Source organism: Engystomops pustulosus, chromosome 10, assembly GCF_040894005.1.
Source record: "Engystomops pustulosus chromosome 10, aEngPut4.maternal, whole genome shotgun sequence".
NCBI lineage: Eukaryota > Metazoa > Chordata > Amphibia > Anura > Leptodactylidae > Engystomops > Engystomops pustulosus.
In genome coordinates, this window is record NC_092420.1 from 30,775,260 (window position 1) to 30,827,831 (window position 52,572).

The 52,572-nt window shown below is 42.3% G+C and overlaps 1 protein-coding gene across 1 annotated transcript; it reads left to right on the top strand.

Moving 5' to 3' along the window:
- The first annotated feature begins 15,172 nt into the window (after nucleotides 1–15,172).
- On the top strand, nucleotides 15,173–27,992 carry PVALB (parvalbumin). Its single transcript, XM_072128668.1, has 5 exons — nucleotides 15,173–15,291; nucleotides 22,732–22,805; nucleotides 24,619–24,751; nucleotides 26,810–26,919; nucleotides 27,794–27,992. Exons 2-5 carry the CDS (start codon nucleotides 22,745–22,747, stop codon nucleotides 27,820–27,822), a joined length of 333 nt encoding a protein of 110 aa, XP_071984769.1. The 5' UTR covers nucleotides 15,173–15,291; nucleotides 22,732–22,744; the 3' UTR covers nucleotides 27,823–27,992.
- The last annotated feature ends 24,580 nt before the right edge of the window (nucleotides 27,993–52,572 follow it).

The window sequence follows — 52,572 nt, forward strand, 5'->3', positions numbered from 1 at the left end:
CAGTAACAAAGTATTTGCTTACAAACAGGTATTGCACATTACCCAGAGGAATAACAGAGGACAGGGGACACGTACACAGGTATATACAGACCAAGGGTGCGTCCATTGCCCTCTGTTGTCTTTTTAAATGGATTTGTTTTAATTGATTAAATAAAGTGTTATTTTATGTTTTATTTTAGTTATTGTTTTATTTTATGTGTGTGTCAATTTTGGGAACAATCTATTTAATTTATTAGGGGTACAGAAGGGCTTATTTACTAAGGGTTGAGCTGCTCACTTTCGTCGGACTTTGCACCTATTTTGGGGATTAAACAACTTGGACAGGTATTTAACAACTGTCTGCACTGAGATTTTGCCGCAACTGCGCTGGCTTACATGCGACACAAATTGGGGGGGGGGGGGGCGTGCCGACGGACAATCTGACTGATTCGGACAGAGCGCGATATTTAACTTTCAAATTATGTCGCAAGACAATGCACTTACATACACCAGGAAGAAGAAAGTGAACTCTGGCGGACCTGAGCAGGGAAGCGACACATGCAGGATATTGGACGCGCGATCTTAGTGAATCGTAGCAGTGAATTCCCATCGGACAACGCACTTTAGTGTATTAGTGTATTAGTGTAGGCAGCATGTTAAAAAGCAAACAGCTATGTTGATTGTAAAAAGTGTCCTTTATATAGGCAGCATGTTATGAAGGAGGAGTAGCTGAAAAGATTGTCCACAGTGTCAGAACTGCAGGCAGCATGTTATAGAGCAGGAGGAGCTGAGTAGATTGTACATTGGGGCTCATTTACTTACTCGGTCCTGAAGCGATTCAGCGGCGAGTTCTCCGATGAGGATTCGGGTCTTCCGGCGATTAACTAAGGTCATGCGCCCGATGTCCACCAGGTGCCACGGCTGCGCCGAGGTCTGCCGAAGTTCACCAAACTATTCCTGGTGCATGTAAGTGTGGGTCAAGCGGCGCTGCCGATGTGACACAATCCAATCGCGTGTGCCAAAAACCCGGGGCAATTCGGCGCAAAACGGTAAAATTCGGAAAACCCAGCGGAAAAACGTGATTTGGACCCTTAGTAAATGTGCCCCATTGTGTTCTATTTAGAGTCAGCATTTTATAGAGCAGGGGAAGCCGAAAAGATTATAAATAGTGTCCTATCTGCTGACAGCATGTTATAGAGCAGGAGGAGCTGAGTAGTTTGTTCATAGTGTTATAAATATTATAAATTGACATTTGGGTGTTAACAGTTATATGTCTTTTGCATATTTTAACTAATTAACTAACACCCTGTTGTGAATTTATTCCTACATGTCTAGGTGGAACAGCATGTACCCCAAGTGCTATTTGGACTGGAATATAATACAGACTGTAACTCCGGATCAGTGTAAATTAATGAAGGAACAAAGTGACAAATTTATTGTCAGAATTTTTTACAGAACATGAATTGCATAGTAAATGCTAATGAATCTTTAAACATGAACATTCTATGTAAATCATATATTCGCTTGTCTAAAAAGGAATTTGTTCAAAAATCCAATTTTATTTTGTCCATAAAATCTTCATTTTATCCTATTTAATATCACTTTACAAGCAGGATTCTTTGGAATAACAATCCGCTCCTTCCCAGTAAATATTTGGACACTGCTGTCATAGACAATGATGTTACCCATTAAAGTGATCTCCGTGATGTCACCACAGGTTTCCCTCACTACATCGCCGTTCTTGGCAAAACAAGAATCTTTACATCTATACTTACAGACCTGACATGGTGTATTAAGAAATCTGTCCCTCTCAGCTGGATCATGTAAACGCATGTACATTGAGAATTATGCACTTTTCATTTTCTAGCCTTGAGGAATTGATGACATCATATGTGATGCTGTGGTTGAGTTACGCTGTTTAAAGGGATTTCCTGCTTATGAAAACATCTACCAAAATATCTGCCGAAATAAGGAGGCAGAGTATGTATGTTATTCTGTATTTCTGTAAGGAGCCTGGATGTGGCGCTGTATTTCTGTATGGAGCATACATCTGGTTCTGTATTTCTGTGCAAAGCTTGGTTCTGGTGTTGTATTTCTTTATGGAGCTCAGATCTGGGGCTGTGTTTCTGTAGCTTGACTCTGGGACTGTATTACTACAGGGACCCAATTTCTGGTGCTGTATTTCTGTACAGAGCTCCAAGATCTGACTGGCTCAAAGAAAAAATTATGTCACAAGGCTTCTTGAAAGTCGGGTGTTGATTTTCAAGAATCCTTGCTGGCGATAGAAAGATGTATTTCCCTTACACTCCATTGCCCTTCTAAAGGTGGATTGTAAAGACAGTGGGGCAGATTTACTTAACCGGCCCATTCCCGATCCAGCGACGCGTTCTCTGAACAGGATTCGGGTCTGGACGGGATTTATGAAGGTAGTTCCCCCGCCGTCCACCAGGTGGCGCTGCTGCGCTGAAAATCATCTGAACGCGCCGGAATACACCGAGCTGGACCAGGTGAAGGTAAGCGCTTTCCAAGCGACACATTTTCGGTTTTTAAATGCGCCGGTTTTTCCGAATCCGTCAGGTTTTCGTTCGGCCACGCCCCCCGATTTCCGTTGCGTGCATGCCAGCGCCGATGCGCCACAATCTGATCGCGTGCGCCAAAATCCCGGGGCAATTCAGGTACAATCGGCGCAAATCGGAAATATTCAGGTAACACGTCGGGAAAACGCGAATCGGGCCCTTAGTAAATGACCCCCAGTGTTCTTAAAGGAAATCTACCATCTGGAACATACATACCAAAGCAGCTGCTGCAGTAGATTCCTTATGACAAACTGATGCAGGATCTCTTTGTTAGTATCACAGATATATAGAAGGCTATGGAAGAGGGAAATCAGTGTCAGTGCATGTATGTGGTGCTCTGGTGGGAGTAACTGCCAGTGCTGCCCATGCCCAGTGGGGCTCTGGTAATGCCCCTTGGAGCACCTGGGCTTAAAAAAAGGAGAGATTGTGCATCAGTGGCACAAGTAACCTACCACTGGAGCTGTTCTATTTACATTAGTACTGGGTACAACTTATGTATTAGCATCATCAAGTAATTAGCTCAAAGACAACAGGGGGGTATCAGAGCTTGTATGCCAGTTTTCTGGCGTACAAGCCCTGAAATAGAGCAACTATATCCCCCTTTATGCACGGAGGAACGTGAAGGAGGCCACCCTCGGCTTGTACCTACAGCTTACGCCAGGAAGGTGCTGGCCTTGCATAGAATTTTTTGGTAGATATATCATAAGGTCGGAGCCTCCAGTGCATTTGGGGATGTGGGGTTAACAAGAGACTTTATTCCCTGGCACACGTAAGCCAAAATATTCCCGTTCTGTTAGGAGATATGGATTTTTGTTGTGAAGCTAACCAGGCTGCTTTATAACTCCATTTACAGCATAGCTGCGAACACTCAGATGAAGAAACGCAATCTCCGAACTTAACCTTCCAGGAGTGCAGAGAGTTGAGCAGTTTGGTGCCTTTTGGCAGGATGCTGACACTGGAGAGCTGCTTGACCTGTCCCTGTGCCTGCAGTACAGAAGCAGAAGGAGCAGGACGGTTACTAACAAATAAACTGCATCTCTATGGGATATACAATGGATGGGAAATCAATGTAAATTAAAATGCAACTCCGATTTTTTTTCACTAATGAATAGCTCTAAGGGCTTGGTACAAATTTGCCCATTACTTTCAAAACAGTGCCACACCTGACCATCATTTATGCCAGGATTGTAGCCCTGTAGAGATAACATAGAGTACCACATGCTCACATGGTCAGGAGACAAGCTGTTTTTGAAAGAAAGCAGCTATGTTTTTCAACTACCGGACAACCACTTTAAAGAAAATCTACCATCATGATAAACCAGGGACACTTACTCATAGATCCAGGCACTGAAGCCACACTGACTTCTTACATTTGTTAACCATGGTCTCCTTCCTTCTTAAATTAATATTTAAAATTATGCTGATGAGCCAGAAAGGCTCCAAGGGTCGTTATCAGAGCCCTTTTGTGCTGTAGCTTCCTATGCATTTACACTGTCTCCATATCCTGCTGCCTCAGCACTTCCCCAATATCGCTGCCTCATGTGGGAGGGGGAAGTGCTCCTGCACAGTCTAACAGTTTGTGAAGCTACAGCACGGAGGGGCTCTGGTAACACCCACTAGAACCCCTTTGGCTCAATAACAAAATTTTAAAAGTTGATTATAGAAGGAAAGAGGAAGAAGTCACGGTGCCTGGATCTATGAGTAAGTGTCCCTCGTATATCATGCTTTACAGAAGTTTAATCTGACACTGGTAAACACAAACGCTCTGTGAGACATAAAACATCCGAAACCCTTAAAGGAAACCTACCATTTGATTTGATGCAAAAATACCTTGAGAATGCTGTAGCTACATTGATGCAGGATCATATCTTGGTTAACCTCTTAGCTGAGTGGTTTTGCTGAAAAAACTGTTCTAACATTCAGGACCTTGGGAAAGCTGGGTCAGGCTGGCTGACATAAACACATTACACACCGAGCTTGTAATTACAAATGGAGGTTATCAACCTGAGCTGGATCACTCATACACAGCAGCTGGGGAATGGTGCAGCAATTGATTATTCTGCCTTCAGGCACAACCCAGTAATTACATCATCCTCTCCTGAAATGAATAACTCACATGCTAGGAGAAGCGCTGAAGGAGCCATAGAAGCAACAGAGCTTCATTATCATAATGTTATCATTATCATTATCAAAACCACTCAGCACAGGGATTAACCAAAGTCTTCAATTCTGTAACTACAGCATTCTTAAGGTATGTTTGCTTCATAATGCATCAAATCAATTGGTAGATTTCCTTTAATCTCCTTCAATAAACAAGACTGTGTGATGTACCTGTATATGGTTTACACATTTCCAGTGAGCAAAGATCTAGAAAATTTCTAGATTTTTGGAATTTAAATCTGAAACAAAGATTTGGATAACGTACAAGACGAGTAAATGTACAATTTTTTGAGTTCTTTCCTTCTGATAAAAAATGTAAAAAAATGTGGGAGACGTGGATTTATAGTAGATTTGAGATGGATTCCATGCAAATCCATAATGGAAGAACCAAAATTTGTACTGGGAATCTCCAACATTCTACTCATTCCATTAAAACAATTCTGAATGTTGCAAATGATTATTTTGTATCTTGCTAGTTTCCTATGGAGCTAGGAGCAGTACCAGTGACATCTTGTGGCTTCTGAGAGGGGTAAGTGATGGCACAGGAGCTGGTGCCAACTGAAGACACTGATTATTACAATGTGCGCTAAATCCCCTTTTATAGATGTTATTTTACCCAACATACAATAACACAATCTGCTGATCCACAGACAAGGAGGAGGCTGTTATTTCAACCCCTTGGACAGGCTCTGGCTATATTTAAGTCTCTGAGCAGGTGTTTTCATCTGTAGCCTGCCAAAAGACAACTACTATTGGCAGACGTCAAATCACAGAGGCTCATGTGAGCAGCAATGCGTCCTATTGAGCTGCAAACACATAAAAAAGCCCTATAAAACCAGGACATTTCACAAGTCCTGAGGGTTACACCCTTGTTACAGGCCAAAATTCGATTTCGTGGACATTTTTGTTTAGTATGAAAGGCAAAAGTTTCTCAAAATAAAAATCTGATCATAACCACAGCCTCAGAAGGAGGAACCAGTGGATAATGCGTTACCCATCAGATTCTGTGTTATCATTGCCAATACAGATTTAACCAAAACAGGAAAACATCACATAACAACCATCAGGCGCATACAAACTATAGAGTGTAGAGCAGGGGTGAACCTAAAATCTCCCCTGCCTCCTCTTCCCTAATTAGTAGTAACATATAAGGGAAATTTTATGGTAATTTAGTTTTCATGTAGATGTCTTCTCTTCCACAAATGAGACACTGGGGCACATTTACTTACAGGGTCATGCGCGTCCCCCGATCCAGAGAATGCAGTGTGTCGTGATTCACTAAGACCAAAAAAGTATTGTACATTTCACATGATAGTTGGGGGTTCTGCTTTTTTAAACTTTTATTTTAAAATTCAACTGTTTCAAACCTTAGGGCACATTATTAATTGTTAGATATAACCATAATGAGGAAGATATAACAATGTGGCGCAGGCTCCGCCAGTGTAAAGATAGGAAACACTAGTTCTTTGCTGCTCCACGTTTATCATTGTGATGTTAACTTCTGGCGCAGTTTAAAACTGTTGCGTTCTACTTTCCGCCTTCATAGAGTTATTCTGAATTGTGCACCATAGTGTGGTGCAAAATCTAAAAAAATTTGGCGCTCGGGCTATTTTCCACCCAACCAAACCCCCCTTTCAGGTGACCACGCCCACTTAGCTGGACGTGTCCGAAAATTCTATATGCAACAATTCTATCAACTTATATAGAAGTAAGAGGTAAGAGAGAAAATTACTTCGCCTCGTATACCTCTAGACCTCTAAGCCCCTCTGGTAGTGCCCCTCCCATTCTACAGGAAATACCAGTGGAGGTCACTCCACCAATAAGTGATTGTAGAGAACTTTTATTGCATTCAACTTTTAACTTTTTTGGAACGCAATATAAGGCAATATTCTGTGACACACAAGGAATAGGTTGAGTTTAATCAACCTCAGTCACCACAATTAACTTACCTACCTAGAAACTACTGTGTTACTTAGGGCTATGCTCAGACATCTCACGCGGGTCACATTCTCTTTAGTTTTCAGCTGCTCCTTGCATGCAAAAACTTCAATTTAGAAATATGTTAATGAGGCCTAAGTGTTATATGTGCTTGGGGAGACCTCTGGGCTTTAGCTCCAAAACAAAAATACCACCTCCCTGAGAAGTGCTGTGCTAATTTGCCCACCCTGAAAGCACATCAGCCTCATTTGCATATTTGTTAAAGTGAATTTGTGGCACAGAAGGACAGCCCGGACAATGAAAGCGTTGATATATAGGTGGCATTTGTGGGCATATCTCTACATAACGTAGCAGTGTGTTTGGGTAGGTAAATTGAGGTGCCTACCCATAGGGTAGGTAAATATAGCCACCCACAGTCTAGAATTCAGACTGTCAGGCTAAGCTACCTATTGCGCCTAACTGGGTTATCTTCAGGGTATTCAATTAGATTCCCTGACAGACAAGAGAGATAATGGGAGCAACAGCGGTAGCAGCCATAGCAGCTGCTATGGGGCCGGCATTGTCAGGGGGGCCCTGTCATCAGATCTGACACACTAAAGAATGGAGAATGTGCATATTTTCTGAGGGGTTAGGGGGCCCCATTTAAAAGTCTGGTATGGGGCCTTGCCTCTCCTAGTTACGCCCCTGATGGGATCCAGGGCCGGCGCTATGGGTAGGCAAAGGTGGCAATTGCCCAGGGCCCCCTGCCCTCGAAGAGGAGTATCTCTTCTTTCAAATGAATCTTGAATTTTGTTTCTAGGTGCTATGGATCCAGAGATATTCAGGTTTAAAGTGAGGATATCAGGTGCCATTTTTATATATAAAAATCACTCCCAACGGCAGTTTAACAGTTAATATCTCCGTTTTCCTAAAACATAGAAACACAAATTTAAATTCATACAAAAGCGGAGACTCTCTTCTTTCATAGGAAAAAAGAAGTAAGGTTCTATGTGTCACAGAGCCAGAGATACAGCCCCCTGAAATTAACCTCCCCCCTAATCCAGATTCTTAGCCATCAGGCTGCAGGGAGCATTTGCTGCACACAGGAGCTGCTGCACCTCACAGATAATGGAAATATTCACTTTATATGTTACTACATTTTGAGAAGGGATAATATCAACTAATATTCATGTTTTTAAACCTTCTCTATGCAGAACACACTTTGGGCCACATGTATCAATCGTTTTTTTTTCTGTTGTTTTTGGGCCTTTTCATTCAGGCGCACCATTTTTGCGCCATTTTTGCCAAACTAGCCGCGCAGCAAAAATAACCAGCTTTCCCTCATTTATCCTAGCAATCCAGATGTTTTGCTGCGCCTTATGATATTCATCACTTGCGAATTTTCATTTAGGCGCAAAAACACTCCAGCCCTAAGGTGGCGTTAACTGAGAAGAAAGCACTGAGCCCCTTTGCAGAACAGCTCATTTCTAGCAGCAAAGCTCAGCCAGACACTAGAACAGATCATACAGACATTACATACACTACAGACACTAGAACAGATCATACAGACATTAGATGCTCTGCAGACAGGAGCTGCAGACTCTATTTACAGTTCATCACCTTCTATTTACAAAACATTCTGCAGAATCCTGAGCTAAAAGCAAGAGAGCTGAGAACGTTGCAGAATGTTGCAGATACTACAGACAAGTGTCCCCCATGTAATTCTGCACAGTATCACCAGTGTGTCTGAGGGGGATACTGTACAGAATTACAGGGGTGCAGCAGGAGATCAGCACTGGGGGATCCCCTCCAGGAGAAGCCCCTGCTGAGGAGGTCACTGGGTGCAGGGTGTCGCACACCTGGGTGCTGCTGTGAGTGTTATCTTCATGCTGGGATGTGGGAGAAGCAGAGAGGAGCTTGTAGCAGGATCACATGTAAGTGCCCGAATCTAACATTACGCCAAAACTGCGCCAAAACTGTGTTAAAGTAAAGTGATTAATAAGAGGCAGGAAATTACCTTATCACAGATGGTTGTAGCTTGTGATAATTCTGGAAAACAGTGCGCCAGAATTTAGGCGCAACTACTTCACTTAGGCACACAAAAGTGATAAATGTGGCCCTTTCTCTCTTATTCCCTTTTATTTTGTGATAGTTTTTTCTTGTTGGGAAAATTGACTGATACGATGAACATTCGATCCTCTTCGCCTAATGTGACTACACCGCGACCAGAACATGTCCATAAAGTTAACACCAAAAACACACACACGTCCTGGAATAAAGTTTTTATTTCACACCATCCTCCATTATTTACACCTGACGTTCTCACTCTCATTCTTATGAAGCGCGGAGGGTTCTGTTATTGTGCAGCTAATACAATGGCGACATCTAAGAGTGACTTTTATTATCTCATTAGAGAGGTTTAGACTGTCTGAAAATGTCTAGCTGAAAAGCAGATATCTAGTTATTACAGTTTTAGTGATATTATGTGGATTTATTCATGTGAACATATCAATAGGGCACATTTGTGAACTCTACACATGTCCATGCATTACATTTAGGAGATGTGAAGGTAAACATTTTCTGTTTGGAACAAATTTTTTGCCATCAAAGTCAAATTTTAAGTATTTTTTTTAATAAAATGTTTCAATTTGAATCAAAATTGCATGAAGGCGCCTATGTCTATAAACTCTTTGATGCAATTTTGAAAATGGGGCAAGTGTCTGCTTTCAGAAAATATTGGTCCCTCTCCCCAATGGGCCTCACAGTCTAATCAACCTACCAGTAATTTTTTGGAGTGTGGGAGGAAACCGGAGGACCCGGAGGAAACCCACGCAGACACAGAGAGAACATACAAAATCTTTGCAGATGTTGACCAGCGCTGCAAGGCTGTAGTGCTAATCACGGAGCCACCATGCTGCCCATAAATCTCCCTATCATCTATCTCCTATAAAATTCTCCCATATTACAGTTTGTTTTACCATACTAAAGGGAGCCTCTTGCTGACTGTGACTGGTCATAAAATAGTTTTATTTTGGGGCCCCACTTTTAGTTTTGCCCAGGGCCCCACTTTGTCTAGAACCGGCCCTGATGGGATCATAGCCTTACAGGAACTATTATGACCATGCAAGTAATACAATGTGGACTGTAGGTTTGACTTTTAGCCCCTAGATATAAACACACTTTCTCACTGTTCCCCTACTGGATACATCATTACAAATTCTCGCTCATAATATTTAAAACTGTGTTCTCTTCTGTGAAGATGTTGACCTAAGTGAGATTTTTAGGTTGCTTAAAGGAAACCTACCACTTGAAGTGGCAGGTTTCAGATGGAAATACCGAGCACCAGCTCAGGGTGAGCTGGTGCCGGAGCTTATTTTTGTTAGTGTTTTAAACCGCTGTATTTATAGCCGGCGCAGGGAGGTACGCGCTCGGCGCTTACCATGCGCGCGGCTCTCCTTCACTTCCTATGTAGCCGCGCGCACGGTCGCGCGCATGGTAAGCGCCGAGCGCGTACCTCCCTGCGCCAGCTATAAATACAGCGGTTTAAAACACTAACAAAAATAAGCTCCGGCACCAGCTCACCCTGAGCTGGTGCTCGGTATTTCCATCTGAAACCTGCCACTTCAAGTGGTAGGTTTCCTTTAAGGAACATTTCCTAGATAAAATTTCTCAAAGCATGTAAAACAAGAAAAAATGCACGTCTTACACACACTACAATGTTTTATTTTTTCATCAAAGAGTTTTGCAAGTTGATCTATTTCATTTTTGTTATCTATTAATTCAGCAGCCAGCCTCTTAAGGCGACATAGCTGTTATAGGGCTTGGTTTTTGCAGCAAGTTGCATTTCCTAACAGCTTGATAAAATGTTTGTGAAAGGGTAAAAAAAAATTATAATAATTTGTGACAAAATGAGAAACAACACAATTCTGCATTTTATTTATAGTTTACAGTGTAGTTAAATATTATGCTAACGTTATAAAATGTAATTGTACTATCCTAAAGAATATAGTTCATCTCACTTAGTGCTTCCAGAATAAATAGAAACTTACAAATAATTGCATGGTGCCAGCATTGTAACACTGCAACTTTTTATATATTTAACTTAAGTGATGCAGTAGTTACATAATGGCTTTCATCATATATTATAAATTATTCCATATTTTTATAGTTTAGGCATTTGTTAAACTCATTGGGGGACATTTATCATTATTTCTGCTAGTCAAATTGTCTAATTTTTGCGACTTTTGTCGTTTTTGCAACTTTTTTTGCAACTTTTTACTCTGTCTTTATTTAAGTACACCTTGGTCTGCACCTTGTGCCTTATGTATCTTAGTTTTCCAGATGTTCCATGCGATTTTTCACTTATGTATAACTTTTCTTTGCTTATTATTGCAACTTTTCAGGCGCAAATCTGCACCTGGTCCAGGGCAGGTGCAAAGGAAGGATTTTTTTTATGGAGCCTATTTTAACATGTAAATTGCATGCTTTACGTGCTTTAAATGTTTAGCATTTTGCACAGTAGCTTGTTTTTTTTTTTTAAATTAAGAAATTTTATGGTGCTGGCACCATATTTTTGAAGCCGCCGGCGGCTATCAACGGGAAAACACCCGTGATCGGTGCTGGCACCGATCGTGGGTGTTACCGATAAGCCTCGAAAGACATACCGGCTATGGAGAGGGCTCAGCCTGTGAACCCTCTCCATACACCCGCACCCGGCATGTGACGTAGTATTACGTCACATGTCGTAAGGGGTTAAAAACTCATCTTTTCAGACATCCCACTCAATCACACAAATCTACACCTGTCTAGTTTACCATAAGAGACAAGTTTGGGGATGCTGGGATACCTAATGTTCATGATTTAGTTTATTTATTTAATTTTATATGCGTTTATATGTGTTCTAGGGAAAAGAGGAAATGTAATTATTTTTTTGGCTTGAAAAATGATGGAAAACCAGGACAAAATCACAACAGTCCCCATTATAGTCCGGGGGATTTTTTTCCATGGAATATTGTGTGGATTTTGTTATTATGCTTCTTTAACAGAGCAGAACAATGGAAGCTTTGCCGCAGATGTGAGCTAAGCCTAACAGGTGTTTTTCATTTCTGCATGTTAATCTCCTGTTCTGCAATCACTGATCACATCTCAGGGTATGATTATAACATATTAGCCTCCAAACATCATGCATGGCTGAGGTTAATGCTGTCAGTAAATTCAGCCATTTCGCTGTATGCACAATCACTATGTAAAGCTCAGTACTTCCACTAATCCCCTAAGTGCCTTATAATCAATGTAATTCTAATGGGGATAAAAAGATAGATGTGCAATAAACAGTTGGTTACAACCAATTAATTATTAAGCAAGCAAATCAGAAATATCCCGCCCTGTAAAATGATTTCTGAGTTAACATGCTGACTGTCATGCTGAGCAACACATTGGTACTTAAAGGGGTCCTGTCTCTAGGGCTTTAGAAATCAAACCAGTCCCAAATCATCTGATAGATCACCAGATATAGTCTTATTAATATTCTTCTGCAATGAGAAAAATAACTTGTATATTATGTAAATGAGTTGCTTAAAGTCACGGGGATGGAGAGATTGTGGGCGAAATCAAGAGCTCCACCCTCCTCCCCCTCATCCGGTGCTATGCATTTCCCCATCTCTGGCTAGCATGCACACTGGAGCCAGAGGGGCTCCGGGCTCCATAGATGTTTATTGGGCCTTCTGGAGCCCCTTAGGCTCATTTGCATAATCTTTAAAACGTTTTTTTTGCAAAAACAATGGCATAAGAAGCAAAAAGGAAAGCAGATCCTGTAAGAAGGGGCACACGCCTGCATGCCAGTGTGCTTGGTTTACAATCCTTCATCTTGGTGGTTGATTTCCTTTAATATTTCAATTTGTGCCCCAAAGAAATTTGGAATTGCCCTGGGGAGCTGTGTCATCTGCCCCTGACTCTGGACAACTCATTTAGATATTAGATATTTTTAGTCACTTTCTGCTATGACAATTGATGTAAGTCAATTTTCTGAATAATACGGCAACCACTGATATACATAGACCTAACCTGCAGGTTGCACATAGTAGTCAATAGATAGTATCTTATCTGCAGGCAGCATGTTATAGAGCAGGAAAATCTAAGGAGATTGTACATACTATCCAAAAAAGGGTTAACCATTTAATATAACATGTATTCTTTACATTTATGTCTCTTTTCTTTCTATGCTGAGTCGGTGGTCCTATCACTAACTGATAGCCTCCTGACTATGACTGTGTAGACAGGTATAAGCTTTTACCGCTGATAGAACGGCATCGGAAATGCAGAGATATAAATGGATAAATGACAATTTATACTCAATCCCACACATATAGCAGCTCTTGCTCTATAATAAGCCGTTTACAGATTGGACAGAATTTGTTTTCCCCTTTAAACTACAGTGAAAATAGTCTTTTCCTTTTTTTTATTATAGAATATAATACAACTTTAAGAATTGTTACACTCTAAAATTGGGAAAATGCCCACACTAGGTAGAGACATGATAGATTTTTCTTTTTGCCAAGATTATACTGTTTTTTAATCCTAGATTTATAAAAGAGCAGATACTACAATATATGTTGCAATGTACTGATCTTTTGGACTGTAGTTGTTGAGCAAAGATACCTTTGTATTTAGGACTGTAAATATATATATATATATATATATATATATATATATATATATATATGTATACATACACTTCAAAAGAATGAGACTGCACTTTAAATTCAATGTGAAGAGAACGGATGGGTGCTTTATTTACCCAATTGCTATATATATAAAATATATATGCTATATATCAAAATATATATATATATATATATATATATATATATATATATATATATATATATTTTCTACCAAAATATTTTAAGGACAGAACAAACAATGACCCCCAATCTGTTATAAACAACTGGTTCCATACAATTGTATCCTGCTCTTTTTCTATTGTTGTTACCATCCTTACATTTAGTGGACTGTTACTGATATAATGCAAACGAATACTCACTTTACATTTTTTTTTCTTAATCCCTGTATTAAAACACATATATAATATTAGTCTACTGCTTAAGAGGCACCTACAGAGAATATTACATGAACAGCAATGCATTGTGAAACTATAGACGTCCAGGGGAGACTGCATAGAGCTAGGTTATACAAAAACTGCAATGCAAGTGATTAATATCTACTATAAAAAAGCTAATTACAATATTAGCGATGCACAAAGCAGTAGATGGTATAAGATCACATATATGTGGTTGGAGAAACATTTACAAACACCTCTGGAGTTAGTGGATCAACAAATGCCCAAGTAGGTGTATTACTAATCCCTATATCTGTCAATGCAGCACTCATTCCATAAGATTTGCTCATTTTAGTTTTTACTAATACCTATGGAGGCTTCTGCAGTCCATGCAATGGTCCAGATGCCCTCAGGCAAGTCTGAACAATAAACTCTGAAAGCCAAGTGAATCTCGGTAACCTCCAGCCGGGTTCATTTGTACAAAAGACATGTACAGAATTCCTTTGACTCTTGGCTGTGTAGTTCATACCTGCAGCTACAACAAGCTGTGATCATGTGTCCAAGTTTATTCATTCAATAGTCCTGGCACACTGCAAATAACAGGAGGGGGTAGAGTGACTTGTGGCTAATCCATGGCATTCCCATTCCAGGAGTGCTTCTCCCCCGTTCAACCACAGGTTTAATCCAAACTGCAGTCAATTTGGAGACTACTCATTGGAATGCTGTCCACAAACACACAAAATCCAAATTGGAAGTGGCCATATCCATAAATAAAAGGAGTGAAGAATACAAGCGGCCAAATATCTGGAGAAAAGTTTTAATCCGGTAATGGATTGTTTGCGCTCTTCAGACTTCGCAGCCTGGCATCTTTTCTAGTCATCCAAAGTTGCCAATAGATCCCATTTATGGTCGTCTCTTCTCTTTCTTTGCCAGGATACACTCATCGTGCACATTAAATTCAGCACTTCAGCATCACATCATCCAAAAAAGTAATTAGATAAATATAGATTTAAGCAGATTTCTGCTTATACATTATACAGTTCATTTTTTTCAGACATCAACAAGGCCCAGACTTTCTTCCACCTTCTTTGGATCCGGTAGACATCTGACCTATTCCCTGGCACACTTACCAAGCATCTAGATTTTACTTGGATAAGAGCCCTCAATCTTCTGACTTGTTCAAGTCTGGCAGAAAAGGTTTGTAAATGCAGCTCAATGCAGAAGCAGGAAAGCAGCAAAAGTATTCTGTTTAGGGGTGCGCATTAACTGATGGGACATCCCTACCCCCACTCTCTAGATTTTAGGTGGATTGTCTCTTTACCAGTCCTCCTTCCTCCTTTGGCCTCGAAGCCCAAGTCCAGGATCTGAGCCCCTGCCAGGCGTATTAATAGAGTTTCTTGATGAGTTACTTGTCAATAAACATGATCCCTTTCCTGCTGTCTCAGGGTATCTGACACCAAGGGACCTACATGCTGAGGAGGAGGGGATGGACCTTCCCAAAATAGAACAGATGGAGAAAGTATTTAAGAGGGAATCCCTTCTTAGGGGCACCTCACCGTTGCCTTCTACCAGCCCTTCCCACGGATCCTGAACCATCCCTAAGTGAGTACAACAAGGGGAGGAGGCTATGGGTAGAAGAAACTGGATGTACAGTAAGAGAGGATGTACATAGCATCCGATGCACATGTGTCAGGGCTAGCTTCAAAGCCCTTGGCACTGATGGAAGACTATGCTACCTAATGGTTAAGCTGTTCTCGTGCATTGTTTTAACATGCATTGGGAAGGTGTTGCCATTACATTTTTACCATTAATTTATCATATTTAAGGGATTTTAAACCGGAAATTTGCTACCTGACCTTTGGTTCTTAAATTTTGGTTAATTTTAGCCATTGAGGGGCAAAGCAGGGGCATTTATTGATTACTTTTGATGATGATGGCATGAACTTCCTATTGTCTTGTAGGAAAGGGAATAATCGGGTTACTACTGTACTGATGGGATCTATGGAGCATGAGATATGTCACTGATCATAGGTATCAGTCACCTATCTTAGTGTTAATATGTCCTTCCTTTCGAGATGTATCCACATCTTGAACAGGTGAAGGACACATCTGTACAAAGGGCCAAAATTGACAGTAAATGCAATGTATACATGGAGGAGACGTTGTACTTTCATATAAAAATCAAGGAATAATGCATTTTTTATGATAAATTACTTATTTTTTATTGCTGTTGTGTTTGCAATTATATGTAATATTAAATAGACTGAACGAAGCATATAGGTAATCGTGGTACTGCAAATATCTGTACACTAGTTATACGAGAAGGAAAGCACATCTATGTATCTTTTTGCACATAAACTGTGAGTAAACAGGCTACTGCGGGTACGATAATATTACATAAGTAACTACAGACTGTTCTCATGTTCACTTCAATAAATGTCAACATGTTCCATTTGTAAGTCAGGTTAATAGATCCCTATGGGGCAGAAATATGTAGACTCAGCAAATGCATTTAATTAATGACTGGAGGCTTTAACTAGCTCCCACAGATCGTTGGTAATAAGATTATGTGTCTACTAGTTTTGTTTGATGCGGAATAAGAAGAAGGTAAAGACTGAAAGTATGAGGAGTAAATGAGAGTGACAGATTTATGAGGACCTGTCCATCAAGGAGATGGATGAGGGATCTGCTGAGAGCTGGAATCATAAGCCTGGCCTAAATATAGGCAAAATTACAGACTGTATAGCTGGCAGCCTTAGAGTTTTTGAAATGCAAGAAGTTTTTGGGGTTGCCAAAAACGGAGGGCAAGTGTTATAAGAGGGTCATTGGAAAGGTTAGGTTGACTATTAATGGAAAATGCCACCTTTAGGAGACTCTATCACTAATCGTTGCTCTTAAGCAACTTTTGGGTATGTGACCATCATTAACCTCTATAGATCATTAGTAATTCAGTAATCACTAACATAGTAGTCTCAGATAGTCATCAGCAACTGGTGGACACTTGAAGCATTAGCCAAGGATGTCCACGTTTACATGTGAAGAGCAGGCACTTCTTGACATCTCTTGGCACGATTATAGTGAGTAGTATGATCCATTTCACTTGATACATGGCATAATAAAGAGGATGTGATTATGACTGGCAATAGTCCAGTAGTCGTACTCAATGCTGTTATGTAATGATAAAGCCAAGCTATATAACATAGAAGAGCAGTCCAGTTCTACATGAGCTTGCAAGACTTCAAGTAGCATCTGGTAACATAGTCCACAACCATGCCGCACCATTTCTCCTAAGTTAATTCTTAATCGTATAATTTAGTTTGTTTTTGTAAAGAATAACATTGTCATTTACCAACTAGTCATTATCAGTGAGGCATTTTGCAGATATTTGGCTAATTTTACCAGAGATACTACAAATTGAGATTTCAATGTGGTCAAGCCGAAATTCCATGTTCCAAATCCACACAATGCAATAGCTGCTAGGCAGATAGTCAGCCTACAGTTACCCCCCACCTTTCCCTTACACACACACTCTCAGCTCTGCACATGCATGTATGCTGGTTTGGGAAAGTGAAGCAATTTGCTGCTAATCATCTCTGATGATGGAAGGATCATGTGTGGGGAGAGAATCAGGAGGTCCCCAAATACATGGAATAGTTGGGTGGACCAACTGAGGTCGGCAGGTTCAGACATTTACTTAGAAGTGCCAGGAAGCGATCATAAATGAAGTTGGGTGAGAGATGACCTAAAGATCTATGGTGGTGACATTAAGGTGGTCCTGGGTAATAGACCCTGTAATGGATCTGAACTTGAAAATTGGGGCTAACTACTGCAGTAAACCTAAATTAATATTAGCAAGATTGTAAAATTTTACATTACTGATTTAAGTAGAAATATAGGAAGGAAACTAAAGACTAATTAAACATAAGTGCCATAGGGAAGGGGTTAATAATACTCATTTGCTTTCTGTGGCATTTTATGTGATGTATTCTAGGACTTCTATGGATGTATTTGCCATGTAGCTAGTAATGGTCAAATGCCAACAAAAGCTTGAAAATGTCCAATGATGGCCCCAACTCTATAGTAATAGCTGAAGAATCGGCTCCATTTAAGCTAAGGCCAATTAAACAATGTAATAGAAGAGACTGTGGGGAGACAGATGCTGAAGTGTAATAAGTGTCAGTGGTATCTATTTATCAATAGGATTGATGATCACCGTACATTATATTCCATCGATATTAGTCCTACCAAATGCTGCACCAGATCCAGAGCCTGGAGCGCCACATACTCACCGACATCTCCCTGATTTATAGTGATGGTGATTGGGATGTGACTAAAAGCAAGTTATCTTTAATGCACATATTAATAGAAGATCTAAGGAGGTTGGATGCTAATAATTGTTAACCCTTTGTCCCAAAAACCGAGAGAACTTCTCAAACTCAGTGACGGCCAGAGGCAGACTATCCAGTGATGCGAGTCTATGGAGAGTTTCTTTGGCTTTGAAAATAGTGAGAAGTGACACCCACCAACATATTTATGTGTGCAGTATGTTCTCAGGATGGGTTGTAAATGCTACGATATTAACCCTTTTATAAATGTCAAAGCAGCACGGTGTGCTAATGAATTACTTATAGAAGCTCATCTCATGTAATTCTCCTTATCCAAGCGCTTACCGTGGCGGATTAAGTGGTTTGAGGTATCATGTAGCTGAAGCAGGTGGTAATATTTGGTTGAGTGTGGCCACTCATCAGCCCAGTAACTATTTATGAGGGTGTCGGATCATTTCCCGTAGTCTGTCTTATGAAATTTGTCATACTGTAGTCATAGTACTGTATACTACAGTAGTAACATATTTGCATCAACAGTACGTGCTGGAATTACTAAGATGTTCCCGCTTCTCAGTAATTCCTGCATACCGCACAAATCAATGCCTGGTCCAGCCTGGCTTACTTTTTAGCTATGGCGGGTTTTTGGAAAATCTGGCTGTATAGGGCTTGGCTTACCGCAATCCCAGTCATGATCGATTGTTTTCAAAATTTCATGTGTTGCACAAGTGTTGAAAAAAAGTCACAAATGCCATGGCCTATGCAGGAATTGTCACTATTTCATGCCCCGTTCAGCAATAAAATGGCGCACAAGTCATGATATACTGGAGCCTATATCCCTGACCATCTAATCACCCACTAGACTAAGACAGACAGTGTGGTGCACAAGACACCTTTGCTTTTTGTTACTCCCACTAATAAGCCATTGCACACTTTCTGGCCCATGCAGTACTATTAAGTCAATCTTCCATTTTCTTCTTGCTCATTTCCAAAATTTCCATAAGAAGGTGACATATTCATCTATACATCTGTAATGCAAACAGGCAAATCCTAAAATACTGTCAGTAAGCATTACCCATAAAGCATTTTAGGCATAATAGGATACATGAGATAGAGCAGAGGGTTAGATAGGGTCTGTATTGCGGCTAATATTCCATAAATACCCAGCTCACATCCCAGGTGCCAGTTGCCTCAGCCAGAGAAAGAGCAATGCCAACGGAGAATACGGGAGGGGGGCAGGATACAGTTACTAGTGAGCCTTGATGAATAACACCCTGTGCCCTGCACTGTCAGCAAGTTGTTATACAGGAAAATTCATTTTGGCAGATACAATAAGACCCTCTGCGTCCCACACTAGTTTGAATTATATTTTGCCACCGAGTGGTCTCATCCGGGCATTTATCATCACTTGTGTACATCACGGGCAGTCCTGACATTAATCCGAAGCGTCAATGCCTTTCCCACTATGTGCGTCACACTTACTTAGTAATCTGATCAGTGTCTCTAGTAGTCAGGAAAATGTCACTAAGGATGTAATGAGCTCTTTTTTTTTCTTTTAATAAATCACCGTTTTTTAATCGCAAATTTCCCACCCAGAAGAAGCGATCTGTCAAATGTACCGCATCACCTCACACATAATAAACTACAGATCATAATGACCAGGGGTTTTCTAAAGGACACAGGCGCACAACAGCCATGGAAACCCTTTTGCTTAGAGATGTTGATGCCAAAAGGATACCTTGGTATTCTCAATGTGGCACGATGCCCAGGGTCAGACTGCTGCATCCATTTAATGGTCTTACTCAAATCAGTGTTCTCCTCAAACACCAAGGCTTAGCGACAATATATTACTACTGATTTGTAGCTATAATAAAATATACACTTTGCATTTCAGTAAGAAAAGACGTCAGCCAATGTCTTAAAGGAATATTCCCATCTCATTCTATGGTCACATATCACTAGAATAGGCTTCTAACCCTTAGGACATTGACCTTGAGACTGAAGAGACAACAGTGCTGATTCAGAGTTGTTGCTTCTTCCTACTGTTTCTCCCCAGGAATTGCAGCAGGACTGATTCACTTGAATGGGTATGTGCCGTAGTTTATCTGTACATTGGACACTGTGTACAGATAGACGGCACTGAATTCGCACTGTAAACTTTGACCTCAGACAAGACATATGTGATATCTTAGCCCTACGCCAGCACTTTCAGATACTGAGAATATCCCTTTAAAACCATGAAGATGGATCTTATCATAAATCTTTTTATGTACAGTATGACATATGACAGAAAGAAAAGACATGTATTCACAAAGTTACCCAACATAGCTCCAGATCCCACAGATAATATTGCCTACATTTGTATCTATGGGCTGCTCAGCCATATACAGGGGGGTAAATATTGGGGGATATGTTGCGCAGCTACACCTGGAAACCTTAGGGGGTCCATTAGGTGCCTCTTTACCCTAACAAATAAACTAGTACTTTAAAGGACACATCATGTATGGAGGTCTAGTAAAAAATTTAGCATTAGCGCTCAGAAGATACAAGTCATACCTCTGGCCATAAACATTCTGTAATTTTTCTATTTCACCTATCTATCTATCTATCTATCTATCTTCATCATGATATGTTCCACTATTGTATCATAATGACTGCCAGCCATGAAGTTATTATTAATGCTCACAACTTAGGCTAAATGCAAACGACCGTGTGCCCAACCGGGTTGTATCCCGGGCAAGCACACCGCAAAGTGCAGAAGAGGGGACAGAGGGAGCACTCCTCACGCCTCCCTTCTCAATAGAAAGCTGGGCGGCCACAACTGCAGTCCAGTAAAAAATAGATGGCACTGGCCAGGTCACGGCACGGTGAGACAAAATGGGGTTTATTCACTAAGGATCAGCGGACCTCACTATCATTAGATATTCCGACAATTTCTGTTTTGCGCCGCATTTAGCCAGGGAATTTTGGCGTATCATGTGACACAAATCAGGGGGCATGGCTGTCAGACAATCTGAATGATTGGGACTAAGCGCGGGATTTAAAATTTAAATTGTGATGCAAGCCATGCACTTACATACACCTAGAAGAAGAAGGGGAACTCCGTCGGACCTGAGCGGGGAGCGACACATGCAGGATATCCGGCACAGGCTCGTAGTGAATCGCGGCCCAATCCATGATCATCGGACATTCTGGATCGGGGATCGCGACGTGGACAGGTAAGTAAATGTGCCCCAATGTGGTCACCACACCGTGACCAGGTGCCATAGACGTCAATGGGGGATGTGGCCACATCACAGCCACAATTACAGTCATGTGCTTGTAGCCTTAAACTTTCTTCATAACACTTCATTGCCTACTTTGTGCCCAATAAAGATGCTATATGGTTACTGTCACATGCCCCCTTCTTGGAACATTGACATTTGTATTTTAACATTTGACCTCCGATCGTCATTATATTTAGTGGATAATTTATATGCTATGCTACAAGAAAAGCATGATACATTATGTTCCAGATTTATAAAACTGTGTCTGCACTTAAAAGGGTTTTCCAGTGCCAATTTTGGACCCTGTGCCACATTTATGTAGAAAGTTCAACAGAAATGTGGTGTGCGCCCATTATTGAAGGTCATGCGCCGGGGTGCAGGGTGCGCCCGATTATTGAAGATCTGGCACACACTGCACATTAGTGAGGCACTACATGCAGTTTGCCTCACTAATGATAGATCTGGGCCCATATGTGAAATCTGGGGCACTGGCCCTATATACCCAGGTCTGATAATACCGATGTGAAGGCTATTACTACAGTGCAGTAATTCCAGGACCATGCCATCAGCCTCAGCTCATTAATTGCATATCATTTTGTTAACTGTATTATATAGATATATAATCAGTCAGCATGAGTTATTTACTGTGGCATGTCCCAGTGTCCTCAGGGATCCCCAATTGCCGCCTAGTTACTGCATGCAGCTATGGTTGCAGGGGTATTCACCTCACCTGGCACCAGGCTTTCAGCTGCAATGCAGGTACAGCTAGAATAAATGATATGCCATCCTCTATAATTATGACCTATAACGATAAGTCGTGTGCAGTGTAGGAGTGGATGAAGGAGCGGCCCCCTGATAGACAAGAAGATTGTTAACTATTAATGAACTATTAAACATAGTTTCCTAGGATAAAGCTTACATTGCCTACATGGATGCATTTCTAGAGGACACGGGCCTGTCTGCTGTGGGCATGCAGCGTCTAGGAGGAGAAGCAGCAATCCGGGCAGTGGCGGATTATATGCAGTATGATAAAGCAGAATCACTCGAGCCTTTACTGCAAAAGTGCAACTAATCAATGAAAGAGAATCTTTGCTCTGCTTTGATGTAACTGCAGGAAAAAAATGATTTATGCTAAGAGCATAGCAGCTTTAAGAGGCTGAAATTGCATTTAACCCTAATGGTACCATCCTTGGGATGCCTATATTTTGGGGAGAACCTAAGCGGTTCTGCCTTATTTGCATAGGGTAATGTGACATTGGTAAATTCTCAGGTGACTGGCATATTGCCCCGTGGCTTCCAGCCAGCAGCTTCACCCTCAGCTAGCCACCCCCCTTAATACTCTGTCACTGGAGTTTGCGTGCCTGCAAGCAGCCGCAGTCAGGTCGGCTGCCCCTTAGAAGTGATGAGTCCAGCAGAACATACCCTGCCTCTCAGTCTGTCCCATTCTCTTGCAGATCCAGAGTCGCAATGTCTATGACTGATGTTCTCGCTGCTGCTGACATCTCAAAGGCTGTGGGGGCCTTTGCAGGTAAGAGAAGTTATGCTGTGTCTATGCATGGGAGAAATTATTAAACTTATTTCTCATCTTAAAATTGTAAATTTACAGGAGTATTTAACGCTCTTTTTTTTCAATAATGACCACTACCTCCACTGCAGGAAAGTTAACAAAGACTGCAATGACTACCTGGCACTGCTGATACCAAATCTGAAAGTATTTCCCTATTGCAGTCGTATTAAAACAATGTAAATTGTATTGCTTTTATATATTTTCATCAAAAATCACTTTTATCTTTTTATTTCTAAATGAACATGTACTTTTAGAAGAGGAGTGACCTTGTTCAAACCCTGCAAAGCTGCATATCCATTGTCCTGGTCTCCTCCCATCCTCAGTCTTTCCTTCTTTTCCCCTCTTTCTTGCTGTAGTCCCCGTCCACCAATCCCTTCCTTTATTCTTCCATGACAATCTCTCCATCTGTCCTTTACAACTGGTTATGTTGCTATAAATCTGCAAAAAGTGAGTCGTTAGAGTCGCTTTCACTCTAAAGGAACATCTGATTAACATCTTTATATCGCAGAAGATTGCCGCCTGAGGGACAGCAAGCTGTATTGTTCCCTGAAAGCAATTAAAGATGAAATGATGCTAGCGTCATATCCAGCCCGGATTATGATATGCTGTAAATTGTGTCATATATAAAAAAAACGTTCTTCCTCTCGTAATCTAGAGCATGACATTTAAAGATATACTTTATTAAGTACATCTGGCAGTAGCTTCCATGGTAAGAATGCGAAATAACTGCAGCAAAATTTGATGTGTAAGGGACAGTTCACCCTGCTCTACTCAGGATCAAGCCCAGTGATGGGGCAAACCCTTTGTAATTGTCCTTGTAGAGCTCCTTTTTGTAGTTGTTGACCCCAGATGAGAATAATTGTAGAGAGCGTAAAACATTGTCTGATTTCCATCAATTGCAACTATAACTGGTGACAATCGACTCCATTACTCTGAAAGATCCTAGACATGTCAACCTTGTCATTCTGAATATGAAGGGCAAATACGATTGACTTTAGATAAAGCCCCAGTGAACTGATGCCTTCATATTGGGTGTATAGAGGTGTCTATTCCTCCAATACCCTCTGTCATGGGACACCATCCAGTGTCATATAAAAGACCATAGGACAGGTCGCAGTTTAGGTGATGCTAATTAATAAAAAGTTTATTGAAACACCAGTTATATATGACATTTTGTAAGATGGTGTCCCTTAGCTATACTGCAGTGACCTTTAGTCACCTTACACCAACCACATATTAGCTTGATATAGGACATCACTGTCCGAAAAAGTCTCTGCCTATAAAATCTGTGATTCAACAAAATTTCCCATAACTGGCATCCCCCAAGGAAATTGTATCTCCCTTCATATTAGAACACAGAGGATACTCTTTAAATAATTGTAGACCTTTAGTTAACTCTTGTATTACTTTATGGGATACTGCCTATTATGTATGAATTAGGGCTGTATTTAACACTGGTTAATTCTACTTGCTGCTTGCTCGACCATGAGGTGGTCCTTGGTACCAACAAATAAATGGCCAGAGGGTCATCCGATGTATAGTCTATGGGGACTACTGAGAGAACACAGAACATAATTTGGCTGTCTCCAGTAGAACATGTAAGGCTACATGGACTCCCAATTTGGTGATAAATTTGGTAAAAACCTCAGAGATCAATAAACCATCGTCTTTTCAGAGGATAGATGATAACTTGTATTAACCATGACTACCGTATATAAACATATGACCACTGCAGATACTTCACCATTGTCATTGTTCTTATACCCCGATCCAGCTCCTGATTCATTCAGCCACAAGAAATTTTTCGAGATGGTTGGCCTGAAAGCCAAGAGCAAGGATGACATGAAAAAAGTTTTCCAAATCCTGGATCAAGATGCCAGTGGATTCATAGAGGAGGAGGAGCTCTGGTGAGATAATGGACATTGTCACATATAGGCAACTCTAGTAGTATCTAGATTATTAAGTGTTTTGTACGTCCCGCATTGTGTACAGACCGGCCAATAGGCCTGAGCAACATACATTGATTTAATAAAATAAAATGAGGCAATTCATTTCTTTGCCAGTGACAGACATCACCATTGGTCTTCTCATGCTAGTAACTGCACGATTATTCCAAAACCTGTCAGCTCAGCAGTTTTATTCATTTCCATAGGGTACAAAGAAGAACGCTAAGGGCTCGAGTCCAGTTTCTCTTCCCCCTTCTGCCTGCTTAGTAGCGTTTGACAATGCAGTGAAGATTACATTATCCAGCATTCTCTGCTTCCCAACCATCAGTCAGCTTCATAGGACTGTGAATGACACTTTACATGTAGATATAATCTATGTATACAGTAATATATATATATATATATATATATATATATATATATATATATATACGTATATATATATATATATATATATATATATATATAGTTCACTCCTGGAATGAAAAAGGCAGGAAATACTGAGATTTTGTGGACATTTTCCATTTCATACTATTCAATCCACCTTTTCAAAATAGGTGGGTACGGTAAGTGGGGATGGTTATCCTTTTTAGCAGATGAACACCAGATTTATCAAATGTAACTTTTTTGAACATTCTTGCAAGTTCACCCCAGTTGTGGATGAACAGAATATGGAGAAACTTCCGATTCAAAGAAAGTATGAATGCGACATTTGATAAGTAAAGCGCAAATTATTGCAATGTAGACGCCAACTAAACTTACTATACAAAATACCTTTATCATAATTCCCCTCCACTGTATTTACCTCAAACCAAGGCTCATATAGTCCACGCCAAACAACTTGCCATAAGTAATATTAAATCCTACCCCCAGATAACACCTTCCTTCTACATCTTTATAGCTCGTACTCACATGTACTATATACTATATGTACTATATTCCCTCCCTACTAGATCATCTCTTACCACACTTATTATATAATTTCGGAAAAGGAAAGATTTCATTCTAGGCTGTTCATGACATGAAAAGGTCATAATGTTCTCCCACCAAATGAAGATGAACCAACAGAAAATCACATTTAAACCACTTTTCAAGAAAATAAGTCACAAAGTTATACAAATGACACTATAAAAGCTTTCCCTTCATTATTACCAATCTCATTGTCTCACATGTCTACATGGTATCTACAGTAGTCTCCAGTGGTCCAGTGGTCATGAACTTCTTTGCACATGCATATATCTACACCTAGCCTGAAAGAGTTTGCCACTTATATTAAGCTCACAGACATTATACTTACTCAGTACTTCCTGTATCGGTAAAGAAAAATGGAATTAAGAAAAAATAGAAAAAAAGGAAGAAAAATGGACTCCAGCACTTCAACAGAAGATAATATAAAATTTGTTCTTTTATTGTCTTCGCTTAAAAAAAATACTGAGCCAGTTTGAATTTCACTTGATCACAGTGACGAAAACCAATGAGTTCTGTCCAATTAGGACTTAATCATGGTTATATGAGTGGAAATATCACTTCCCATTTAAACTAAATGTATCTTGTTGTTAGTGGTGAGGCAAAAACACATACTTAATAATAACATATTTACTCAGTACTTCCTGTTACGTCCCATGTCCTACTGTCTTCTGGTGGATGGGGGGTCTGTGCAGTCATTACCATATACATGCCCCCTCCATTATAACCACTCCTATATTCCATTTCGTTAGAGGGGCATGTGGAATGAGTGTACAGCCCCCTCCATCTGCTAAAATACAGCAGGACATGGGCGTTACAGGAAGTCCTGCTGCCTGGGACTCCCAGCAAACTTTAACTAGGTAAGTAAAATAAGGGTGAATCTATTAGTGTCTTATACTTACCCTGGATTTGGTATAAGTAGACAACCCTTTTAAATGCATCAATATAAAACAGTTTTAATATTACAAAAGAACAGTAAACCATATTCAAATCTAGTTATTTGCACAAAATTAAATAAAATCATATGTTTTAATGATTATCTCCATTCCCCAGTCTTATACTGAAAGGCTTCGCCGCTAATGGCAGAACTCTCTCTGCCAAGGAAACTAAGGACCTTCTGAATGCCGGTGACAAAGATGGAGATGGTAAAATCGGTGTGGAAGGTAAGTGTGTTGTAAAACTATGTAGACATTTACTGAGTATCAAAAGTGTCCGTGGTCAAATATTGTATCACAAAATATAGTAAGACCTCATAACATAGGGGACTTTTGAGATCGGGGCAGTAGGGGATTTAGGTAAGTAAATTTTTCTAGTTAGTTACCTTTAAAAATGTACTATAGAATTGAGCAATAGACAACGAATGCCGACTGCTTGGAAGTGAATTAGTAAACCGGTAAGCAAGTATTTCCCGTCTCCAGCAACAGAACATTATTCAATATGAGATACTTCCTCTGGTGGGCCTTAAATCACTCTTCTAGATTCTAATTCCAATAGTTCTTTGAAATGTATTTGATCTGCATTATAATCGATCGACATTCATTACAAATGTAATTAATTTAACTAGAGATTCATTGGAGAAGACACCGAGATTATTCCTGATGCAGCATCATATACCATTTAGCAAAGTAAACATTGGGATTGTAAACCGATCCCTTTCCATATGTGTAGCAATAAAATATATTGGATTATTCTAAAGCCCCCCCCCCCCCATCAACCTACAATGGATGTGACAATATTGATGGCTACATGTCAAGGTTTATTAGTGTGATTGCCTTCATATTTATGTATATTAAGTTTACTTTACCTTGAATGAGCATAGTAAAGCTGACCTAAAGTGTCCTCAAGTGTCCCATGCATGACCACCACTCCAGTTACTGCTATGGACCTGCCAGATATGTAGATCCATTATTATTATATCATTGAATTTAAGGGAAGCACATTCCAAATAAATGTATAGCCCCCATCATTATAGCACCCCATTTGTATTTCCTATGGTTTCCTATCATCTAACTAACCAGCTTTTTTCTGTATTCACAGAGTTCGTGGCCATGGTGGCCGAATGCTAAGCAAAAGAAACTCTGTCGTTATTTTAGCAAAGCCTTTCCCCTCCTTGGACACCAATTTATTTATTGCTCCCGTTTTATACTCCACCTCTGGTCCCTGCCTCCTGGATCTCCGTGCTGGAACAAAGCGTAACACAATGCAATAAAGGGCAAAAACATCCCAAAAACTAAAACCTTTGTTTTCGTGCTTTTTCATTAATTTGTTATTATTTTTATTTAGTGACATCACTTAGAGGAAATCTATTATACAATTAATATAAAGCGTGATAAACCAGGGACACTTGCTCATCGATCCGGGTACTGTGAGTCTGGTAATCTTCTTATATTTGTTATCCATGACCTTCTTCCTTCTAAAATTAACTTTTTACAATTATAGTAATGTGCCTGAGGGGCTCTGGGGTTTTCCAGTGCCGCTCAGTGCCACAGCTTCACAGTCTGTTACAATGAACAGAACATGTATCCCACTCCCCATTCTATCCCTTCCTTCCTCCCTCTGTAATCCAGCAGCAACAGGAAATGCAGAGGAAGGGGAGACCTACTGTGCTTATTGTAACAACTAGCGAAAAGACATCACTGAAGGGCTCTGGAAACACCCCCCACAGCCCCTCAGACTCATTAACATAATTGTAAAAGTTGATTTTAAACGGATGGAGGCCATGGATAATAAATCCACAGTCACGGTGCCTGTATTTATTGTGAAGGATTTTGATGGTAGATTTTCTTTTAGTGTGTGGGTTTAGCATTTAGTCAAGTTTTTAAGGGCACTTTTACACAGGTCTATGATCAGCGCATTGATTGGGATCAGATGTTTCTAGGAACATTTGTTCCCAATGATGATATGTGTTACATAGGATATGATTGTCCAAACAAAGTAATGTTCTCATGTTTGTCAGAACATGTTTGCCTCCTCTAAAAGGTTCAAGAACCACATTTTTTTTGAGAATTGATCTAATATGAAGAGTTATTACAAATTTATTACAGATTATTGGGCTACCTGTACATGACCAATGTACACAAAACCAGTGTAGAGGTAACCAAGAACCAATTACTACTATGTGTACTTGTGCCTACTCAATCCACTTAAGCAGATTTATTGAAAAAAAAGTGTAAAATAAAAGTTGAACAGGTGTCCAGATTCCATTTCTCAGAGACTTAAGAAAATGAAAACAGCCTCTTTTGGGCAACTGTTCACTTAGACTTCAGATGAATCCCTTATTTGTTTTATATTACACCAGCATACACAATAGAAAACATCAAAGATTTCCGTAGACTTAAAGGACATTACCACAAGGATGAAGAGGTGTAAATCTAGCACACTGACATACTTGTGTGCGTCCTCTCTGTGAGGTTCTTCACTTCTTTTAGCATCTTAGGACCTTGTTTTTACACCTAAGGCTAATTTGCATATTTTTTTAAACCTTTATTTCTTAAAAGAAAAGGGGGTCTGCCAGTTGTGGCACACACCAGCATGAAAGGGTCTACAATCCTTGACCCTAGTGGTAGATTTCCTTCAAATCTGAGTCACTTAAAGAGACACTCAAGACCTAACAAGGGGAATTTAAAGGGGTTGTCCACTTTCAGCAAATAATTATTATGGTTTGTGTAATGTAAAGTTATACAATTTTCCAATATAACGTATTTTCTGTATCAATTCCTCCTCTACTTATTGTTCTTCTATGGAAAGATTCTGGGGGGATTTTGTTTAATTTGTTGGTCTTTAGTCCAGTGTAGAGTAGAACTAGACCGTTCTCACCATGTCAGATACTGGATGATTCAACTGGTCTAGTATAAGACTGGTGAGTCGTACTTTGCACCTTCTTATAGTTGGTTGATAAATTTCCTCCTCTAAGTTTACTTGCAGTGGATAGAAATCTGTCCATGGTCTTGTGATGGGCACATAGGTACATGAGCTGTTAGTATGGCACGGCTCTGATTACTCTGCGTGTCCATCACAAGTCCATGGACAGATTTCTAACCATAGTGGTAAGCATAGAATCTTTCTACAGAAGGACAGCAAGCAGAGATGTAGAAAACCATGAGAAATTTATACAGAAAGTATATTGTAAAATTGTATAACTTTTCATGACTCAAACAATATCAATAAATAGCTGAAAGTGGACAACCCCTTTAAGACAGTTGATTCGTATGCCAAGCTCAAACAAAAGAGCCATGAGGAAAAATGTGCCAACAAGCTTTATCAGTGCTATTTCCACAATTAAGCACTTACCATCAGGGGCGTAACTACAGGGGTAGCAGCCATAGCAGCTGCTATGGGGCCCACAGTGTCAGGGGGCCCAGGGAACTGGGGTATTGCATGTGAATATGCTATATGTGATGTGTATATGCTCTAAATGTGTATGTATATGTGCCGTGTATATGATGCATGGGTGCATATGGTTATGTATGTATGTGCATATATATGGTATATGTATATTTTAAGGGGTAAATGGGGCCCCATTCAGAAGTCTACTATGGGGCCCTGCCTCTCCTAGTTACGCCACTGTGTACCATCCATCTCTTCCAAATCCACGCTAAGCTTAGAGGTTCAAATGTAGTTCAGGAGCAAGAAACCTACCGCTGCCTACAGGAATAGAGAAAGCGCAAAACTTTTCCAAAGATGTTCTGCACCCATTTAAAATTGTTTTATACTTTGTTGTATATCCAATGTAAAATTACCTCTAAGCAGACAGCTTTTACGTATGACTGCCTCCGAGTCTAATAGGGGGAAATTTATCATAAGTCTTTTAGAGCAGAACTATTCTAGTGCCCATGACAACCAATCAGAGCTCAGCTTTCATTTCCCCACATTTGTTAATAAAATCGAAGCTGAACTCTGATTGGTTTCCATGGGCAACTAGAACAGTTTAACCTCAGAAACTTGATGATAAATCTCCCCCTAAATATCCAACTAACTTATTCACTAGAAGCTATAAAAAATTCCACACTAAAAGTTATGTCTCGGTACTGTATTTGATACGTTTAGACAGGGTTTCATCAAAGAGGGTAGCTCTTATAGATGGCTTTCCTCCTTACCAATCCTCTTGGCTTTATATCTGTGCAATAAGATGATAAGATTTTCAAAACAATTATTCTCTGCAGGTATTATCCAACACAATAGTCTTTTAAAGGTTTTCTTAACACTAAACATCATGCCCCATCTGATGTTGTGACATGACCGATGGTATTTAGGTGACAATGTCCATGTATGAGGAAGATGAATAATAGTATAATATAGTCATCTTTTAACAAAGTTAACATGGAATCTACCAGCTGAAGACTCTGCCATGCACTCCACAACCATCACAGTAAGTCCAAACATACCTTCAAAATGAAACATATTTCTCCAGATATTCAGTAGAATGACTAAAAAATGAAGTGTTGGCTTTGCTCCTGAAGCAACACATTCAACATTTGATCCCATCTAAAATATTAATGGCATCACTATATGATTTGCCATAAATGGCTGACAGACAGCTGAGGTTATCAGTGCTGGCTTCTGTATCTATCAGATATTTGTGGCATATCCTAATGGAAATAATGGGGCACATTTACTAAGGGTCCGCACACCGCATTTCCGCCAGGTTTCCTGACTATTTCCGATTTGCGCTGCATTAGACAGGGGTTTTTGGCGCACGCGATCGGATTTTGGCCCAATCGCGCCGACTTTCATTTGATACAAATCGGGGGGCCTGGCCGTCAGACAACCCGACTGATTCGGACTAAGCGCTGGTTTTAAAATTCAAATTGTGTCGCAAGACAATGCACTCACATACACCGGGAAGAAGGAGGTGAACTACGGCGGACCTGAGCGGGGAAGCGACACATGCAGGATCTCAGGCGCACGATCTTGTTGAATCGCGGCAGACTTCATCCTCGTCAGAACAACACACCTCAGGGATCACGCAGGGACTGGGTAAGTAAATGTGCCCCGTTATACAGTAAGTATATCCTGTTAACTTTGTTAACAATATTAGGATCCTTTCACAGTATGCATCCGGAAATCGGTCGCTATAGAAGCCTTTGGCGCGCGGCCGTGGACATGTATGTCCTCGTACCGTGCCATGCCGTTCACAGGAAATTTTAGAGCATACTCTATCTTTTCCCATGTTTACAGTCAGGTACAATGCCTTTCTATGAACATGAGAGGGGAGAGCAGCGCTCAACCCTCCGCCTCTCCAGCCGAATGTGTATCACGCCCAGGCCTAGCACACGTTTGTGTGAAAGTAGCTTTGTGTGAAAGTAGCTAAAGTGAAACCACTTTAGACCTCATCTACTATTGCAAGTAATTTGCAGTCATCTGGAGACATTCAGCCATGTTACATCTCAGAGACTGACATCACCTATAGATGTATGACATGTCCATGGCACGTGGGTAAGTACAGCGATCCCATCTTTTAGATAGTGGAGAGTGCTGCAGCTACACTTGAACTCGTAGAAAGGAGCCTTCAATCCTATAACTATAAGCGTTTCTACGATGTTGAGCATGTCACCACAGAAACATAGACATCCCACTTAAGACTGACAAACCAAACCAAGCTTGGTAAATGTCTCAGCATCCTCGCTTGTCCTGGACCCAGTCAGCCACAGAATTGCTGAGACGTGTGTCTTTCACACACCATCCATTGCAAACATTGTAGGATATCACCGAAGGTCTCTGGGCTTTTATCACTCATTGAAGCAGACACAGCCTGGAGTGCGGCCTCGGGCGAGCTGCCCATTTTCACATATAACTTGATATCTATATTAATACTCAAACACAAGTCCCTGTCTCTGGCTTAAAATAGTTATTAAAGGCAATATTTCTGTGCCCAGTTAATTTGTCTCTACATGATACAACTGGGGTGAAATCATGATGGTAGGTAGGTAGATTGTACCGAGAATATGTAATCCATGCTAAATGAATAAAATATTCATGCAGACCCCATCTATAGCACAGGATATTGCAGTCGAAATCTTTGTCTATTAACAAGTGGCAAGACTTCATAGAGCAGGCTGTGCCAATGGGAAGGTTGGCATATGGCTCCTAAGGCCTTGCTGCTATAGAGACTATTCTTATCATCTTCTTATGTCACAGCTGGGATGCTGCACCAGTCACTTAGTAGAGGTAACACTCTGCGTGTCAGTAGGTCCTTACACTTCTCACATCTTATGACTACCTTCATCTGCAAGTTTGTAAAAACAGATTACAGAAAGTGCAGGGCTGGATGAGAATGAGAGGCGCCGATGCAGCGTAACAACAGCTATTGAAGGCAGAGCACAGAGGGCTTCTGTAACACGCCCATAGCCCTCATTAACATACTTTTAAAAGTTGATTTGAGGCTATGTTTAACAAATATAAGATTACCACAGTCACGGTACCTGGATTTTTGAGTAAGTGTCCCTGGTTTATCATGATAAATTTTGATGGTAGATTCCCTTTAAATTTAATGGTAAATACTAATCTTTCTCATTGCTTGCATTCCTCACGCATCATCCATCCTCATTGGCCAGAATAAAAGGCCAGGAGGGACAGGTGGCACATCCAGAAACAGTAACCGCTGTCCAATGTCCTGATTGCTGGAATGTTAAATGTATGGACATCCAATAACAAAGAAGAGTATATGGTGTGGTATACAAAAGCTGAAATGATGGATCAGGGCTATGCTAAGCTCACAAAACATCTTGGGGCACATTTACTTACCCGTCCTGCGCGCTATCCCCGATCCGGACTGTCTAACGATCCTGAGTTGTGGCGCGATTCACCTGCTTCTTCCCGGTGTATTTAAGTGCATTGTCTTGCGACACAATTTGACTTGTTAAATCCCGTGCGTAGTCCGAATCCGTCAGATCGTCTGTCGGCCCGGCCCCCGATTTGTGTCACGTGAAAGCCGATACACCAAAATCAGATCACATGCGACACAATTCCCGGCATGATCCCCGAAAACAGCGGAAAACCCGACTGAAATGCGGCCGCGGGCCATTAGTAAATACGCCCCCTTATGTTTTTGTATACATTTATTGGGAAAAAAAATCTGGATAACTTGAACCGAGGTTTTTAATCGGAAGTCATCAAAAAATTATTTTTGAAAAACAAAAGAAAAAAGAAATGAAATACAGCTGCAGCTAGTTTACTCTAGATTCATATACCTTTATGAGGCTCATTTACTACGATTTGGGGGTTTTGCGTGGCTGTGACAAATATATAACAGGGGATTGACAACAGCGGAGCCATAGGTGAAGCAGGAACATGACTGGGTAAGTGGGGACCTATAACGACTGAATTTAGATGATAGTATTGATGTAAGATGATGGTCCACTTTAAAAGAACAGAGTAGGTGATGTAAAGTGTAATGATGTAAGAAGGTGGGGGCTCAGGAGTAGATGTCACTTCCTGTCCTGTATCTCTCTTTCTCTCCGTAGAAGAACAGAAAGAAACATGTTACAAAAGACCCCAAAAACCAGACACATTTCCAGACTTCAGAAAATATCCCCTACATGTGTTTTGTATATTTTACATGTAAATCATGTGGTGCTCATTCTCGACTGCCTTGTTTCAGTGTGTGGTCTCACCTGGCATTTTAAAAAGCATATATTTTTACATGTTACTCTGCATTTGCCTAGTTTGAAAACATTTTTCTCTATTGCTGGAAGTGTAAGCAGCTGAAAAATGTTTTCACACCATACTTTTTTTAAAACACATTGCAAATGCTATGTGTGACCACACCCTCAGAGCCCAAGTCCCTTCTCCTTGTGATTGAATTGTGAAATTGTGAAATGCAACTGCAACGCAATGTGTGACCCCCCTTTGTGTACTATGGATTTTTTGAATATGGTGTTAGAAGATTAAAGGGGTATTCCCACAAAGACAAGATTCTTAAATAAACTGAGGATAACAAAATAACACATTCTCTAATTCACTGCTAATAACAAAATTACAGCATTTTGCTGATATAATTCCAACCTGTCTCCATTAGTCCTGGTGTTTACCATTTTGGTTGCCCATTGATACGTTCATAAATCATCTGACTATGGTCATTGCTCTCACTATAGTCATTTGTCTCACTATGGACTATTCTCATGAATAGCTTCTGTTGTCTGCGCACTGCAGTGCTCTCTGCCTCCTGCAGCTCCCCCCTGCATTAAAAGAGCAGCTCAGACACAGGTACTTCCTGCCATCAAGCAGCATGCAGAGATGCAGAGATTTACTCGAAAAGCTACAGGCAGATAAGGTCTTTATAGCAGAGCTGGCTGTGTGTGTTGTAGCTGAGATATAGTAGAGCTGAAAGTGTTATTGTGTTTTATATCCATCTCATGGATCTCATCATCTCTCTTTTTCTATGTGTCAGATACTAGTAGAATGTTCGAAAGCTAAATAAAAGTGTAGATAAACCTGTACCCTGATAATCTAAGCACATTGCCAGCACACAGCATCTCACAGCACAGAGGGTTCATGAAGTGTCTGCTTAGAGAGTCCCTGCCCAATGTAAGAAATCTGGCACTGACCGCCACTGAGTTATAGGAGCTAAAACAGCAATAAAACTGAGTAAAATTGTAAAGTAAGGGGGTTAAAAATGATCTTTGTTGTAGAAACATCACTAGGGGGCTATAATTTTTTTGATGGGAAAACCCCTTTAATAACAGCTCTTTGGCCCCCTTGTGGCTGTGGTCTCCAACACACCATTGGAAACTTCATGGGAGGAGAATTAACCTCCTACTATTTTCTTGGAATTTGGGCGGCAATCATAATATCCCACACAACCACAGGGGGGAACTCCATGTAGATATTGTCCTTGTCAGATCCGAACCCTGGGCTCCCAATATTCTTACATATTTCTTATTCTAATTGAAATCCATTTAGTTACCATCCCTGATGTATGAGATGGAGCCTATTCCAGGGCTTATTATAAAGCGCGGGGTGATCCTGGCTGCTCTTCTCCTCCTTCTTTCTGCACACCGCAGAGTTGCAGCACTTGGGATTTAACCAGGGTTCACTGATTACTAATAGGTCAGATTGTCATTCTCACAATATTTTACTGTGTGACATTTCCTGCTGACATATTAAGAATCCATATGAAGCAGCCTGTATGACTCAAGCCTCCCTCGCTGCGTCCTCGTCTCTTCTCATTAGGTTTCCCATTGATTAGGGGGAATATAAATCCTATGCCCAGGGCACGGGCACCCTGGACAGTGACAATATTTATAATGACTACTTTCTTATTTTTTCTTTTCCCTTTCCTAATTTTTTTTTTTTGCTTTTTAATTGCTTGCTATCTCCTGCCTAGTTGGAATACAATTAGCGTAGGCTGCATAGACATTAAGCCTCCATTTATAGATCCATATAATCCACGGACTACACGATTTTATTTACTGCGATTACTTATGCGAGCTGGCGGTAATCCTGGCTCATTTGTTTTACGTATATCAGTTTCGGTGACTTAACGCTTACATGGGGAGGGGGGTATATGGACGGCGTGGGGCACAAAAATAAAGATCAGATATTTGGATAAAATAATGGGAGCATGCAACAAGAGAATAAATCTGTGCTGCAAGCGAGAGATTTCTTGAGCGTTTTACAATGACACCTTGAAATGGGAGATAATAATGAGGCGAGAGGATCTGGGATATTTAATAAAATGCTGCCCCCTAGTGAGGGAAATGGAAAATAACACTTCTTTTAGGCTTCGCTCCAAAACATGAGTTCTCTGCATGCTTCATTTTTCTCTTTCCTTCTTGCGCTAGAAAATCAATACTACTATGCTTACAACAACCGGAATGTACGGAGAAAAGATTTATTTCAGATTAGGACTGGAGTAATAAATGAGGCTCAGTTTTCTACTTTTTTTATGGAGTCTGGAGATCAAGAAAATAAAAAAAATGTCTCTTATGAACCAACAAATCCACAACAAAGACGCATCTGCAAGATTTGAAGGAGAAGATGAATAAATGCTTGATGAAGGGGGGGGGGGGTAAAGGTGGTAACAGGTCTGGGAGGCATTTTGTCACATTCCAATTGAACATCATTTCCCCTCCCCCTTAAGGAATGGAGCTGATCAAGACAAAGACCTTCATCCTCTTACTTAGGTCATGTACACACATAGAGAATATTTAGAGGAAGATTTCCCCTCTACTTGTTGCAGCACCAGCATCACACAAGTGACACAGGGCTCTGGTGTGGTCATTACACAGGACAGAGCCTCATGTATCTGGTTCTCCATATATCAGGTCCTCCATATATCAGGTCCTCCATAGGAGTTACTACAGTTTACTAGCAGCATTAGCTGCCATACCAGAACAGATGTAGGGGGCAGATAGCGATGGACATATCATGAAAAAAATTACTTAGTTTTACAGATTTTTATTACAAAACTTGTGTGCATCAATTAAGCCTTAAATGCAACATGTTATTCTGTGTATAATCTCTGTACTGTGTCATCTTTGTTTACTAGCCCTGTACTGTGACATCCGTGTGTGCATTATCATTATACAGTGTCATCATTATATTTATCTCTGTATCGTGACATCATTTTCTATATTTACCTGTATAATAACATCACTGTTTATAGTACTGTGTCATCCTTGTGTATCACCCCTGTACTGTGACATCACTGTGTGTATTATTCCTGTACAGTGATATCACTGTGTGTATTATCCCTGTACTGTGACATCACCGTGTGTATCACCCCTGTACTGTGACATCACTGTGTGTATCATCCCTGTACTGTGACATCACCGTGTGTATTATCCCTGTACTGTGACATCACCGTGTGTATTATCCCTGTACTGTGACATCACTGTGTGTACTATCCCTGTACTGTGACATCACTGTGTGTATTATCCCTGTACTGTGACATCACTGTGTGTACTATCCCTGTACTGTGACATCACTGTGTGTACTATCCCTGTACTGTGACATCACTGTGTGTATTATCTCTGTACTGTGACATCACTGTGTGTATCATCCCTGTACTGTGACATCACTGTGTGTATTATCTCTGTACTGTGACATCACTGTGTGTATTATCACTGTACTGTGACATCACTGTGTGTATTATCCCTGTACTGTGACATCACTGTGTGTATTATCCCTGTACTGTGACATCACCGTGTGTATTATCCCTGTACTGTGACATCACTGTGTGTATTATCCCTGTACTGTGACATCACTGTGTATATTATCCCTGTACTGTGACATCACTGTGTGTATTATCCCCTGTACTGTGACATCACTGTGTATATTATCCCTGTACTGTGACATCACTGTGTGTATTATCCCTGTACTGTGACATCACTGTGTGTACTATCCCTGTACTGTGACATCACTGTGTGTATTATCCCTGTACTGTGACATCACTGTGTGTATTATCCCAGTATTGTGACATCACTGTGTATTATCCCTGTACTGTGACATCACTGTGAGTATTATCCCTGTACTGTGACATCACTGTGTGTATTATCCCTGTACTATGACATCACTGTCGGGCAGATTTACTTACCCGGTCCATTCGCGATCCAGCGGCACGTTCTCTGCGGTGGATTCGGGTCTGTCCGGGATTCACTAAGGTAGTTCCTCTGACGTCCACCAGGTGGCGTTGATGCGCTGAAGTCCCCCGTGACCCGCCGGGATGCACTGAAGTTCACCGGCCTATTCCTGAGTCCCGCGAGTTTTTAAATGTGGCGTTTTTTCCAAATCCGTTGGGTTTTCGTTCGGCCACGACCCTCGATTTCCGTCGCGTGCATGCCAGCGCCGATGCGCCACAATCCGATTGCGAATTGCAAAAATCCCGGGGGAATACAGGGAAAAACGGCGCAAATCGGAAATATTCGGGTAACACGTCGGGAAATCGTGAATCGGGCTCTTAGTAAATGACCCCCTGTGTGTATTATCCCTGTACTGTGACATCACTGTGTGTATTATCCCTGAACTGTGACATCACTGTATATTATCCCTGTACTGTGACATCACTGTGTGTATTATCCCTGAACTGTGACATCACTGTCTATTACACCTTTACTGTGACACAACTGTGTGTATTATTTCTGTACTGTGACATCATTTTGTGCATTATCTAAGAACTTTGACATCATTGTTTGTATTATCCCTGTACTGTGACATCACTGTATATTATTTATGTACTGTGACATCACAGTGTTACTTGCTGTTGTTGCCGTTGCCGTGTTCTGGAATAAAGAAACTGAAAGTTTATGGTTGCCATCCCTTGTCTCAGTGTGATCCCTGCCACAAGCTGCTAACATCAAGTGCGCCCCATTTACCATCAGGGATCCCTACACATCGGGAGTGCCACAGGGAGAACTATCGTTAATCCGCAGCATCACCATCCATTCATGTGCCTCCTCATGCCGGATACCTGCCCGGCATGGACGAGATCTGTTCCTCTGGTATCCAGCGAATGTGACCCAGACGAGCGCTAGGCTGTGGTTAGCCAGACACTCAGGTACCAAAGGGAATCCAACTGCCTCCAAGCCCAAAAAGCTAGGCCCTGGTTGGGGATGTTGCAGCATCACTGTACATTATACCTTAAGGCACCAATCCTTTTTGCAAGTGTAACTATATGTAAACTTAGATTTTTACATCATTTGGGGTGGAACCCATTTTAGACATCTGTTGTGCGACTGATCCTAATGGTAAGTTGTCTATGAACTATGACATCAATGTTTGGATTATAAATGTACTGTGGCATCGCCGTGTATATTATTATTAGGCTACATTCACACAATGTATGCCCGCCGTACAGTGTAGTGGGCATACATCGGCACCGGGGAGAGGAGGAGGGGATGAGCACTGCTCACCCCCGCCCCTCTCCATAGGAATACACAGCGCATGGCGGCATATTCCGTAGAAAGATAGCACATGTCCAATCTTTCTATGGAACAGTACGGTGCTCCACATGTGCGGCACCGTGCGGCTCCAGTTCTGCGCCGTGAGGCCAGTGTATGTGGGATGTATATACGCTGTGTATACGCCGGCCGTATATACGCCCCCCCCCTCCCCCATACGTTCGTGTGAATGTAGCCTTAATCTGTAACATCACTTGTGCATGTGACATTACTGTGTGTATCACCCTGTACAGTGACATCGCTGTGTGAATTATATCTGTACCACAGTACAGAGGTTACTGTGTGTATTATTTCTCTACTGTGATATCACTGTGCATTATCCATTTATCACTGCGTGTATTATACTTGTACTGTGACAACACTGTATATTTCATCTTTGTAAGGTGCAATCACTTGTGTATGTGACTTCACTGTGTTTATTATCTCTGTTCTGTGACATTGGGGCAGATTTACTTACCCGGTCCCGTCGCGATCCCGCAGTGCGTTGTCCGGCGTGAATTCGGGTCCAGCGCGATTCACTAAGATTGTGCGTCCGAGTTCCTTCCTGTGTCGCTGCTGCGCTGAGGTCCACCGGAGTTCACCTTCTTCTTCCTGGTGCATGTGAGTGCTTGATCTTGCGACACAAAACCTTTTTAAAATTCTGTGATTTGTCCGAATCCGTTGGGTTGTCCGACGGCGACACCTCACCATTTCTGTCGCGTGCAAGCCAGTGCTGATGCGCATTCCTGTAGTGTGACATCATTGGGGCAGATTTATCAAGCAATCTGAAAGTCAGAATATTTCCAGTTGCCCATGGCAACCAATCACAGCTCAGCTTTCATTTCACCAGTGCTCATGAATATTTTAAAGGGGAGCTGTGATTGGTTGGGCAACTGGAAATATTCTGACTTTCAGACTGCTTGATAAATCTGCCCCATTGTGTTCATTAACTCTGTGTGTATTGTATCTGTACTATGACATCACTGTATGTATTTCTCTGTGGTGACTTCTGGATATGTATTATTTTCGTACTGTGACATCACTGTGGGGAACATTTACTTACCCGGTCCTGTCGCGAACCCAGAGGTGCGTTGTCGGACGAGAATTCGGGTCTGCCACGATTCACTAAGATGGAGCATCCAATTTCCTGCATGTGTCGCTTCCCCCGCTGAGGTCTGCCGGAGTTCACCGTCTTCTTCCTGGTGCATGTAAGTGCTGATCTTGCGACACAATTCCGTTTTTAAATTCCGCAGTTTGTCCGAATCCGTTGGGTTGTCCGATGGCCACGCCCCCCGATTTCTGTTGCATGCAAGCCGGCGCCAATCCGATCGCATGCGCAAAAAACCCGGGGCAATTCGGTGCAAAACGGAAATATTCGGGAAACCCAATGGAATCGCGGTCCGCGGACCCTTAGTAAATGAGCCCCTGTATGTTTTATCTCTGTACTATGACATCGTTGTGCGTGTTATCCCTACTCTGTGACATTACTGTCTTTATCCCATTGGGGCTCATTTACTAAGGGTCAGCGGACCACACAAATGTTGGATATTCTGACGATTACCATTTTGTGCTTCATTTAAAAGGGGATTGTGCCGCACGCGATCGGATTTTGGCGCAAACACGCCGGCTTTCATGCGACACAAATCAGGGGGCAGGTCGTCGGACGATCCGACGGATTCGGATTGAGCGCGGGATTTAACATTTGAATTTGTGTCGCATCCAATGCACTTACATGCACCGGGAAGAAGAAGGTGAAGGGAGCGACACATGTAGAATATCGGGAGCACAATGTAAGTGAATCGCGTTGGAGTCCATGATCATCGGTCAATGCACAGCGGGGATCGCGCAAGGGACGGGTAAGTAAATGTGCCCCATTGTATTATCAATAATCTGTGACATTACTGTGTGTGTATTATCACTGTACTGTGACATTACTGTGCATATATTATCTCTGTACTGTGACATCACTATGTATATTATCTTTGTACCGTGAAATCAGAGGACATATTATTTATGACATCACTGTGTGTGATATCCAGGTAATGTGACATGACTGTATGTAATATCCCTGTACTGTGACATAGGGTCAGACTGGCTCACCATTGTAACTACCTATGGGCCCGACACACTTTGGTTCTAGCCACTGATGCCGGTTGACTCAACCCCTGCCCACCCCAGGGCCAGGACAAGCGGTAGGCGAGGGTAGGTGATCGCCTAGGGCGCTACACCTGCCTCCCATCCTCCCCTGGCCCCCCCGTAGCGATCATGTGTATCTGTTAGATATACATATTTCTGGTTGCTGTGCACAGCCGGCAACGCAGACAGACCATGCGGTTCCAGGGAGCGCAGGTAGGTGAGTGTTATTCTATTATTATTTTTTTGCATGGCTATATAATCCAGGGGGGGCTGGCTATATACTCCGAGGGTGTGCAGGCTGACTATATACTCCAGGGGGGGGGCAGGCTGACTATATGCTCCGTGGGGGAGCAGGCTGACTACATACTTCAGGGCTGGCTGGCTATACACTCCAGGGGGTCTGGCTACATACTACAGGGGGGGTGGCTATATACTACAGGGGGGGCAGGCTGGCTATATACAACAGAGGGGGCAGGCTGGCTATATACTACAGGGGGGCAGGCTGGCTATATACTACAGGGGCAGGCTGCCAATATACTAAAGTGGGGGCAGGCTGGCTATATACTATGGGGCTGGCTAACTATATACTACAGGGGGGGAGGCTGGCTATATACTGCTGGGTGGGCTTTCTATATACTATGGGGCTGGCTGAATATACATTGGCTGGCTATAGACTGGGAGCATGGGCTATCTATATACTGGGGAAGTGTGCTGGGGCTACCGGATTAATGAGGGGGAAATTATATGGTCGTACATATTATAGTATATTGATGGGTAGCAGTGTATTATCTGTATATGCAGGGGACATTATATTGACTGATTTTTTAGGGAAGAAGTGTGGAGATGTTCCCCAGAGGCCACAGTCACCCGGGTGGCAAATTCTGCAGAGATTTCATTTTTCCAGTTAGAAACGGTACTAATGTGGCCATGTTTTTTTGGGGAGCACAATTTTGCTTGTCTGCCTAGGGCATACTACAGGGGGGCAGACTGGCTATATACTAAAGAGGGGGGGGCAGGCTGACTATATACTACAAGGGCCAGGCTGGCTATATACTACCGGGGAGGGCAGGCTGGCTATATACTACAAGGGGAGGCAGGCTGGCGATGTACTAATAGGGATGCAGGCTGGCTATATACTACAAGGGGGGGGCAGGCTGGCTACATACTCCAGGAGGGCTGGCTGGCTATATACTATGGGGCTGGCTGGCTGCATACTACAGGGAGGCAGGCTGGCTATATACTATGGGGCATTTAGGCTGCGATACCTAACATGTTTGTGATATTTACTGTTTATTTAGCTTTGTATCAGTTCTATGGAAAGGGGGATTATTGGAATTTTTATAATTTTTTATATATATATTTTTTTTACTATTTTTAGGAAATCTAGGGGTTTTTAACCCTAGATGGTCTGATCGTTCCTTACATCATGGGGAGCAGTGATCTCACCAAATATGGCAATGCCTTTTAAATGCTGCCGGCAGCTCCACTGGTGGCGATCAAGGCGTTGTTATAAGCGGTGTGTGTTTGCTGCAATATGTAGCAGCTGTAGCAGGGGCCCATGAATTTAAGGGGCCGCAGAAGTCCCCTATGGGTCACTGCTGAGCCACGGTCCCAAGATAATAAGGGACTCCGGGACGCACGGCCGGGTAATAATCCACAAATGCTGTGCCCCCGGGCCCCTCCCTCTGTGTACCCACTGCGCTTTTAGGCCTGGTCTGCAGACCTATGTGTCTGCTTGGGTCCCACATCTTTCCTTCTTTAAGGTTGAGGCCACATGAAATCACGTGACCCCTGACCCCTATGCATGACGTACTATGTGGGGAGGTACTGAGCAGCACAGAGGATCCTTCATCCTTCCAACTCCTGCAACCTTATATGTATCATTTATATGTGTATATACACTCACCGGCCACTTTATTAGGTACACCTGTCCAACTGCTTGTTAACACTTAATTTCTAATCAGCCAATCACATGGCGGCAACTCAGTGCATTTAGGCATGTAGACATGGTCAAGACAATCTCCTGCAGTTCAAACCGAGCATCAGTATGGGGAAGATTGATGATTTGAGTGCCTTTGAATGTGGCATGGTTGTTGGTGCCAGAAGGGCTGGTCTGAGTATTTCAGAAACTGCTGATCTACTGGGATTTTCACGCACAACCATCTCTAGGGTTTACAGAGTATGGTCCGAAAAAGAAAAACCATCCAGTGAGCGGCAGTTCTGTGGGCGGAAATGCCTTGTTGATGCCAGAGGTCAGAGGAGAATGGGCAGACTGGTTCCAGCTGATAGAAAGGCAACAGTGACTCAAATCACCACCCGTTACAACCAAGGTAGGCAGAAGAGCATCTCTGAACTCACAGTACGTCGAACTTTGAGGCAGATGGGCTACAGCAGCAGAAGACCACAACGGGTGCCACTCCTTTCAGCTAAGAACAGGAAACTGAGGCTACAATTTGCACAAGCTCATCGAAATTGGACAGTAGAAGATTGGAAAAACGTTGCCTGGTCTGATGAGTCTCGATTTCTGCTGCGACATTCGGATGGTAGGGTCAGAATTTGGCGTCAACAACATGAAAGCATGGATCCATCCTGCCTTGTATCGACGGTTCAGGCTGGTGGTGGTGGTGTCATGATGTGGGGACTATTTTCTTGGCACTCTTTGGGCCCCTTGGTACCAATTGAGCATCGTTGCAACGCCACAGCCTACCTGAGTATTGTTACTGACCATGTCCATCCCTTTATGACCACAATGTACCCAACATCTGATGGCTACTTTCAGCAGGATAATGCGGCATGTCATAAAGCTGGAATCATCTCAGACTGGTTTCTTGAACATGACAATGAGGTCACTGTACTCAAATGGCCGCCACAGTCACCAGATCTCAATCCAATAGAGCATCTTTGGGATGTGGTGGAACGGGAGATTTGCATCATGGATGTGCAGCCGACAAATCTGCGGCAACTGTGTGATGCCATCATGTCAATATGGACCAAAATCTCTGAGGAGCTTCCAGCACCTTGTTGAATCTATGCCACGAAGAATTGAGGCAGTTCTGAAGGCAAAAGGGGGTCCAACCCGTTACTAGCATGGTGTACCTAATAAAGTGGCCGGTGAGTGTATATGTATACACACAAATACATACATATTATGCCAGCAACAAAAAGACATATAGTTCACCTCCAGCTGCAGCACTGATAGGGTCTGATCCAGGGGTCTCGGTGGCAAACACTGATGTCCTGCTGATGTCTTCAGCACTTCAATACAGTGTAAAGATATGGTGGAGTGGGGGGTTCTACAATAAGGACCTCAGAGGGTTCTATCCTTCACTATGGAAGAGGTAGAACAGGAGCAGTATTCCGGAGGCAGTAGTATGGGGGCAGTATTACAAGAGCAGTATTCTGGAGGCAGTAGTACAGGGGCAGTAGTAAAAGAGCAGTATTCCGGAGGCAGTAGTACTGTAGCAGTATTCTGGAGGCAGTAGTACAGGGGCAGTAGTAAAAGAGCAGTATTCCGGAGGCAGTAGTACTGGAGCAGTATTCTGGAGGCAGTAGTATGGGGGCAATATTACAGGAGCAGTATTCTGGAGGCAGTAGTACTGAAGCAGTATTCCGGAGGCAGTAATAAGGGGGCAGTAGTACAGGAGCAGTATTCCGGAGGCAGTAATACGGGGGCAGTATTCTGGAGGCAGTAGTACGGGGTGAGTAGTACAGGAGCAGTATTCTGGAGGCAGTAGTACAGGGTCAGCAGTACAGGAGCAGTATTCCAGAGGCAGAAGTACGGGGGCAGTAGTACAGGAACAGTATTCCGGAGGCAGTAGTATGGGGGCAGTAGTAAAACAGCAGTATTCCGGAGGCAGTAGTATGGGGGCAGTAGTACCGGAGCAGTATTTAGGAGGCAGTAGTATGGGGGCAGTAGTACAGGAGCAGTTGTACAGGAGCAGTATTCAGGAGGCAGTAGTATGGCGGCAGTAGTAAAAGAGCAGTATTCCGGAGGCAGCAGTACAGGAGCAGTATTCCGAAGGCAGTAGTATGGGGGCAGTAGTACCGGAGCAGTATTTTGGAGGCAGTAGTCAGGGGCAGTAGTACAGGAGCAGTATTCCGGAGGCAGAAGTACGGGGGCAGTTGTACCGGAGCAGTATTCAGGAGGCACTAGTATGGGGGCAGTAGTACAGGAGCAGTAGTACAGGAGCAGTATTCCGGAGGCAGTAGTACGGGGTCAGTAGTACAGGAGCAGTATTCTGGAGGCAGTAGTACAGGAGCAGTATTCCGGAGGCAGAAGTACGAGGGCAGTAGTACCAGAGCATTATTCAGGAGGCAGTAGTACGGGGGCAGTAGTACAGGAGCAGTATTCAGGAGGCAGTAGTACCAGAGCAGTATTCAGGAGGCAGTAGTACGGGGGCAGTATTACAGGAGCAGTATTCTGGAGGCAGTAGTACGGGGGCAGTAGTAAAAGAGCAGTATTCCGGAGGCAGTAGTAGGGGGCAGTAGTACAGGAGCAGTATTCAGGAGGCAGTAGTACGGGGGCAGTAGTACAGGAGCATTATTCAGGAGGCAGTACTACGGGGGCAGTAGTACAGGACCAGTACTACAGGGGCAGTAGTACCGGAGCTTTATTCAGGAGGCAGTAGTACCGGGGCAGTATTACAGGAGCAGTATTCTGGAGGCAGTAGTATGGGGGCAGTAGTACCAAAGCAGTATTCAGGAGGCAGTAGTACGGGGGCAGTATTACAGGAGCAGTATTCTGGAGGCAGTAGTACGGGGGCAGTAGTAAAAGAGCAGTATTCCGGAGGCAGTAGTAGGGGGCAGTAGTACAGGAGCAGTATTCAGGAGGCAGAAGTACGAGGGCAGTAGTACCGGAGCAGTATTCAGGAGGCAGTAGTAGGGGGGCAGTATTACAGGAGCAATATTCCGGAGGCAGAAGTATGGGGGCAGTAGTACCGGAGCAGTATTCAGGAGGCAGTAGTACAGGGTCAGTAGTACCGGAGCAGTATTCTGGAGGCAGTAGTATGGGGGCAGTAGTACAGGAGCAGTATTCCGGAGGCAGTAGTACGGGGGCAGTAGTACAGGAGCAGTATTCCGGAGGCAGTAGTATGGGGGCAGTAGTATCGGAGCAGTATTCAGGAGGCAGTAGTATGGGGGCAATCATACAGGAGCAGTAGTACAGGAGCAGTATTCAGGAGGCAGTAGTATGGGGGCAGTAGTACAGGAGCAGTATTCAGGAGGCAGTAGTACAGGAGCAGTATTTCGGAGACAGTTGTATGGGGGCAGTAGTACAGGAGCAGTATTCAGGAGGCAGTAGTATGGGGGCAGTAGTACAGGAGCAGTATTCAGGAGGCAGTAGTATGGGGGCAGTAGTACAGGAGCAGTATTCAGGAGGCAGTAGTACAGGAGCAGTATTCCGGAGACAGTAGTATGGGGGCAGTAGTACAGGAGCAGTATTCAGGAGGCAGTAGTATGGGGGCAGTAGTACAGGAGCAGTATTCAGGAGGCAGTAGTATGGGGGCAGTAGTACAGGAGCAGTATTCAGGAGGCAGTAGTACAGGAGCAGTATTCCGGAGACAGTAGTATGGGGGCAGTAGTACAGGAGCAGTATTCCGGAGGCAGTAGTATGGGAGCAGTATAAGAGGAGCAGTAGTATGGGAGTAGTAGTACAGGAATAGTAGTCGTACAAGAGTAGTAGTACATGAGTAGCAGTATGGGAGAAGTAGTACAGAGGCAGTAGTAAGGAGCAGTACTGAGAGCAGTAGTACAGAGGCAGTAGTATTGGAGCCAGTGGCCGCGGAAGCAGCCTAAGATTCTTGATGTATCTGGTAGGGCGGACTGGGGTGTGGCCTCTATATATATATATATATCAATTCCCCCTTATATGTATTAAACAATATGTGTGCAGATTTGATGGGCATATATAGTACTGTTTATATATGTATATAGTATATGTATAAATGTATATATGAGTGCATAAATGTGTGCGTATACATGTATGTATATAAAAGTATGTTTATCCGTATATACTGGAGTATAAGCCGACCCGAGTATAAGCGAGACCCCTTGTCCAAAAACTGAAAAAACCTATTGATTTGAGTATAAGCCAAGGGTGGGAAATGCATTGGTTACAGCCCCAGTATATAACCAGGCAACCCCCTGTAGTATATAGCCTGCCAGCCCCTGTAGTATATAGCCAGGCAGCCCCCTGTAGTATATAGCCAGCCAGCCACTGTAGTATATAGCCTGCCAGTCCCTGTAGTATATAGCCTGCCAGTCCCTGTAGTATATAGCCTGCCAGGCCCCTGTAGTATATAGCCTGTCAGCCCCCTGTAGTATATAGCCAGCCCGTAAAAAAAAATAAACTCCGTACTCACCATTCCAACGGCCCAGGCAGTTCCTCTTATATATTCATGTTCGCGGTGGCTCCGCTGACATCACAGAGTGCGCCGGCCAGGCCGTGCGCATGGAGCTGTCGCGGATCTGGCGCCGGCTTGAAGAAAAAAGAGGCGCTCTTGCGGACCCACCGCGGACATGGAGATAGAAGAGGAGCTTCCCGGGTCGTCAGAATGGTGAGTACTCAGTTTATTTTTTTAACCCCTTAACGCTCTGCGCCGTAGCTCTACGGCGCAGAGGTATAAGGGATGTATGAAGAGGGCTCATGGGCTGAGTCCTCTTCATACAACGGTGGGGGTTTTTGCATATTGCACAAAACCCCCACCGCTAATAACCGCGGCTATTAACCCCCTCGTTGCCGCCGGCAAAGTCGCCGGCGGCATTTAAAAAACGGCGGCGCGCGGGCCCCGCCATCTTTTTTTCGATCGCCTCGTCCCCAAACGTCATCGGGGGGCGGCGAACGGTTGCCATGGTAGCCTCGGGTCTTCGTTTGACCCGAGGATACATGGCTTCTGCAGATTCGTTACAATGAGCCAGTGGCTCATTGTAATGAATGTGCTGCAAAATTGCCATATATTGCAATACAGAAGTATTGCAGTATATGGTAGGAGCGATCTGACCATCTAGGGTTAATGTACCCTAGATGGTCTAAAAAATAGTGAAAAAAAAAAGTTTAAAAAATAAAAAAAATGTATAAAATATTAAAAATTCAAATCACCCCCCTTTCCCTAGAACTGATATAAAACATAATAAACAGTAAAAATCACAAACATATTAGGTATCGCCGCGTCCCAAAATGCCCGATCTATCAAAATATAAAAACGGTTACGGCCGGCGGTGACCTCCGGGGCGGGAAATGGCGCCCAAATGTCCGAAATGCGACTTTTACACCTTTTTACATAACATAAAAAATGAAATAAAAAATGATCAAAATGTCGCACAGACCTCAAAATGGTAGCAATGAAAACGTCGCTTCATTTCGAAAAAAATGACCCCTCACACATTTCCGTGCGCCAAAGTATGAAAAAGTTATTAGCGTCAGAAGATGGCAAAAAAATGTTTTTCTTTTTTGTACACATTCGTTTAATTTTTGAAAATGTATTAAAACACAATAAAACCTATATAAATTTGGTATCACCGCGATTGCACCGAACCAAAGAATAAAGTAGGTGTGTTATTTGGAGCGAAGAGTGAAAGTCGTAAAAACTGAGCCCACAAGAACGATTTTTTTCAATTTTTCCACATTTGGAATTTTTTTTCAGCCTCGCAGTACATGGCATGTTAAAATAAATAACATTACGGGAAAGTAAAATTTGTTACGCACAAAATAAGCCCTCACACAGGTCTGTACACGTAAAAGTGAAAAAGTTATGGATTTTTGAAGTTGGAGAGCGAGAAATGAGCCGAAAAACCCTGCGTCCTTAAGGGGTTAATATACATAAAATGTATAAGCCGAGTAGGGAAATGTATAAGCACAAAAATTGTGCTGAAAAACTGAGCTTATACTCGGGTATATACAGTAAGTATATACATGTTTGTATATATTAATGTATAAATGGATGTGATTGAATAAACATGTGTGTATGTACAAATATTTCTTTTAAGTGGAAGGTGGGCCCAATACAGAAATCTGTTATGGGGCCCTGGCTCTCCTAGTTCGGGCCCTGGCAGCAAACCCCACCTCTTAGTAGCTCAGCACCATACATGTACAGCTCAGAGCATGAAGGAGTCAAAAACTGCTTTTAGGAAGACTTTTAACCCTTTGAGAGCTGCAAACTAACTAATTGGGAGCTTTGTGGAGATTAGAAACATTTTCCAGTGATACCATTTTGGGCTGGTTATGTCCTTTTGACATTTTTTTTGGTGTTCACTGTATAGATCAATAAACTTATTATCTTTATTCTAGTCAGTATGATAATGGGGATAGCATACTTATTATGTGATTTTTGGTGGGTTTTTAACAGTTTTTTCTTAAAGCGTTCATCAAACAGGTTCAATTACTTATTAGAGATGAGCGAGCACTAAAATGCTCGACTGCTCGTTATTCGAGATGAACTTTTCCCGATGCTCGAGTGCTCGTCTCGAATAACGAACCCCATTGTAGTCAATGGGAGACTCGAGCATTTTCCACTGAAAGAACACATTAAAAGAAGAACACTGAAGAAGAACACATTGCAGATGTTTTCATTGAAAGAACACAGTGAAGAACACATTGCAGATGTTTCCGTACATCTGCTAACTTATCGGAAGACACACGTGCCGAATGGTGTTCTTCACAATAGTATATGAAGAACAATATGTGTGAAGAACACATTGCAGATGTTTCCATACAGACAGTATGTATGAAGATAGATTTTCTCCCAGGATAATAGTGTCTCCTCCCCATAAAAAGAGAGCAGTATTCTAAATAATACAGTAGGAGGTCTGGTGAAGACTTTGCATTGGGGCCCAGCAGATTCATGTTTTGACTCTGGTTGAGGTTTATTCTGTCTTAATATTAGAAGAGATTAGTATTAAGCATTTGGCAATCCTCTCACAAGCCCTTTGATCTGTACTTGAGTGTGCAAAGAGTAATTTAGAATCAGAACTAGACTCCACAGTCTGAATAGACCACTGAATAGACCAGTGCAGACTCCACAGTCTAATTCTGCGCCAGACAAATCCCCCTGGATGATGTACCTGGAATAGTTTAAAACTGTGGAGTAGTACATAAAATCAGCTAATAGTTGGTCTAGATTACATCAGAATTTTCTGGATCTCAGACTGAGCTTCCCACCAAAATTTAAAAAACTGCCCTAAATGGTCTGAAACCTTTCTGAAATGGCTTACACCACATTTATTGAGCAAATGACTCCAGAATTGTGGCATAGACAGATTGATAAATCTCCCCCAATGCCCACAGGTATTGAGAGATCTACTAAATATACATAACTAACTATAGATGCTGGCACTGATCAGGATAGGAAATAATTGCTTTTAACTATGACAAAATAGAATGGGTTAACAATAAATATTTTATATGCATATATCTCTCTCTGTGACTCTCTGTCTCTGACCGTCTCCTTCAGTGACTGTCTCTTTGTCTATGGGGATATTTATCAGCAGTGTCTGAGAGCAGAATTGTTCAAGTTGCCCATGGCAAGCGATCAGAGCTCAAGTTTCATTTTCCCACAGCTGTTTAAGAAATTACAGCTCATCTTTGATTGGTTTCCATGGAACAGTTTTAGCTGAAACATTTCTGATAAATCTTCCCCTATCTCCGTATCCCAATATATATTTATACTCATTGCCTATAGTAACCAATCACAGCTCTGAGCTGATATAAATGACCTGTGGTAGAACAGCAACCAATCACGGCTTAGCATCTAACTGCCACAGCAACAGCAGCAGACAATGGGGGTCATTTACTAAGGGCCCGAGTCGCGTTTTTACGTCTGGTTACCCGAATTTTTCTGTTTTGCGCCGATTTTCCATGAATTGCCCTGGGTTTTTGGCGCACGCGATCGGATTATGGCACATCGGTGCCGGCGTGCAAACCCGAAAAAAAAAAATGGTGAACTTCAGTGCACTCCGACGGAATTCAGCGCAGCAGCGACACCCGGTGGACATCGGGGGAACTACCTTAGTGAATCCCAGCCGGACCTGAATCCTCCACAGAGAACGCGCTGCTGGATCGCGAATAGACCGGATAAGTAAATCTGGCTCCTGTATATGGTGCAAACGCAGACAAAGCCGCACCCACCGGCGCGGGCCGCGGCCCGATCGCATCAGCGTTTCTATCGCATCGGCGTTCAGAGTGGCGGCTCGTTCCCGTTCGCAGGCGTTTCCATAGACACACACAGCACTGCCGCGTATACAGTACATGACACACACAGCTCTGCCGCGTATACAGTACATGACACACACACAGCTCTGCCGCGTATACAGTACATGACACACACAGCTCTGCCGCGTATACAGTACATGACACACACAGCTCTGCCGCATATACAGTACATGACACACACAGCTCTGCCGCATATACAGTACATGACACACACAGCCCTGCCGCATATACAGTACATGACACACACAGCCCTGCCGCATATACAGTACATGACACACACAGCTCTGCCGCATATACAGTACATGACACACACAGCCCTGCCGCGTATACAGTACATGACACACACAGCTCTGCCGCGTATACAGTACATGACACACACACACAGCTCTGCCGCATATACAGTACATGACACACACAGCTCTGCCGCGTATACAGTACATGACACACACAGCTCTGCCGCGTATACAGTACATGACACACACAGCTCTGCCGCATATACAGTACATGACACACACAGCTCTGCCGCATATACAGTACATGACACACACAGCCCTGCCGCATATACAGTACATGACACACACAGCTCTGCCGCATATACA

Excerpts from the sequence above, each read along its gene's own strand:
- PVALB (XM_072128668.1), top strand. The coding sequence starts at position 22,745 with ATGTCTATGACTGATGTTCTCGCTGCTGCTGACATCTCAAAGGCTGTG. Across the intron at positions 24,752-26,809 it reads ATAGAGGAGGAGGAGCTCTG|TCTTATACTGAAAGGCTTCG; the intron begins GTGAGATAATGG and ends TCCATTCCCCAG. Across the intron at positions 26,920-27,793 it reads TGGTAAAATCGGTGTGGAAG|AGTTCGTGGCCATGGTGGCC; the intron begins GTAAGTGTGTTG and ends CTGTATTCACAG.